Source organism: Halichoerus grypus, chromosome 6 (assembly GCF_964656455.1).
Source record: "Halichoerus grypus chromosome 6, mHalGry1.hap1.1, whole genome shotgun sequence".
Lineage (NCBI taxonomy): Eukaryota > Metazoa > Chordata > Mammalia > Carnivora > Phocidae > Halichoerus > Halichoerus grypus.
In genome coordinates this window covers 156,090,166-156,162,254 of record NC_135717.1, presented here as the reverse complement: position 1 = coordinate 156,162,254, position 72,089 = coordinate 156,090,166, and the positions used below count along the sequence as shown (strand labels likewise).

The window sequence follows — 72,089 nt, the reverse complement described above, 5'->3', positions numbered from 1 at the left end:
CCTCAATCTGTGATGGAGACAAGAAATATGGTACATCCCATACATCCGGCAGGGGTGCCTTTCTTTGACTTGGGTTGAGCTGCATTGACAGAACAGCAATAGAGAACATTTGTCTTTATCTTTATAACGCTTGACAAGAGGCATGATTACTGCTGTAAGGGTATCAAAATAAAGAAAAAAATGGGCTGTCCTACAGCCCTGTTATTTATCACATTCAGAAACGCTAACCCAGACTAGCAGGAGAGAAATTCCTTGTCAAATTGCCTCTAAAAATCATTATTTTCCTCCCTGAGATAATATGTGAAGCCCATGGATCCACCCATGCTGTCCCCCCCCCCCGACACCCCACCCTCTCCAGGTTTGTAGTTGGGGACAGTCTTCCCCTGAGCCAGGCTGTCCCTCCATAGACAGAAATGTGGCTCATTGCATGTGCCAGTCTGACAATAAACACACCATTCCCTGCATGTGCAGGAAATACAGAAAAATGCTAGCTGGTGGCTTATTAACAAATATTGAATGTATACAGCAAAAAATTCGATTTATTTTGCAGCAAGCATTAGGATGTCTCTGGGCAAATTAGTGCTGGAACTGACTTTGTTCAACCCCTGTATTTATTTTTCCGTTCCTTGTTTTCTAATTAGGCAGGCTTTCTTCTGCTTTGCAAGCACCCTCTCTGCCTAAATCATTGCAGGTCTATCGCATCCTCAATACAAGAGACACATTCATATTAATACCATGATAGGGAGGTATAATCCACCCTTTTGCATATAGGCTCCAAATTATTTCAAGAGTGATAAATGCCTTTATGACACAGTAATACATTTTCCTACTCTGACTTACAGAGGGCCTGCATGTGCTAAGGCCAATGATTTTTCCAAAGAAATTGTGAAGAGTAGATGGGTCTAAAGTGTGTTTGCATTGAAAGGCACCTCCTTCAGTGTATGGCACCAAGTAGTTTTTTTTTTTTCCCCCCAAAGTGTTCTCTTTCAGCAGGTCTTTGCAAAAGAGGGTATTTGCTCACAGTTCCTCGTGGAGAGCAATTCAAGAATTAAATCAATGGCCATGTCCTAAATCTTGTTTGAAATTCCACATTTTATTTGGATTTGCATTCTTTTGTAGGGATTAGAGCAATGGTTCTCAACCTTAGCTGTCCATTAGAATCATATGTGAAGCTTTAAAAAAATATTGATGCCCAGGCTCCTTCCCAGACCAATTAAATCAGAATATCAGAGGGTGGAGCCATGGCAGTGGCATTTCTAAAGTTCTCTAGATGATTCTAATGGGCAGCAGGCCATTGGTTTATAGGGTTATTATGATCAGAATACATCCAAAGAACTCTTGTTTATTTATTCAATAAATATTTGAATAACTACTATATATTAGGAAAAAGAGTATGTACCATAGGGGATTCAATGACATATAAAGAAATTTCTATGTTCTCAAAGTAGCTGGTAAGTTAAGAGAGGCCATTCATTCCACACATATTTTTTGAGTCCTATTATATGTTATAAGCATTGGGGAGTGAGTATGGAATAAGAAAGACAAAGCCGCTGCTGTCATTCAGCTTACATTCTAGCAAAATTTTTTTCTAAAATAGGTACTGATTAATCATATAAAGAAATGAATACAGAGATAACATGATAGAGAGTGGCTGAAACAGGGGAAGAGTTTTGGTATGCTTCTCTGAGTGGCAGATCTGAATGATGTGAAGGACACAGTCAAGTGAAGGTCTGGAGGGAGCAAGTTTTGGATAGAAAGAACACCAGTGTGTCAAGGTCTTGAGGTGGGAGTGAGCAGATGCCAGGAGCAGAAAGAAGCCAAAGCCCTTAGAGGAGGTAGGTGGTCAGAGATGAGGTCAGCAAGGTGGACAGAGAACAAACATTCTGCATAAAAGCTAACCTTAACAGAGACAAAAAAGCAGGCAAGCTTTGGAGAGGCAGATGAATGTTTCTGAGCATCTGAAGAGAAATGGCATTGCTTTGGTATGGGCATTCAGTGTTCATAGGAAAAGTGGTTTTGAATTGTAGCTTGAGGGAGAATACCCGAGAACTAGAGGGGAAGGGCATTTTAAGTCATAGTATTTCTCTGCAAAAACATGGAAGACACAGCAATCTAGGCCATGAACAGAGAGCAGCACATTGTTCCACTTGACTGGAATGAGGAATACAGGAAGCAGTGTGGGAACTCAGAGGTTGGGATAATAAAGGACCATGTATGTAGAGAGCTTGGACTTCATCCTAAAGAATAGGAAAACCCAAATTTTCTGTTTACTTGTTTAGCCTTATGTCTGGCCAATTCCTGCTTCACTCCCTGTATCCTAGAAACTCCAAACTACTTTCTACCACACCTCCCATACACACATACCTATACCACCGTGCTGGTCCTAGCCTTTAGGTTTTACAGTTGTCTTTCCTTCTGTTTGAAATATCTTTCCCATACTCTTGGGCTCTTCTCTGTCAATGAGTCAAACTCCTACTCAGGAGTTAGCCACAGTTCCTTCAGGAAGGTGTTTCTGACCCTCCTTGGTGACTCCACAGAACGAGAGGCATATTTCTTTGAGGGCACTTAGCATGTTGAGTGGATCATTCCTGAGTGCTAGGTACTAGCTCTTTATTGAGTGTTAGGTACTATGCTGTGTGCTTGCATTATGGTTTAATTGGTAGATAGGCAATGAATACTGAACATAAATAAATTGGTATGTTAAAAGATGGTAAGTGGGGTAGGAAAAAGTAGTTTAGGATATGGAAGATTGGGAGTGGTGCAGGAGGGTAGTTACATTTATAGTAGAAAGTCAGAGTGGGCCTAATTGAGAAAGCAAAATTAGATCAGACTTTGACCACCTATTCCAATTTGCCTGAGACTGAGGAATTTCCTGGGATATGGGATTTTCAGTACTAAAACTGGGACAGTCATGGGAAAACTAGGATGGTTGGTCACTTTAGAACTGTATGTTAATATTTGTCTAATCTACTAGTTCTAAATTTGAGGACAGGAACTAGAGAGTCAGGGTAGCATGGTGGTGAGGATCATAGGCTTTGGAATCAGACTAGCTGGGTTCAAATCATAGCTTGACCATTTGTTAGCATTGTGACCTTGAACTAGTAAGATTTTTAATGAACCTCTGTCCCTTAATCTATGAAATTGAAGTAGCTGGCACAGAATAAGCACTCAATAAATGTTGCTGTTATTATTATTCATAGTGCCTAGCACAGCAGCTCCTGGATAGTTGTTTGCTGAAAGAACAAATGAATTAATGATAATGTACCATGTGCCAGGCACTAGGCTAAGCCCTGGATATACAAAGATGAATAAGGCATGATTTCTGCCTTCAAGAAAACATAATCTAGCAGGGAGACCTACATGAAACACCATATTTGATTTTAACAACTGCTGTCTTGTTCCACTATGGCAATCCTCATTCTACTTTCCTAGTGTACTTTTCTTTTACATGAAGCATATTCCCTTTTAATATTCTATAGAATATTCTTATATGTCACAGTTATTCTCATTGGAATGCAACTGCTTAAAAGCAAGGACCTTGGTTTTTTCACTGAGATATCCCAAGTGCCTGGAACTATCGACACCAAGAAGATGCTCAATAATGTTTGGTGTTTGAATGAAGTTCCATCTGATGTGATAAGAGCTTTTAAAGAGGATGTGCAAAGTGTAGGTGACTACTTTTAGAGTCAGGAAATGTTCCATAACCATATGTGGCATTTTAGGTTGATCTTGAAGGATATATAGTGTTTCTTTAGAAGTTTGGAAGGTATTTCAGGCTCAGAGCCCATCAAGAGGATCTCACAGGAGCAGGAGAACCAGGAGAATGCAGGGCCAGTGAAGGTGGAAAGAGGGATTGAGGGGTTAAAGTGAACCTGAGGTGGCTTAGCATGGGTGAGGTGTAAGAGACATTTCAGTGTGTCAGTGCTGATGGAAAATGGATCAAAGGATGAAGCAGTGTGTGGAGTGACAACATTGAGACCAGTGTGTAGTTACTTAAGAATCTGGATGGAGATGAGTTGGTAATTTGAGAGAGGATGGTTTTAATTTTTAAAGAAATAAGATCACTTGAGCATTAGAAGGCTAAGGGGAAATAGCCAACAGAGGAGGCAAGAATAAACATGGAAGAGGGCCCAATTGATGCAATAAGGTTCTGGAAAAGACAGGAAGAGATGAAATTGAGAGGACAGAAAGAGGGAGGGTTTCCTCTGAAAAGAAAAGAAAAACTCAGTTTTCTTCAGAGACTAGAGATAAGCTTCTCACCACTTGTGTGGAACCCAGTACTGATTCATTAAGTCATAGGAGGTACTGTCATAGATGCTGAGTCATTATTGGCAACTCAGTCAAATCCTGTTACCTCACTTTATGCTGGATAGCAGTTAAGAAAGGTGGCAACTGGGAGTCTTTCTTCAAGCGGAATGTTTAGAAAAAAACATAACCCCTCAATTATTAGAAAACACAGGGTACTATAATGGAATTTTCTGGCTAACTCAGAATTCACCAAAAAAACCCTTTATGTTTCCACCATTGTTAAAAGTGATTGCATTTTTTTTCTTTAATGAGAATGACAACTGAAAAAAACATTCCGTTTTTTAAAAAAATTTGAAATGCCCAGAATTTTATCTCAAATTTTCATTTAATTATCCTGAGTTGCAGAGGTGGATGGTGTGAGGGATGAGTATTAGCAGGCATGGAATTTAGGATGTAGTCAGAGCAGCCTTTTTTTTTCAAAAAAAAAAAAAATTACTCAATTCCAGTTGTAGCAAAAGCACTTAATGAATTGAAGATCCTGGTTATTTGCTTTTACTTATTTTTGACTTTTGTATTACATCTGAAAATTAGCATCTAAGAATTAGGAAATGAAAGATTATGAGTAGCCTGTCTTTTGCAGATCAAACTTTTGCTTATAAATTTTGTATGGGGTGGGTAATCTTTATATTCTGCCATCAGCCAAAGAAGTGGGTTGTCTCTGAATATAACTATTATATTATCAGCCATAATAGTCTTTTCCTCAAGGGCAGTTTCTCAAACAAATGATTTCAAAATCAATAAACACCCTGTAGCCTACTGTTTCAGAATTTACTTATTCATGAGATGCTTATCTCTCTGTAAATTCCCAGGAAGAATTCTTATTGCTTAATCCCACCATATTGGATTGAATGCTTATCAGTTCAAAATTAGTTCTTATTAAATTTTCTTGGCAACTTTGTAACCATCTCAGGGGGTTCTCCCCTGCGAGTTACTCTTACTTTTCAATCTTACATGAGTAGAAACCCATTTTAACATCCTAAAAATCATTAAACATTGGCTTGCCCATTTGCAATGTGCTCCATTTCAATGTTAGTTGGGCAAAGGCTATATGCCCACAAAGAGGGCTTCGTAAAGAGACTATTTTGTACTGCTGCATGGTTTCATTATTAGACACTAACAGTCTCCATCACTGACAGGTAAAGACAAATTGAAAGCTGAAGCACGGTAGAGGCTAGTGTAGGTACCTTCTCATTTTTCACCTTGAAGGCTGTTTCTGCCATCCTTTGGTTTGGTCCCAGGGTCATTAGTAGCTTCTCTCCCAATCTAGGTGTCTGTGGAATTACGGTAGCACATACGTGGCTAGGTAAACTAAAGAGGAATGGTCTGTCTGCTCTGCCTGCCTGATTGTGAGAAAAGAAAAGATTGCGCTCAAGATGGCGAGAGCTTCCGATATAATGCTCTGCTGTGGGCTCATTTGAATAATCTCTCCACTCATTAAACACAGCTGCAAGGCAAGAGGCAGCAGAGTTCAAAAGGCAAGCCAAGGGAATATATTAGTAATAGAATTATAGTTTAAGCCTTTAGGCATGTTTCCCCAATATTTTTGTACTCCATTAATTACAACAAGAACACTTTTGTCACTTACTGAAAAAAAAACGTTAGAGGAATATTTTGACTAAGAAACATAAGTAAAATGTATATGTTTTATAAAAGTGTTAGGTACGCTGCAATTAAATTTTAAGACAAACTCTGGAAGTTATCCAACAAGTCATTTCCTCATTGTACAATTTAAATCCCTGGTGAGCTGGGATTAGAAACCATCAGCATGATTTAGCTTCATGAGTCACTTTACCCTTGCCCCAGTACATGGGTGTCCTCACACTGTCTTCTCACAGCTATGTGTGTGTGTGTGCGTGCGCACGCACGCACACGTGTGCGTGTGCGTGTGTGTGTGTCTGCATTTGCTTTGTTGGGTGATTTCTGGTCTAAATCCCAGAATGCCTCTTATACCCACTCAGAACGTCAAATTTATTATAGGATTAGAAAATATTTAATAGAAGAGAGAAAACAGTGGAAATAAAAGCAAAGGTTTCCTTTTGAAGACTTCAGAATTTTTCCTCTTTCAGTTTCAGGGTCACTTTGGGCTCTTCTGGAGTTGCAGGCTATAGGGTTATGTTTTTGCTCTCGATTAACCCCCACCCCTAATCTCATCCACCACACCATCTTGCCTGGATGACTCACCGACATGACATTTTAAGATATTGGGAATTTGATGTATTTAAATTCTGAATGGTTTAACTCTGAATTCAATTCTGTATCCTCCCTTGGGCTGTGGATTGGATTGTGTTGAGTTTTATTACCCCAGGGACTCATGTCCTCTTCCAATAGAGGAGCAAATGGCTTTCATTTTGTCACAGTTTCTGTACGGATTTTAAGGATATATTGGCGTCCAGGGTGGGCAACTCCATCCTTCTCCTTTCCTCACACAGATGTCTAAATTGACAGAAAATGATGCAGATGTAGCACAGAGGTTGTAGGGACATTCCAGTCCTCTGTTTTCATTAGCATTTCCATATTAAAATCTTTCCAAGGCATGATGCAAAACTTAAAATACTTTGAAATCAAATTACTGAAGCGTTTTTCTTTTTAAGGCATCTGATTTCACCCAGCAGCGTATGAATAAGGAATTCCTTTCAGGTGAATTTTCCAGATAACTGAATTTAGCAAAGTTTAAGGAAGAGTAAACTGATAGTTTGTCACTTGATTTTGGATTTGCTCTCTCCTTCTATCTATTTGATTTTGTATGTGTTAAGAGATTGGCAAGCAGTGAGTGTGGTATGCTGAAAAAGGGGCCCTCAAAAGATTTCCACATCCTAATACCAAGAACCTGTGAATGTTACCTTAAGTGGAAAAAAAAGGGTCTTTGTGGATGTTATTAACAATCTTGAGATTGTTAAAAAGGGTCTTGGTAGATATTATTAACAATCTTGAGATTAACAACCAAAGTGGAGATTATCCTGGGTTAGCTAGTTGGGCCCTAAAGGCAATCACACATATACTTTACATGAGGAAGGCAGTGGAAGATTTGATACACACAGAGGAAAAGGTGATGTGGAGATGGAACGAAGTCAGACTTTGAGACACAGGCCTTGAAGATTGGAGCAACAAGCCAAAGAATGTCGGCAGCCATCAGAAGCTGGAAGAGGTAAAGTATGACTTTACCTGGAGAGACTGTGGCCCTTATGACACCTTGATTTTGGCCCAGTGATATGAATTTTGAACTTGTCTTCCAGAACTACAAGGAATAAATTTCTGTTGTTTTAAGCCTCCCAGAACCTGGTAATTGATTACAGTGGCAGGAGGAAACTAACAGAGGAAGGCACTTTCGCAACATTCAAACACTGGGGCCACCAGCCAGGCAAATGAACCTCCACAGTGTCTAATAGTTCCATGTTTGCAAATGATCTTCTAGACTAGTTGGGAATAGTACAGCTGCCTGTTTCTAATTCAGCATCCATAAGCACAAAATGTTTAGCAAAAGGAAAAGAAGCCTACTGATTTAAGGGCTACAGACCAAAAGGAAAATACAGATTTGGTACTTATGGGTTTATCCCTCCCTCTTACTTTCAGCCTAAAGTTACCAGTCCCTATAATCTGGATGTTCTTTCTCAGGAAGGAAGTAAATGACATTGGATCCGACACAAATAAGTCCTTGGCTAAGGATCTGGCTGCTGCTGTGTCCACATTTTCAGTTGCTTGCCACGTTATTGTAGGGGAAGCCATAAATTGTCACTTTGGGTCTCAGAATATCAGTTGGTCGAGCAAGAGGCACACCATAGCATTCCCACCCCTGACTGTGCCCTTGACTCTCATCTTTGGTTCTCCCCTCCTTTCCAAATAAAAGCAGCCCTGATTTTTATTTTTTATTTATTTTTAAAGATTTTATCCATTTATTCATGAGAGACAGAGAGAGAGAGAGAGAGAGGCAGAGGAAGAAACAGGTTCCTAAGGAGCAGGGAGACCGATGCGGGACTCAATCCCAGGATCCCGGGACTACAACCCGAGCCGAAGGCAGACGTCCAACCATCCAAGCCACCCAGGCACCCGCAGCTCTGATTTTTAAAGGTCTTTTCCACCAAGTTAAATCAGAAGCACCTTCTCACTGGCCTATTTCTTCCTAAGACATCCTACTCTTGGCCCTACCAGCTCCATTTCAGTTAGGGAGATGAGTTCAGTAATAGAATACATCAAAACATCTCTTTACCTGGATTTATGAAACCAGAATAATATATATCTTCTAAACAAAAGAAAACACCCCAAAATATCAGACTCTAAATATATCCATATGACTTCTATTTCTATATGGAGAGGAAAAGGTGGGATCTTTTGCTGGACAGCCCCTATAGCAGAGACAATGCCTATTTTCCATTTTATTCTTTTAGTTTAGAAATAATGAACAGAAATTTGAGAATGATTCCACATATCTCTAAACACCATTATTACATTGGCAGCAAGACTTCACTAATTTAGAATAATGATGTGAGGGTGGAGGAAGACAGAGACAGCTGAAAATCTGGTTGTGGGAAATTTTTAAAGAAGAGCACTTTGGTGTCAACTAGAATGCATACTAGACAGTGAGATATGAATGTATGTTCATCAGTGGAATAAAGCAAGTTGAATTAATTTAAACATTCTTTTGCACTGGACCAAAGAGATAAAAGTCATTTAATATGCAAGAATTTATTATGCCTCCTCAGTGGTCTAACTGAACATATCTGGAGGCGTGTTTATAAAGAAATCCTTCATTTCAAGAGCTTTTGGTTAGATGTAGCTGCTGATTCTACACTAGGTTCTCTCCCCTGTGAAATCCCAAAAAGGTTTTCCAGGAATGTGTTATTTTGACCTTCATTAATTGATAAAGTGGATAGACACCATGTTCGAAAATTAAAATCTCTGTCCTCCCTTTCAGAACTGAGTTTATTGTAAGCATCGTTTCCACGGGCTGCCTGTTTATTCACCTTCTTTCCAGCTTCAACCCCATGTAATTTTTCTTCTCCTCTCTTCCATCAAAATTGTTCTTGGAGAGAGGAGTGGTGATATAGTTGCTAAACTCATTGGATTCTTTTAGTACTTATTTTACCAAGTTCTTGGAAGAAGGGTGATCTGGTCCCGGCAGTAGCCCCATAAAACATCTTGGCATCTGCCCTGAGAATTTCACTGGACTGGAACGGTTATGGCCTGAAGCCTCTGTCACCCTGATCATTGATCCAAGCCATCAACCCCCTGTTCCCCTTTCAGCAGCTCTTCTGGGCAGTCCCCATGCTGTTGAATGAGAGTAAGACAGAATAATCTAAGCTCTGCTCCCAAGGTAACCATCTAAGTTCTGACCCAGAGTCAACATGTCCTTCCAGACCAATTGCTAGAAGTATGAAATAATTATATTATTCCATTGAATCTAGGGCACATCCTCCCCGCCCTTCCTCCCACATTTTAACATCTTTTACAGTTCATGGCATTTAGAATCACTGTTAGCCTGCATTTACGTTGACACCTTCCCCGAAGTATCTGCATTTCCTTGGCCAGTCCCTTGGTCTACTAACAACTTGAAACCACATTACAATAAATTCTCAGCTTGAGGTTTCTCTTGACCACACTGATGGTGTAAATTCAGGTCAAAATCTGTGCTTTGGCTCATATTTTCAGGGGATAGTTTTTAATTTCCTCCCCAACGAGTGCCAAGATTGAGGTACCCATTCTTCACTGTCCCTTTCTGTGTGGTGGCTTTATTTCTCATTTACTCTCTAGTCAGGGGTGTTTTTCTCTCTTAATAGTATGCAAAATTATAGTGCATGGTTTGTTCAGAGACAATAAGAGAACAAAAGGTTAGTGTTGTTTCTAGAAGCTCTTTTGTGGGTAGGCTGAATTTATCTCCCTCATAGAGACATTGCCCTCTCTCCACATGACCACACCTTTTGTCTATAGCATACAGCCCTTACCTCCCTCCTCTAGTACCAACCCAGGTCTTCCCCTATGGTAGAACAAGCTTCACTCCACCTCCAAGTTTGCTTTTCATAATAACACTATCAGCATGGGATACAGTTCACTCATGACGAGGCCACCCAGGGGTGAGTTTGGTCTTTATTGAACTTTATTAAAATGTGAAGTTTAGTCTTTATTGAAATTAACCTTAACCCTACCTGGTCATGTTCCCATTGCATTCTCAACTTACTTCAGAATTTCTGAGCTGGCAAGAATGCAGAGCAGTTCACATTTCTACCATCCTCTTCCCCCTGTTTTATCTGTCTTTCCTTGTGCACTAGTATGCTTTACTCCTAAATTTGCTAATTAAATTCCTTTCATTTCAACTAGCTATCTTTGAAGCTTTTTTCTTCAGCTGTATGTAGAACATATAGCGTTCAACAGGTTGACCCTCTGAACTTCCTCTCTCACATAACTCATATCACAATGCTAACACTTCCTTTATCTTAGAATGCCCTCTTTTCTTGTCTTCTTTGACACCGTGCTCTTGTGGTCTTTCTCCTACTGTTCTGCCCACTCCTTCTCCTTAAATGTTGGTGTTCCCAGGCTTCTTCCTTATGCCCTTTTCTGGTCTCACTCTGTATACCTTCTCCATGCCATCTTATCTATACTCTTGTGGTTTCAATTTTAATTGCTACACTGGCCACTTCCCAACCCCTATATCTGGTCCAGTCCCTTTGCTGAGCTCTAGACCCATCTATCCACTTGCCCTCAGACATCATCCACAGGCACCTGAGACCCACTAAGTCTAGAAAAGCAGCATCTTTTCCACAAATGTGTGCCTCTCCTACATTTTTAATCTTGGTCAATGGCATCCTCATTCAGCCCTTAGCCCAGCCTCCAAAACTGGACATAATCCTTACTGTATGACTTACTAGGTTTATAGGCTAATTACTTCTTTGTCTCTCTAAATCTTGTTTCCCTTATTTCCAAAACAGGAATAATAGTGCCTATTTCATAGACTTGGGAGGACATTATAAATTATTTGTGGCACTTTGCACAGTGATCTATGATAAATGCTCTATTACTGTTATTTTTTAATTATACTTGATTCCTTCCTTTCAGACCACCCCTGTTCAGTTGATCACCAAATATTCCTGCACCCACCTCCTAATCCATCTGTCATGTCATGTGTCATTTGCCTACTTCTTATATCCCCATTGCTAGGATTTTAGTTCAAGCTGCTAGTGTCCCTTAGGCTGATTATTTCAGCTGATTTCTTGGCCTCCCATCTTGCCAGCTGCTCATCCATTTTCCACCATCCACCCAGAATAGTCTTCCTAAACCATACACCTGATTGTATAACACTGCTGCCTAGAAACATTTCAACTTTCCATTGTCCTAATGATGTCCAAATGTCTTTATAGGGTCTCCATGGTCAGGCATCTGCCAATCTCTCCTGCCTTATCACCCCATGCCCAGTCATTTTGTACAAAAACAGTGATAGGCATATGCCAATCTCTTTCTCTGCATGTGAACTTCACACTTGCAATTCTTCTTTAAGTCTCTTAGTTTTTCTCTTTTCTTGGTTAACTCCTATTCATCTTTCAGATTCTGGTTCCCTAGTCTTGGTTACTTGTACCTCCTTAAGCACTTCTCTAGCATTCAGATCATACTTACCACTTCACACTGCTGAAATAGCCCATTTACCTTCTCTTAGGGTTACCAGATTTAACAGATAGAAATACAGAACACTTAGTTAAATTTGAATTTCAGATAAACAGTGAATAATTTTTAAGCATAAATATGTCCATGCAAGCCTTTCTTCTACTAGACTGCTCTCACTTGAGGGCAGGGACCATCATTGCTTCCCAAACCTAGGGTTTTGCTTAACCCACTGCACACACTTTATTCATTGTTGACTAAATGAGTAAACTCCTTAATGAAGTCCAAATATATATTCATTATTTGTATGTTCTGTGCTGACATGTTCCAGATCTTTTGTTTTGATGCTGTGTTAATCATGAGACATGTTCTTCTAGTCAGTGTGCTCTAAAGCAAGCAGAGAACTTAGAAATTGAACACCCTTACCACAATTTGCCTTTACATAAGTGATTTGAAATGCTCATGTGTAGAATCTTCACTGTGTCAGAATGAAGTTGAAATTTCAACCACAGTTTCAATAAAAAGAAGCAAAAACGTAACTTTCACAACTCAACTGCCTCTTCCTTTTCGATCAGTTTGAAGGGCTTTTGTTCTTTCTAATACAAGTGTTTTCTGTTCATGCATAGCAAAGATATAATCTAATCTCCAAGGTTTATTTGCCAAAAGAATCACTAGATGTGAAAAGGAGCAAAGTTTTGAATTTTTATTAATTTGGAATGCAAGCTCACCTGAGAATTAATGTGCAGATCTCTCATAGGAACCTTTTCAAAATAAAAGTGTAACTAAGGGAAAGTTCATAGATATTTTCCAACCTGTGAATTTACAAAGTTTAGTTAGCCAAATGAAGGCGTTTCATTGTGCAGACTGTGAATGGAATAGAAGCAAACCAGTTTCAAGGTAAAGTCTTCATGCTCTGAATCACTGAATGCCTTTCTTCTAGAGAACAACAGAAGCCCTCAGCTATTTTATAAAATTTGAGAAAATACCATGAGGTCTGAGATTGGCTCCATTCTCTGCTGTGATTGGCCAACTCCTTTCTCCTTTAATTGCGCTTGTTCTGTGATCTAGTTTAGCAAACAAAATGCTGGACTGCTTTCAAAGTACGGACAAAACACTTTACTATATTTTCCAGTATACTATTCTCAAGGCGAGTAGCCATAGGATCTCACTCTAGTTGTGTAAGAGAGATAAAACAAAACCTCCCACACTCATTAAACTGATCTTTTACTGTTTTTGGTGAACAATAATATCAACAGCTTTTAGTCATTTTGGTGGCTGTATGATTTATACAAGTCTGAGACCAAAAAAAAAAAAAAAAAAAATCTACAAGAAAAGGGCATACACCGACTATGTTTCCTAGGGGATTAAACACATTAAAATCAAGAGGCACTCTCATTGTAGAATTTAATTGAACTATTTTTCAATGGCTGGTATTTAGTTTGCTTTATTTATATTTAATGTAGCTGTAAGTAGGAAGACTGTGAATTGGGTCTCTGGGCTAATCGTGCTGACCTGTTCAGGGATGAAACTCAGGGGCTTTGCATAGCAGAGTTCTGCGGTCAGGTCAGCGCTGGGTTATTGAGTTTCTAAGGTTGAGGATGGGCTGTGTCAGTTTATGCTTTTCCAGATAAGGAAAAGAAAATTGCACCTGGAGGCAACAAGCAGAGTCAAGAGTAATTGGCAATGAGCGAGCAAAATGAAATCCTGCGGAGGTCAAGTTTGTTTTCGCCAGGAGGTGTCACTATCATCCACACACATTACTACTGGACGTGGAGGAAAGCTTCCAGGCAGTGGCTGGCATCACGTGACAGTAACAGGAAATAATTGTTCTGAATCTCTCCCTTCTCCCTTCCTCCGTCCTTCCCTCCCTCCGCTTCTTCCTTCTTTCCTTTGATGCCACAATTCAGGTCCTCCATGTGACTTGTAATGGGTGTGCTAACATGCTTTTATTAACATCAGGAGGAAAAATTCAGCGGTGGGGGAAGAATAGAGAGGAATTCATGAAGTTCAGGGATCACCAACTCAGACGGATTGTAGGCTCTTTCCCCTCTTCGTCATGACGTGATGGCCTAAACTAATGAAAATTTAATACCTTAAGGTTGTGAGAACTGACCCCTTCGCATCTTTCTATTCCTGTACAACTCAATAACATTCCTCAAGCTTATCCATAATAAGTAGTATGGACAGTCTTCTGAGTTCATGCCCTCTGCTGTTGTTTAGGTTTTTTAAAACAGTGTTGGAAACTTCTGAGTTGTTTTTATTTTTGCTCAGGCTCCAAAGTCAGAGAGTTTGGGTTGACTGGCTCTGTGTAATCCAGCTATATCATCTCGCTTGGCAGGTTATTTACTCTGCCAAAATCTCAACTTCCTCCCATGGACGGACGATGAGAATGATAACACTACCTACTGTCACAGGAATGCGGGGAGGATTAGGTGCGACTAAATGAGATAACATACACAAAGCACCTACACGATGCATGGCCCAGAGAGGCGCTTAGAGTTAACTTCACTGTTGCCTATTCATGTTGACATCTGGGCAGTAGGGAGGCTCTGAGAGGGCTTGAGACTCATACTGTCCTTCAAGCTTTCATAACTTGTCTGTCACCAGTCCCTATGGGATCTGAAAAAGACTTTATGCTTTTATTTTCTTCAAAATCTCGTATCTGGCACTGCTCTCCATTTGAGTTGGTATTTTACAAAATGTATTGATGATACTTCCTGAGACATCATTATTCCTTTTTGGAAGATGATGCCATCAATTGTTTTTTCTCTCTCCTCTCTGCAAGTCCAATTGCTTCCCTTCCTTTGAGCTTCAGATCAACTTCTAGCTTTCATGTGCAGCCCCTCCTCATCTTTCTTCGGCTGAATTTCTATAGCACTCAGAGTCCATATTCCACAACCTAGATTACTATCATTACTGCTTTTCCTTTTTTCTCTAGTAGTGTTAGCTGTGCAAACTCTACTTCCTCAAATAACTTTTCTGTTTCTTAGGGGTCAGAAAGACATATGTGTCTTCCTTTCATTCTCTGTTAGCACCCAGCTCAGTTTTAAATGTACAGGTGGGATTGAATACAATTTTGGGTCACTGGTTGACTTATTGAGAGTTCAGAATGTTAGGGAAACATGTTGAAACAAACACAAGTAAGCACAGGAGGCAGGACTGTTTAAATTTTCCTCTGAGTTAAACCCCTTTCTCTCTTGTTTTTAAATCCATATAGGATATACTAGACACAACAAAACAAACAGTTCCATCTACTAGTTTTAGTTCTGGCTCCACTGGAAGAAATAATGAGAATACTTTGGAAACATTTTCCCTCAGGAAGCATAAATCCCATGAAAATCTCAAGAATATTATACCACGACTTTAGGCTTCTTGGCATAACAAGAAGAGGGACAATTTATTGTAATTTTACAGCCTTTCCCCTAACTATAAAAATATATGCTAATTGCAGAGAATTTTGAAAAATATGAAAAACTCTAAAAAAGAAAATTAAGATTTCTCCTAATCCCGCTACTTAGAGATAAACATTGTTTAACATGTTCATTTATTTATGATTCACTCTTTCCTATCAATGTATATATGTGAGCGTATTTAGACATATAAACATAGGTACCCTTTTTTTGTTCCTGCAGGGCGGTGTAATGTTTGGGGTAGGCCTTCTGCAGTTAGACTGCCTGAATGTAATTTACTAGTTCTTGGGTAAATTTAGCAATTTTCTTCTTTCCCAAGCCTCAGTTTTCTCAGCTGTAAAATGGGCATAATAATAACACCAGCCTCTAGGACGCTGAAAGGACTAAAAGAGATAAAGTATGTAAAGTCCTTACTATGGCTCCTGGCACCAATACTTTAACTTGCATTAATAAATATAGGTTACTTTTGTTACACCATTTTGTTATACAGTTTCTGTCATCTTAGATTTTCTTCCTTTGTTCTCTGTCACTTTCAGTCTCTCTTGTGATTTGGAAGTTGCATATTCTGTTTTTATTTCTAGTGGCTATTTTTGAGTTTTATTTTAAAACTTTGCTCAGTACATATTTCTCTAAATATTAAAGTCAAGAATGAAATGATATTTTTTGACCTTCCCTCATCATGAAAGAAAAGACCACTGAATATTTGGGGTCCCCCAGGACATCCGATTTGTTACATGGATGTGTTTCCTCACTTTTCATAGACTATTAACCCCAATGCAAAATGAGGACACTGAGGCTTAGGGAGGTTAAGTCAGTTTTCCATGGTTACATAGTTTTAAGGTATAGAGCTAGGGGTCAAACCCAGTTCTTTCTGACTCCAAACTTTTTAATCCCTGGCTTACGTCCTCATTATCAAGTGGTCGCTGAGTTTCTGTTTGAACACCATTAGGAACAAAGGATTTATCACTTTCTGAATCAACCTAATCCATCTTGAGCAGATTATAAATTTTCCTTATATCCAACTGGAATTTTGTCCTTCCAGCTGCCTCTCCTGGCGTCTACTCCCCATTTCCTATAACACGAATATGTTCTGAATTGTCAACCAAACATTTCTTGATTCTTATGTGCTTGGATTCAAAGCAAGTACTATGGGAGTTTAAGACATGATTTTTGCCCTTAAGTAAACTTGTGGTGAAGTGAGACCAAAATATATAAAGTAATTACAGAACAAAATGAAACTGTAAAGAATTAGGGTAAAAATATGTTGAACAAATTATCAGCTTATGAAAGTTCAACAAAAGGAGAAGAGAGCGTGGGGGGTATAATTTCCATTGAAAGTTTATCTTTACCTCACCTCTTACTCTATCTGAAATGATATAATTATAATCAAGAATTGGGGATCCGAAGTGCATTATTAGAACTAAATGGTAATGCAATAGCAAAAGAAACTTCTGCAGGGGTCCTTGGATGTTTGATGTAAATGTAAAACAGATTCCACTAAAATAATAAATGTCAAATATAAAATCCATTGTTTCCAATTACTGCCACTTCACAGACTTTAACTACCTAATTTAGCCAAAGCATGAGGGGAAAATATTTTGCACTTGAAAATGTAAATTAAAACATTTTCCAATGCAGCAACAATGCTGTATTATTGAGCTTGGCAGACCCCTGCTCCATCTCCTATGGTCCATTACCCTGGCCTAGCGCCTTGGAGCTTATCTGGGCTGCAAGACATTCTTTGCTTCAGACTCTGCCTCTTGATAAGGGTTATCACTTTGCTAGATGTAGAGAGCTCATATGTGCCAACTTAGGGCTTTCACCAGAAATTCATGGCAAGGGAAGGGGTATGCTGATGGGGTTGTTCCAGAGCCTCGTTCTTTTCTCTTTTACTGAAAAAAAATTGGGATGCGTCATTTCCATCAAACCTTTGCAAACTTCTTAGCAATAAAGACACAATGCTTCTGCTTATTCAGGATCCTTCTTGTACCAAATTTTACATTCTTTATGTTGCTTAGCTCAGAGAATAGGCCGTTGACCCATCCTCCAGGGAGTTTATTTTAAGGAAATTGGAGCAGCATCAGCTTGAAGACAGATTATGCTCTGTGTATCTCTCTCATGGGCTAGGGTGTCTTTGTGATTCATGGCTTCTCCCTGCACAGGTCCTCAGTATTGACCAGCTTCCTATGTTTCCTCATAGTCCCTGCTTTCTCATAATGGACTTCACCTGGCTTGGACTTGCCTTGGTCTTGGAGTCTACCTGACAATGCTAGCTGTCACTTAAGTGGTGCTAACTATATGTTAGCCATCATTCCACGTGCTTTCCATATTCATTTACTCTTTGAATTTTTACACTAAGCCCATGGTGCAGGTTCTATTATCATCTACATTTTACAGATGAAGACACCGAGAGGCCCAGAGATAAAGTACATTGCCCAAGATCACACAGAACTGACAGAACTGGTACATGGAGGTTCTATTATCATCTACATTTTATAGATGAAGACACCGAGAGGCCCAGAGATAAAGTACATTGCCCAAGATCACACAGAACTGACAGAACTGGTACATGGATCCAGGCTGACTATCTGCACAGTCTTTATTCCCTACTATAATCTGCCTCCTAATGGTATACTTTGAGTTTTAAATCCCATCTGGCTTGGCTCCATTCTCCCAATATTTCTAAATACATTTTCTGCTATAGACTGAATGTTCATGTCCCCCAAAACTCATATTCTGGAATCTTACTCCCCAACCCCCATGGTGATGGTATTAGGAGGTGGGGTCTCTTAGAGGTGATTAGGTCATGAAGGCAGAGGCCTCATGATGGGATTAGCACCCTTATTAGACACCCCAAAGAAAGTTTTTCCCTCCCACCATGTGAGGTTACAAGGAAAAGATGGTTGCCAATGAGGAAGTGGGCTCTCCCCAGACACTGAACAGTGCCACGATCTTGGACTTTCCAGGCTCTGGAACTGTGAGAAATAAATGTTTGTTTTCTAATAGCCACTCAGTCTATGATATTTTGTTATAGCAGTCTGAACAGACTAAGACAAATTCCTAAGGGAAAGAACCTAATTGGTCCAATTCTTCATTCTGTGCCTAGTTGCATTATAATTTTCTGTCTCTGGTCCAGTGAACTATACATCTAAGTACGGGTAAGGGGATCATGTGGCTTGCAATGTGGCCACATTGGGTCTCCTTGTCAAAGGGGTTCTAGAGAGGGCATCACTGCCCAGATAAAGTGTGGAGAGGTAGATCTTGTCAACTAAACTTTTATAATCATTAACACTATTTTTGACATGTAGGATTAAAATATTTACATGTATCCATAGGCTTGCCTTTTATTGTCACTGAGTCTGTTAGCTTGGATATTTATCTGTCCAAATTTTGAAGTGTTCATCCATATTATTGTTATCTGGTTGAGATGAAGGCATATTGCTGCATGCCAGAAAGCATGCTACCTGCTGGTTTAATTTGTCCCCTGTGGAGCCCACTGCATTAGCACATCAAACATTACCTGCTCATAGGTGATGTGTAGGGTACAGAACAAGAAGAAGAGAGTGTCTCTTCCATAAGGAATTTATAATCTTGAGGAGAAAAGTCTCATGCACTGGCACATAGAACAAAACAAAGCCCTGTTGATGAAAGGAAAATTCTACCAGTATTTACAAGTACCATGCTGGGTGTTTCCACAAATGGCACCTCACTTGGTCTTCACAATCACTCTGTGAGATATGTGATTTATGCCCATTTTTCAGATACAGAAACCATGAAAAGAAGATGTCAATTGCCCCAAGACACAGATGACATGCAATAGGCACAGTCTTCAATTGCAGGTTGGCCTGACTTGTCACGGATGATGTCATGCCTGCCTTTTGAACACTCAAATATTTTTGTTCCAAGTGGCCCACTCCAAACCAGAATGAGTTACATGAGTTTTCTATTTATGTAACTGCCTCTGAGAGCCTCCCAAAGATGGAACTGGTTGAGCAAAGTTTATTTCTGAGGACAATGAAAAGCAGAGATTTTGCTATGACAAAATTCTAAAAACCTTTGCCTTGGGTCTTGCTTTACTTCATGGACAAAAACAGCAGGACTGGGCTGGAGTTCATTTCTCCCAGGTGGAGCCCAGGGGAGTGCTGAGGTGAGGTCTAGCTAGATACAGAATCTGCAGGAGAATGAATCTTGAGCTGAGCCCAGCTTGCTCTGCATCTCTTTAGCTTAGGTGCTAAACATGAACCTGGGTAAGTCTTGGGTTTGTGTGATCCCTTCTCTGGTATTTTGCCTAGTGATTAAGAGCTTGGACTTTGGTGACAGACAGACCCAGGTGTGGTCTTGGCTCTGCATTTATCATCTGTGTGAGATGAGGCAGATTATGTGATATCCAGAAGCCTCATGTGCCTAACATGTGCTTGCTAGATGGGATCTATTATCATTAATTTTCTCTCTCTTATCATTCAGGCCTAGTCTCTAGGGAAAGCATTTTTTTTTTTTTTTGTGGAACGTCTGTAAAACTTTATTGAGAGAATTTCAACAGTGAAGTACCCCACATAAGAGTAGTTTGCATGTTTCAGCTTGTCCTTGTTTAAATCTGGGGTAGTCCTTCACCTGCTTCCGGCATTTTAATGGGCTCTAAAAAGGGTAGACTTGGCGCCTTGACATCAGGGTCATCTTCAGTTATACCCCCAGCCTTTGCCTGAGGCAGCTTCTGGAGATCAGCTTCCAGGTCCTGTCCTTGAGCCACAGGTCCTCCTTCAACTTCCTTCCCTTGATCAGGTAGAATATCCTGACTCTCAGGTGCTGCCTCCTTTTGTTTCAGTTGCTCTTCACTGGGTTCCTGCTCCCCCACGTGCTGGTTAGACCGTGGATCATCTTTTCTTTGTTTGGATCTGGATCTGGATCTGACTCGGCCACTCATAGTTCACCCAGTTGAATTCAGCTAGCGAGAAAGCTCATGGCAGAGAGAACACGCCGGGAAAGCATTTTTTAAAAGTATTTTGTAATACTAGGCTTCTTTGGGCTATTTTTTTCTTTTTTTCTCTCTTTCCCTCTTTGAAAAATAAGATTTACTTCTCTTTGGAAATTTGGCTGAGGGCACCTGGGTGGCTCAGTTGGTTGAGCGACTACCTTTGGCTCAGATCATGATCCCGGAGCCCCAGGATCAAGTCTCACATCGGGCTCCCTGCTCAGTGGGGAGTCTGCTTCTCCCTCTGATCCTCTCCCCTCTCATGCTCTCTCTCACTCTCTCTCAAATAAATAAATAAAATCTTAAAAAAAAAAGAAATTTGGCTGATACGATCTCCTGATGGGAGAGAAACTTGTCCTTACCAGCCAGGTGATAAAATGACACATGAAAACAATGATATCAAGTGTTGCCAGGGGATTAGCATTAGTTGATTATATATGCCTCCTCACACTCCTATGCAAGCATACAATGAGTTGTGAGTGGGCCTCTTATTCTCTTTCCAAGGAAACTCTGCTTATCCCATTCTGCTTCTAAGAAATTTTTTTCCCCCTCATCTTAATCATGTGGTTTGGATGGAGATGGACATATTCTTATGGATCCCATCAACTTGGCCTTCACTCTGATTTAGGATAGACATGTGATCTGTGCTAGGCCAATGGGAGCACTTTCCAGCTTTTAGAAGTTGGGATGGGAGAAAGTGTGGTGTAATGCCTGATCACGTTGGTGGCCATGTTTTCTGTTTTGTGGAAGAAGCCTGTCTGAGAGAATGAAATATATGTGCAGAAAGAAGCAGAGGTGAGAGATAAAGAAAAAGTGTTTTGGCATCTTTTGGGGCCCCGGTTCTATTGTCCTTGAAGCCACGTGCTCCCAGACCTTCTTGTGGGAACATAGGTTAAAAGGTTACATTCTATTTAAAGCTAGCTGAGATTGAGGTTCTGTCACTTGCAACCTGTATTGTTATCGATTGCTGAATAATAAATTACCACAAAAATTGGTGGCTTAAGACAACAACGCACATTAATTATCTTATTACCCAGTTTCTGAGGGTCAGGAATCCAGGAGCAGCTTTGCTAGGTAGTCTTGACTTGGGATTTATTTGTTCATTCAGATGTTGGTTGGAGCGGCAGTTGCCTGAAGGCTGACTAGAGCTGGAAGATCTGTTTCCATGGTGGCTCATTCACATAGTGGTACACTGGAACTGGCTCTTGATGGCCGGTTTCACTTCCTCTTCACAAGGACCTCTCCCCAGGGCTGCTTATGCCCTTATGGCATGGCAGATGGCTTCCCCTAGAAAAAGTAATCCAGGAGGCCAAGGTGGAAGAGGAAAATGTCTGTTACGACCCAGCTTTGGAAGTCACTCATTGTCACTTCTGCAGTATTCTATTGTTCATATAGGTCAGCCCTGAATCAGTATGCGGGGGAATGTACAGGAACATGAATAGCAAGAGGTAAAGACTATTGGGGGCTGTCTTGGGGACCAAAGGAGGCCTGTTGGTTCATTGTGGTTACAGATGATTCTACCTCAAGGTTAGATTTTATACCATATAAGTATTCTGATCACTCTGATAATATGTATTCTTAATGTAATTACCATTATTTATCACCTCTCATCTTTGCGGAGGTTAAATTCACATATTTCTCTCTTTTCACCGCATATATAATATATAAATGCTTCATGAATAGAGGAATTCCTTTTATCTAAGTAGATTTTTCATGGGTGTAAGTTCCTTACTGGTTGTGTGTGGGCAGGGAGGTGTGAGATGATGACATGAAGAAGTTGAGAATAAATGGCCAAGCTCCAGGTTCTGCCATGTTCCCATGTACCACAGGTGGTACGGTTAGGATAAGAGGGATAAGCGTCTGCCTTCGGCTCGGGTCATGATCTCGGGGTCCTGGGATTGAGCCCCGCGTCAGGCTCCCTGCTCCGTGGGAAGTCTGCTTCTCCCTCTCCCACTCCCCCGTTTGTGTTCCCTCTCTCACTGTGTCTCTCTCTGTCAAATAAATAAATAAATAAATAATCTTAAAAAAAACCCCAGTAAATTCAGGGCACTTGGGTGGCTCAGTCAGTTAAGTGTCTGCCTTCAGCTCAGGTCATGATCTCAGCATCCTGGGATCGAGCCCCGTGTTGGGCTCCCTGCTCAGCGGGAAGCCTTCTTCTCCCTCTCCCGCTCCCCCTGCTTGTGTTCCCTCTCTGGCTGTCTTTCTCTCTCTCTCTCTCTGTCAAATAAATAAAATCATTTTTGAAAAAAAGAGAAAGTAAGTTTTCAAAAAAACCAAAACTTCAGTGAGTCTCTTTCTCCATTTTTAAAAAAGGGATCAATATTTTTATCATATAGTGAAGTTATGAGGACTCTGAGACATAATGCTTTATAAGAATGAGATGCTATTTGTTGGTTCAGAAAGGTACCCTGGTATCGGCTTGGGAATCAGAAACCACACTTGGGTTCCAGTTTAGCCACTTGTTGGCCACATGCTTTTATGAGGAATTATTTATCCCCTCTGAGTTTCAATTTCCTCCTATGTAATGCTGATTTAATGATAATAATCCCCACCTCATGCAGATATGGAGTTCAGATGAAACGCTGTCTGACGGTCAAAGTTTGGAATGTAACTGTTGCTATGATTATGTCTCTGTTGTAGAAGGGTTGGAACCAAATTTACTGTATCTTTTATATCAAAGTCAACATGGCTAAGTAATTTATTTAATGAATAAATATGTATTGAAGATAAGTATATGTCAGGTGTGAGCTGAGCGCTATGGATACAACAAACAAGACAATGCTATGTCTGTCTTCTTAGAGTTCAGAGCTTATGGGGGAATGACAAGCAGGCCAGAAGTTAAAAAGCACTGTGATAAATGGTATGGGTGGGCATGTGGGTGCCAAGGGAGCATGTAGGAGTGGTGCCGAAAACAGACTTGGAGGGTCATGGAAGGCTTTCAGGAAGAAGTAAAGTCTAAAGTAACATCTAAAAATTGAGTTGAGATTAGTTAGGTGAGGGGAGCTGGGTGAGAGTTTGGGGGAAGAGCAGCCCAGATGGAAGAAAGAACCTACCTAAAGAATCAGAGATAAGAGAACACAGGATGGTCGGAAAATCATTCACTGTGGCTGGAGCCATTTGTGAGCTAGAGTTGAAGAGATGCTCGATCATAAAGAACTTTCTTGTAGGCATGCTAAGGCTTTGGCCTGGATTTTTTTCTTGAGGGCAATGAAGATTCCCTGAAGAATTTCAAAGCAAGAAAGAGACCAATCAGATTTGCATTTTAGAAAGATCACCCACTCCCTATTTCTCAAAGAGACTGTGGCATTTTGGGTGGAACAATTCTCTATTGTAGAGATCATTCCAGCTGAGGTTGCAGATTATTGGCTCCCCAAAGATGCCTATATCCTAATTCCCGGAACCTGTGAACACGTTACATTACATGGTAAAAGGGGTTTTGTAGCTAGGATTGAAGTTACGGACTTTAAAAGAGGGAGGTGATCCTGGGTTACTTAGATTGGGTGGGCCCAATCGAATCACATGGGCCATTAGAGAGGAAGAGGAAGACAGAAGAATCAGGGAAAGATGTGGCAGAAGAAAGGATGTGGCAGGAGACATAGGGCATGAGGATTCAATCCACCATCACTTTCTTTGAAGATGAAGGGGGTCATGAGCCAACAAATGTGGGAGACTCCTAGAAGCTGGAGTGATCTCTGTTGATAAGGAAACTGGAATTTCAGTTCTACAGTCCTATGGAACGGAATTCTGCCAACAACCTTGTTGAGCTTGGAAGAGGAGCTTGCTTCCAGTGAGGAGCGCAGCCCTGCCGAAACCTTGATTTTAGCCCAGTTAGACCTCCATCAGACTTCTGACCCATATAACTGTGAGATCATAAATGGCTGTGGCTTTAAGCTGCTAAGTTTGTGGTTCTTCCCTGCCACTGCAATAGGAAAGGAGAACACTAGGTATCACAGTCTCCCTGGTTCCTACTCCTTTCATGCCAGCATGCTCCCCCCTCCCCCAGTTATGTGACAACCCCAATCGCTCTCACACATTTCCAAATGTCTGCTGCTGCTGGGGACAGGGGTGGGGGTGGAGTGGTTCGCCCCTGGTTGAGAATCATTGCAATGGAGAATTATGGATAGGAAGAAGGCTGGGTGGAAGGCAGGGGAACCAGTTAGGACGTTGTTGTGAAATTTAAGCTGAGCAATGAAATGGCCTGAAGGAACATAGTGGGAACATTCATGGGAATAGGGAAGGGGATAACTTTAGGAGATAATTAGGAGGCAGAAGCAACAGGACTCATCAGTGGTGGTTTGATTAGCACTGGGGATGAGAGATCTCCTCTGTCCCTATCTTCCCCTACCACCACCACACTTCCACTCCCACCAGCAGCACATGCATCTAAAAGCAAAGAGCATTTTTGCAGGAACCTGATTTCCCCTCCAGTGAGCGAGAGGACACACTCTTGGAGCCATCAACAATTTGTACCAGGATCAGCCAAGGAAGGGAAATGACAGCGGAGCTATTGCAAACCCAAAAGGCCCCTTATGGCCAGAAGCACCCAGTTGGTGAAACACAGTAATTGCTTGAACACTTTTCAGCTACTCCATGCTGCAACTGACAATAGGAAATGAGGAGAGATTTTATACTTCCCAAAAGAAGCAAGTCAGGCATTCCAAATGGCTGGAATGCAGTTTGAACCAGGGTGTTTGGCTAAGCTGACCAAACTCCTGTGTGCAGTTTGAAAGCATTTTACCCTGGAGATTTTTATTTATACCTTGTCCACAAGAACCTGTGCCCCTTATTTACACCCGTGTACCCAACTCCTTGTACTAAATCCCTTCTGTGTGAAATCCTTGGTGTGGTTTCTGTCTTCCTGTCTGCAGTTTGAGGCAGGGCACACCACACGCCACACACCACACGCCACACACCACACACACCAGCCTATTTCAAACAGTGGGTTTGCTCTCACTGGAGATGTCACGGCCCACTGGCTCCCCAGCCCAACTCTGGTTTGTGTCGAGTTCCCTAGCTTCCTGAAGGGGGGGAACAACACTGCATAATTAACCCCTAATCTTGGGAAGATGAACACAACAGAGCATGTAACCAGTTACCCAAAACAAATGCAAGTGTCACGGGAACATTTTAAAGTTGGTTCTCAGTGGGGAAATGAAAATTCCCCTCCCATTTGCATTTTTTCCCTACGCTCTTGGAAACAGCCATGGTGACATGAATGAAACATCAAGTCAAAAAATAATGATTCAACATAATTCATAGGTCACAGCAGAGAATCTGAGTTTTTTGTGCTCTCTCATGCATAAGGACTGATGAATCCCGCAGGTTTTCTTGGCATCAACGCTTTGGGTAAGGTGTTCAGCATGTAATATTAAGACTAATTGGCAGATGTGTAACTCACACAGGGAGGTTTTGCCTTTCGAAGTCCAGTGAAAGTTGACCAGACTCTCCTGTCCCCAGTGGAACTGAAGTGGGTCATGTCATGGGGTAGTTCAGCTCTGTGTCTGATTAAGCAAAGTATTTCCCCCTTTCTGCCTCTTGATTGAAGTCCATCTACGTGGAGTCAATTCTCTTTCTTAAAGACAAAGTTATTTCATATTCAAATCATAACAATGTCACGTTTCAGCCCTAAAGCGGGAAAACCCAGGGCTGATGCTTCTGATTGCTCTACACTTACCTTGCTTCTGAGTCATTTTCAGTTCCAAGAGCTCCTCTTTGTTCTCTGCCCAGGCACAGAGAAACAGCCAAGGACAGAAAGCAAGCCTCACTGTCACACGTTTTTGGTGTCATTTTCCTAATGCTGATGACGTATTGGTATGTGTGATTTTATAATTATAGCTGTTTATTTGATTTGGATAGGAAAATTGGTTTGGGAGCTAAAGGGATGTTTTATGTCAAGATGCTCTAACTTTGGTTGGCAATTATCCTCTGAATATTTAGGAATGGTGACAGCCATCTCTCCATTCTTGAATGTATTTCTGGCATTGTCAAGGCTTCCGTCCCAGGAAGGGAGGGAGAAGGCTCCTGTACAAGATGAGATAGCTAATAAAACTATAGTGGTGGGATTTTTTTTTTTCCTATAAAAGAAAATCCATAAGTGACAAAAAATCTCACCAAGTCATTTTTCCTCCCCAATGTCTTGTGTTGTGCGTGTGCTTGGCACATGCACAAATTAAGTTTACAGATTCTGTAAAGCAATTCATCCTGCTCTGAATCTAATGCGAGTAATTTTTCAAGGAAGTCAGCAAAATGTAGCCCAAGAAGGGAAACACTGCCATTATTTTATTTAAACTCTATTGTTTTTATTCAATCTACTACGAACTGTGACTAAATCATTTACTCTTCATATTTAATTTTTAATTTTGTGGTATTCTTCCCCTCAACCCCAAATGAGGTCAAGTCTTAAATCCTTGTACCCTAACATCCCAGCTGTACAGTCATAGAAGACGTTTGTTTCAGTAAAAATGATTACTGGTGTCTATAATAGAATTGTAATAACTCAATACTGTTTTATAAATTTTTGATTCACTCTGCATTTTTTATTTGACAGCTTGCCAAGTTCCAGTTTTTATCTGATCATCTTTGCATCAATAATACATGAAGCTGAGATCTTCTGAAAAGAGGATACTCCCCCCCCCTCACTGAATGCTTTGCTTTTGCCAGCAAAAACATTGATTTGGATTTAATAATCTGTAGTCCTTTTGGTTTCATCACACTTCTCAGGAAACCCCAAAAAGAGCCATGGCCACATACCCACCGACGTGCAATCAATTGCTCCTCCTTAATAAATGCGGTCATTGAACACCTGATCCATATACTATTGCTTGTTATGTGTAACTGATTAGAGCTTTGACATAGTTGAGATTTGAGTGGCCGCAGGTTTCCTTATTCAGAGCCTCTCAACCAAAAAATGACAATCAACAAAACCTATGCCATAGAAAGATGATGTTCCTGATTAGAATTCCTTGTCACCACCATTATTGTGCATTTTGTCACACTCTGCTCTTAAATGATTGCACGGGGCTCCTGATCTGAGGCGGCTCTCTGGCTCCAGCTGTTCACGTTAAAGACCAGGGTATAAGTAACAGGTCTACCCATCACCTGCCTCCCAGCATTGTTACAAATAGTATCAGGAACTGACTCGGAATGGGGAGTGTCCTCCAGCATCACATCTTCACCCATTGTCTTATTTTCCGTCTTTAAGGAATGCAACCAAGGGCCTTTTAAAATTCAGCATTCCCCTCTCAAATAAATGATGAAATACTGGTGAGTCAGAGAATTGCTCACCCAATGGTTGTCAAGCAATTAAATCAGAATCTCTGGGGGTGCAATGTGGGCATTTGGTGTTTTTAAAAGCTCTTCAGGTCACTTTGATGTGTAACCAAGGTTGAGGCTCACTATGCTCTCACCTGAAAGCTTGCCACTTGGTGTAGCGGGGTGCTGTCCTCATGGGCTTGTTAGAAACTCAGAAATCTGCTGAATCAGCCGGAGCCACTGAAACAGGTCTACTGAATCAGAATCTGCATATTAGCAAAATCTCCCAGGTGATTTGTAGGCTCATTGAGGTTTGAGAAGAATTGACCTAAACTGCTATTATAGTAAGAAACATCCCTAAATTAAGCAAGCCAATTACCAAACAGATTGGCCTCTTTCAGTGTTTGTGGAGGAAGTGGGGTGTAACCGTGGGGTCTGTTGTCAGGCAGTTCTGTGTTTGAGCCCTGGTTTATCCCAGTTACTAGCTGTGTGACCTAGCGTAAGTCTCTCTAAGCTTCGGTTTGCTTATCTATGTCATGATACTCATAATAGTATCCACCTTTATAGGGTTATTGAGAAAATGAATTGAAAGATTTCATGTAAAGTGCTTAAGACAATGCCAGGTGTGTTGTAAGCAAGCAATATATTTTAGTGGTTAATACTAATATTAATAAAGTTATAATCTTCAGAGACTCTGCAATTGCTCAGGTGTTTAAATGGAGATAATAATTCTTTTTAATTTATCTCTTTACCCTTAAAGCCAAGTGGGGGCTCTTATGAAAGTCAGCCCTAATGTCTATCCTTGCATTTTCAGCTTACAGTTGATCCCATTCATCATTTACAGGAGGGACAACAGGAAGGTTAATGAACTAGGAAAACAGTGCAGTGGTGAGCTCAACCAGAATGCCTTTCCTAGCGCCCGAGTCTGGGTGACTTCAGCTTCCTTTTCTTTGGAAGCCACTGCCATTGTGTGTGAAAGGACTCACAAAGCAGGCTTCCATGTGGGGCTAACTCTCTTCCCCTAAATTTGGCCTGATTTGGAAAGCTTTCTTGGCTTTTTCCCATCCAATCCAAACAGGGATGGGAGATTTTATTAAAATGACTTGGGCCCAGCCTGCTCTGTGCTCTGAACCATTGAAGAGAGCCAAAAATGTCCCCTGGTGTCCATAGAAACATTGTTCTTATTTTTCAAAATTAATCCAGCTGAATTTGCAAGGCTGCCTCACCTCCATCAGAGCTGCAGACGGCCAGGACAAAGAGCTGTTTTGATGTTCCCAGCTGGGAACCCTGCCCTCAGCAAATACAGTTGATATAAATAAATGGTCTCTTGCCTGCCTACATTCATGCCCATCTGTTTGGAGGGCGTGGTGCCCAATCAAAAGTTGCCTAGACGCTCACCATGGGCACCGGTGCCAAGGAAGGACGATTTCATGGCAGACTGCCTGATGCTCTGAGTGCCATCTTTTTAGTAGTGGGTTCTCATCCTGGACCAGAATGGGAGCACTGGCACTGGGTGTTTCCTTACTGTTGATCACACCTGTTGACAAGGTGGTGCCAAACTAAAAAAAGAGGGAGAGAAAGAAAACTGCTGCGTAGGAACATCTTTGGGCTCCCAGGGCCTGGCACACGGACTAAGACAGATTCTAATTAAGTAGAGAAAGTCTCTGCCCGTGGATATTCTGATGGGGCACAAGACTGGCAAGTCAAACTTTACTTGGCTCCATCACAGGGGCAGAGGGCAAGCTGCTCCCAGCTGGCAACTCTGCCCCCATCTAATATAGGGAATATAATAGAACACTGGTCTTTGAGGACATCAGGAACCAAACAAACCGGGGGAATGAATCATGCTCAGCCCAGCCCACTATCCCCTTGCTCCGCTCCCAATTTTCACCCACCCACTGGCAATGATAGACCTTACAGAACAGAGCAGAACTTACAGGCTGTAAAAACCTAGGAGCTGATTTTATTTTGCGTTGGCTGAGCTTGAGAGAGAAATGAAGCCAGTCAGGAGAAAGCAGGATGTGGGGACATTTTTATGCTGATAAAGGTAAGTAAATTCCCTTTGAGTTTGTTAAGCACGATTGGAAATAAATGCAGGGAGTACTCAGGTCACCAGGGGACCACAGAGGGAACCAGGGGAGAATCTTCAAAGCAAAAGTTAGGAAGTTGCTAATCCCAGCATACTCTGTGGACCTCTAAAGGGCTAAATACAGTGGTTCTCAGTCACAGAATACTGTGGAGATGGGGAGCGAGCAAGCTTTATTGATGAGAAATTCAGGCATGCTACCTTGTTCTGTGGAAGAAAAATAGGTCGAGAAACTGCTGGCTGAAAGAATCAAAGCAACATGCCTTATTTACATTTAAAAGGGCATTTGTTAGTCCAAGATTTGGTTTTGATCCTAAATTTGCATTGTCTTATTTAACTGGGAAGTCTATCAATTAGATCTAAATCTTGAGGTAGGCTGACAGTGAGTGGTCCTCCAAGACGTCCATGTGCTCATCCCCAGAACCTGGGCATATGTTACCTGATAGGACAAAAAGAACCTAGCCATTGTGATTAAGTTAAGCATCTTGAAATGTGGAAGATTATCCTGGATTATCTGAGTGGGTCTGATGTAATCACAAGTATCCTTATCTGAGCAGGAGGCAGTGTGATGAGGGCAGCAGAGATTGGGTGATGTGTTTTGAAGATGAAAGAAGAGGCCCAAAGCCAAGGAATACACATAGCCATCAGATGTTAAAAAAAAAAGCAGGGAAACCAGCTCTCTGCTCAGAACTTCCAGAAGGAACCAGCTCTGTACACACCTTGATTTTAGCCCAGTGAGATTGATTTTGGAGTGCTTATAATTCCTCCAGAATTGTAAGAGAATAAATGTGTTTTGTTTTAAATCACTGTTTGTGGCAACTTGTTACAACAGTATTAGGACACTAATGCAATCCCCAGCCCTGGTAGCAGACTCAGGGTGGCCCAGGATGGAGGGCCCCAGGCCACACAAAGCTTAGAGCAATACAGCCAATCAGCTGCTCTGGTAGAACCAACTAATTCAGTTAGTTGTTTCTCCCTGCAACTCACTGACTTTTTTTTTTTTCACCCTCTTGAAGACAAAGACCATAATCTAATCCAATGTTTTTGTTTTTCCTTATTGGCATTGCACAAGCCTAAGGTTGAAATAAACAGTTCTGTATGAGGTCTTAAACTGACAACATTTGACCTACCAGGCAAGAATACCACTCAAATTAACATAAGCACAGGGAATGCCACCCCTAATTACAAGCATTCAGATCCCAAAGGTTGAGAACCGTTTTAGAGCCTCAATTTAGATTTATGTTTGACTAATATCATATCCCTACTATGTGCCAGGTACTTACATGTGGACATTTGGAATATGTCCCGAAGCAACACAGTGGGTTAACTTTGCAATTACTGGACATCCATGCAGTGTGAAATAGCCATTATTGTTAGAAGTTAATACGTAACTTATTCTTCTCAGCAACTAACCTAACACTGCAGGGTACCTGCTGTCACTGAATGTAAGCAGCAGGTGTCTGTCCGTATACCCATCCATCATTCCATCTCAGCAGCTAGATTGTTCATCATTTGCCTGCCTGCGGTGGCCGTGATGTGTGGAAAGCAGACACTGGGAAAAACTCAGACTTTACCTGTGGCTAAATTATACTTCGGCCAAATTTAATATATTTTTGTAACTCACAGCAGGCCTACTTTGCTTTTGTTTCTTCTTGGACACAACATAACACACAGAGTACACAGTAAGTCTATACAATAAGAATAAGTAAACAACTTGAGCTCTTTCATGGACTAAGGCATGCACTCCAAACTAACAAAGATCCTACAAAGAGAAGAAGTAGTAATTTAACTGTTTTACTTTTCCTTCAAGGAAATTAAATACTTCTAAATTGTCTTTTTCAGAAAAATTTCAAGAAATTGAGAATCTGCCAATTCTTCTATTGTTTATCTCTATTGAATAAAGTTAAGTGACATCTTTTCCAAGTTGGTTGAGTTGTATCCATGTTTCCTATCCATTGGTCTATTTCAACATGCATTTCCAGTATTTGGCCTACTGGAAAAATTACCCCCCAACACTTCTTAATCTAATATTTGGACCTTATTTTGACAAGGTTTGCTTTTAACAATCAAAGTAAATAAAAATATTTTTCTTGGTGTATCATATTTTTCTCAATGCTGTTTCCTTTTTCTATTTTGCTTACAATCTGAGTTAGTGATAATTTAATCTTCTGTTATGATGATAGTCTCAGTTTTGGGGATGCCTATCAGAGTGAAAGGAAAGCATCTCTGTGGAATTCTATAGGCCTGAGAAGAAAATAATCAAAATATTGTTTATTCACTTATCAACAAACATTTCTTGAGCATCTGGTCACCTTGCTATCCTTCCTTTATTTCTTTTTTTTTCAATTTAAATTCAATTAAACAAAATATAGTACATCCTTGGTTTTTGTTGTAGTGTTTAATGATTCATTAGCTGTGTATAACACTCAGTGCTCATCACATCATGTGCCTTCCTTAATGCCCATCATCCAGTTACCCCATTCCCCCACCCACCTCCCCTTCTGCAGCCCTCTTCCTTTATTTCTTTTTGCGTTTTTCCACCCATTCTCTTCTTTCCTCTCTCCTATGAAGTTGGCATCATATTTCCAAAACTGGAAATTTAAAGACAAACAAAATGAAGACTCCATTCTTAAAGACTTAGAGCTTAATACATAGTAACAATGCAGGGCAACTGTTCTGCTGTGGAAGGGTGCAAGAGGTACAATGGGGGTGTGAGGAGGGAGAGACCATCTGTGCATGGGAGCATCAGGGTAGGCTTCATAGAGGAGGTAACACTTAGAGGTTTGAGTAGGAATTCTCCAAGTGAACAGGATTTGGGGTATATTAGTTTTCTATCTCTATGTAACAGATTACCACTTTGTAGTGGCCTGAAACAAAACACATTTATTATCTCATAGTTTCTGTGGATCAGGAGTCAGGACATGGGTTTGTTTCTCTGCTCAAGGTCACACAAAGCTATATTGAGGATGTTGTGGCGGGAGGGGGGAGTTGCATTCTCATCTAGAGGCTTGACTGGGGAATAATCTATTTTTAAGCTCATTCAGGTTGTGGGCAGCTTTCATTTCCTCATGGTTGTCTGACTAAGGCCCCGTAGTTTTGCCGGCTATTACATGGAGGTTATCCTCAGGTCCTAGAAGCCACCTGTAGTTTTTAGAGGCTGCCAGAAGTTCCTAGCTATGTGGTCTCCTTCTACATGACTTCTTACTTCAGTAAACCAACAAGAACAGTCCCTAGTCTAGTCTGCTAAGAGAGTCTTATATAATGTAACAAAATCATGAAAGGATATCCCATCACCTTTGACATATTCTATTGGTTAGAAGCAAATCACAAGTCTCACCTGCACCTAAGGAAAGAGGACTATACAAAGGCATGAACAGAAGGAGAGGCACATTGGGGGTCACCTTAGGGTGTGTCCCCCACATGGAGTGATTAGAAGAGTGGGAGAAACAGTTAGATAAGAGAGTGTGTAGGGAATGAACAATGGTTCTGTATAGCTGCAATGGGATAGAGGGGTGAAGGAAGAGGGACTCAAGGTAAGACTCAAGGCAGGTAAAAATCATTGCTAACATTTAGGTAATGCTTACTCCATGCCAGGAGTATATGTTAAATCGCTTAATCCTTACAAAAACCCCATGAGGTAGATGTTATCACCATTAAGAGATAAAGAAACTCAGCTCAGTGAAGTTAGGTAATCTAAGATTATACAGCTTGCAAATGGTGGAACTGGATTCTAATTGTCTGGCTCCTGAGTCTGTGTCTTTAACTACTACACAACCTGGTCTCTGGGCAAGTATTGAGGCGTTCAAGGAGAAGATTACTAAGGGTTTTGTTAAGGAATGTGAGTTTGTTCCAGGAAGCAGCGAGGAAACACCGTAAAGTTTTGAATCAAGGGGATGGATGTTCAGCCTGACACTCTGCCAACAGCACAGAGGAGACACTGGTACAGGTGAGGGAAGATGAGTTACTGGATGAGTCCCTGGATGAATGGGGAGTAGGGTTGGGGAGGAGGGAACAGATAAGAGATCTTTGTAAAATGTACATGATCTGACTCAGTGACCAATTGTGAGGGCTGGGTGTGCAGTGGCTGAATTGAAGAAGAGGAGTGTGCCTCAGGTAACTTCCAGGTTCTTGGCCTGAATGATTTGGCATGTGATGGAGCATGAGATTCATCTATTAAGCTCAAAGTTACGGGAAGGCAGGGACTATATTCTTCTTGTTCAGTGTCGCATCCTTTGGGCCCAGCAAAGGTCTTTGCCTATGGTTATAAAAGCAAACACTTGCACAGTGCTTACTACAAAGTTCTGAGATCTTTGCTTATACTAACTTGTTTAATCCTTACAACACCTCTTTGAGATATACTACTATTATCCACATTTTACAAAAGGAGAGACTGAGGTATACCATGGTTAAGTAACTTGGCCAATTTCACACAGTTGGTAAGTATCATAGCCAGGACTAGAACTCAGGCGGGCTCTGTCCAGAGTCCAAGCACTTAACCACTGCAGTATGTCATATCCAAAACAGATGCTCAATAGTATTTGTTAAATGTTGTTTTGTGACTTCATGAACATAGAACAAATATTTAAAATATGATGTGATAAATTTGTCAATAGCCTAAATGGCCTTTGTATAAGTCTCCATTATCACATTTAGGAAATTGTATTCTAAGGGTATGTTGAAATATCTTTTTCTCCTACTACTGTTGAGTTGCTCACACATAAGGGCTGGGTTCTATTCTAGACATTTCCACTGTGTCTTGTGCAGTGCCCTCAATAATCATTTGTGGAGTGAATTGCTTTCTTGTATACTATATGTACCATTTATAATTTTTAAAATGTATTTACTACATTATCTCATTCAATACTGACATCAACTAGAGCAGATAGGAGCAGTGGATCCTATTATTCCCATTTTATAGCCATGGACATCGAGCTAGAGGAGAGTGACCAAATGGAATCCCAAAGTTCAATTCTTCATTATAACTTAAATCTTGGCTGGGATAATGGGGACTAGTGAGAATGTCAAATTCTCAGCTGAAATACTCAATATAATGGTAGTGATTCTTTGCAATTTTTCTTTTTACAAGTACATCAGGGAATCAATAAGGACATGAGAACATGGGGTATGCTAAAAACTAAAAGGACACAGAAAAGTATCACGACTGGCATTAAGTGATTAATTAACTAATTAAATGGCCATCAGAGTACAGTCTAAAGAAGAGGTCTATTTATTGAATAAATAAATTAAAAATAAAAAGCCAAGGGAGCAGACTGGACTGCCACCCTTGCTTCAGCATATGCCCACTTCTGTCACTCTGACCTCTTATCCACTTACTAATTCAAAATAAATTTAAGAAAATAACCTTCATCAGCAGTGTGGGCTTTCAAACTACTCCACAGGTAAGACTAACAGTCTCTGTTTTTCCTTTCAGAATTCACCCTTATTCTTCCCTTAATCTATATCAATTGTCTAATTTTCTTCCATCATTCGAAGAGTATCTTTTTTCCCCATTCTTTTCCTTTAAGATAACATCTTAAGAAATAAGGTAACTTATTTGACTTTTCCCCCCTTTTTTCTTGTTTGTTTGCTCTGTCTCCTCCACAACCTTCTACTCTCTTCCCACATAGGGAGATATCAACTTCTTCTGCTTTAAGAATTGGTTCAGGAGTTCTTTCGGGTTAGACTGACTTCTAAGAAGGCCCTCCATGGTCCATGCCTCCTAGTATTCCTGCCCTTCCATAATCCCCTCCCCTTGAAAATGAGCTGAACCTAGTGACTTGCCCAGCATTGGCAAAAGTAATGGAATTATCAGTATGGCAAAAATGATGGGGTGTCACTTCCATGGTAATTATGATGTCCATCTTGCAAGTAGGCTCTCTCTTTTGTCTTCTTGACTTGCATGTTTTGATGAAGCAAGCTGCTATGCTGGAGAGGTCCACATGGCAAGGAACCGAGGGCAGCTTTTAGCCAATAGGGAAGAATTAATGCCCTCGGTCCAATAGTGCACACAGAAATGAATTCTGCCAACAATCACAGAGCTTGGAAGTGGATCTCTCCCCCAGTAGAGCTTTCAGATGAGACTGCATACCTGGACTAACACCTTGATTACGACTTGCAAGAAACCATGAAACAGAGAACCCAGCTAAACCATGCCCAGATTTCTGACCCACTGAAGTGATGTGATTATATATGTGTGCTGTTTTAAGCCACTAAGTTTTGGAGTAATTTGTTACACAGCAATAAATTAACACCTCCCTTCCAAGGAGCTTCCCAGCACCCTAGGCACCTATCCTTTAAGCAGCCATCTGTATAGCTCTATTCTTGTACTTAGAACACGGTATTCTAATTATGTTTGTCTTTGTTTCCTGCTCTGCACTGAGCTCATTGAGGGCAGTGACCTGATTTATCTCCTAGCACAGCACCTGGTTCAACAATAATTGTGTGTTAAGTAATGAACATATATTCAATAGCCCTCTCTGCTCCCACTGCTCTCCCACCAATCACCTGCAATTGGTGCCATTAGGGCAAGAGAAGATTGTTCAGCAACAGCCATCTCAGGTAGCTGCTGTAATTCTTCCTGTGCCCCTGCTCCCTTTGTCCCTCTGAGAAACATATCGGGGCAAAAATGGGAAGAGCAGATTTGAGATACATTGTTTTTGATCTTCTAGTCAATCCTATGAGCTAGGTATCAGGATCCAATGTATAATGAGGAAATTAATGTTTTGTATAGAGCTGCACAGCTGTTAAGTAGCAGAGTCAAACTTAGTATCTAACTGTGTCTGATTTTTAATTCAATACAAATCTCTATTCACAGTTACGCCATGCTGCATGATCCTGGACAAAGTTTCCTACCCACTAAGGTAAACTGGCAAAATGAGAATAATAACAAAGATAATGCTATTTAAAAACAGTTATTGAGTTCTTGTTCTGTAACAGGAATTGTTCTAAGCCCTTTAAATGTGTTTACTCATAAATTTTTGCAAAACCTATGAGGTAGGTATTTTAAGATATGTGGCAATTTACAACTGATGAAAAAAATAAAAATAAAAAGTTATGAATTCTTCTCAACAAATGAACTGGAGGCTCACATAATGCTCTGTGCTCCCGCTTGAGAAAATCTTCCAATTAAGCTTTCTTCTCTTAAAAATCAACTTCTGTTTTGCATCTCTTTCCCATTTTAAGACAAGAAAACTGAGACAAGAAAAGGTTAATTAAGTTCCCAAGGTCATATGCTTAAGTGGCAGAGTGAGGATTCAACTCAGGTGGTCAGTGTCTAGTAATCAACCTGGTTTAGGGGACATGATTCGTCTCAGGTAATTTTGACTTGCTCCTGTAAGAGAGTATGACAGAGCACTGTTCACATGTATTGGAATCCTAGGTTCCCAAGACAAAATTAATTTGGAGATCCATTTCTCTTTTGTTAATGAGCATCAATTTTTCTCTGGAGAGAGGACCCCTCCTGTTATAGATCCCCACTGCCATGTAGGAGCTCTAATTAAGTCTATGCAAAATACATAAAAAAGGGAAATAATGAGAATCTGCAATTCAGAAAGACATGACTCTGGTAGCAACCTTGCACACAATTTGGCCAGATTTTGTCCCTTCCTTTTAGCTTCCTATGGCTGTGAGCGATGGGAAGGAGATGCAAAACATAAGTTAATTTTTGAGAGAAGAAAGCTTAATTGGAAGATTTTCTCAAGCGGGGGCATGGAGCATTATGTGAGAGCCTCCAGTTCATTTGTTGAGAAGAATTTATAAATTTCATTTTATTTTTTTCCTCAGTTGTAATTGCCACATAAAAAGTCAAATAGTTCTGGAAGACTTATGAAAAGGATCAGCTCCCTGCCCTGTTCCCACCCCCTGCCCCCTCCACCCCCCACCCTGGGCTATCTCTTTAAAGACTTTTCAGCTGTCTCTCTTGATATTTACCTACATATTTTCAAATAACTTGCTCATACTGCTACCTCTTGATAATTTCAGTTTTAGACAGCATTCTGGAGAAGAATTTGTCACTGGCATTTTGTATGTCAAGTTAGCATTTCCTTTTCAGACATTTCTTCAAGAATAAAGAAAATAAGGCAAAGGGGTAATAGTCCTTCCACATAAAAAGTACCTACAGATTTGTACAAAGCACCTTGAGACAGGTGGGGTAGGGAGAGAGAACAGCTACACGAGACAACGAAGAGCAGTAAGCAAGCAGTTGGGGGAAATATCCATCACTATTTTGGAATAAAAAGTGAAAACCAAAGCAAGCTGGAGGTGCCATTTGAAATTTAATATATTAGCAGAAAGAAAGTTTAATGAAACATCCATAGTGCTGGTGGTTGTTATAAGTCGAAACTCTCACATGTTTTTGATGGAACATATTTGAAAATCAATATGACAATATGTACCAAGTGTCAGAAAAATGGCGATACTGTTTGACCCAATAATCTACCCCTGGAAACTTATCCTAAGGAAATAACATAACAGAAGCAAAAACCTGTGTGTACCAACACGTTCGTTGTAGTATTATTTAAAAGAGAGAAAGATAGATAGAAGATACACACCCACAGAGAGACAACCAGTGTAAATGCAGAGCTTCATACATTAATATGAATCACTAGATGGATTACAATCCACCTGTTAAAAGTGATAAACATGAAGGCTTTATGAAAACATAAAACATATTTATGACATCCTGTTAACTGAACAAAGCTAAACACAAAATAGTATATATTCTCCGATCTTAATCACATATAAACAAGTACACTACTCACAGGAGTGGCTACAGTACGAGGGACATGGGTGTTGGAAAAGGATGAACTGATTTGAAGTCTAGGTCTTCCATTTACAAAGTGTTCCTTGGGCTTTAAAAAAATACTTCGCTGAGCCTTGTTTGTTACATCTATAAAATTGTAGAAAAATCAACTTTTTAGTGGTGGTGTAAACATTAGAGAAACATATAATTGGCAGCTAATATTGCACATTGCATATTATAGTTAGGGCTCAATAGATGGTTATAAGTATCGCTAACGTGGACCATATTCAGGAGGGTGGGGGAACTATGTTAGAGACTTGAAACCATGAGTGTTCTTGTGCCCCTTAGAAATTTTTATATATGCAGAGAATATAAACTGTTACATATATATGTGTGTATGTATATACACACACACAAATATTTAAATATTTATATATATAATACATGTCTATACATACATTTTATAAATTATATATATATGCACATATACACACACACCTATACACACACACACACACACACACACATATACAATTGCTATATGAGCATTTTAATTCAATGGAATCACACGGAGCATCTTTGTCAGTAACGAAGGCCCATGTTTCTGAAAGTGTTGTAATGAAATGATCCGGGAGCGGAGAGAAAGCAAGGCTGAGAGCCTTGGTCTGTTACACCTCTGTTCTCTTTTTATTGCCCTTGGCTCTCCCAGCTCTTTGTTCTCCTGTGGGCAATTGCTGCTGGAACTGGTGCATTCCTGCTAAATGGCATTTTAACCCTGGTATTCCCACAACTCTATGCTATTTCCTTAACTGACATTTGCATGGCAGATGGCGCAAATGGCCTAGCAAATATATACTGGGTCAGTGTTAAAAAACTGCCAGATTGATAGCTTTGTTGGCTCTGTGCCTCTAAGCAGAGACATGACTGGAAATTGCACAGAGACTCAATTTTCCAGACCAACTTGTGGGCTTTCTGTTCCTCCCTTGCTATGGGCGATCAGTAGGACAGGTGAAGATGGGGCTAGTCTGATTGGCTTCACTTTTAAATAGACATTGATGTGGGCAGATGGGTTGGCACACAATGTGCTGAACTGGGAGCTAAATCTTTCTACTTCTAATCCTGCCTGCATCAGATTTGCTCAGGAATGGAAGCCAAATCTTAACCTGTTCATTTCCAGAGTGTTCCATAGGATAATACTGAGCTTCTTTCAAGAAGTGTCATGAAGGCTGATTTAGGAAGCTAGAACATTTTATCTAAGTGGTTAAAGAAGACAGATTTACTTAATGCTTCTTTGTCCCTAACTACCTTTGGGGAAGAACAAACCATTGACTTGGCTTGGACCTCTTGTTTGGCCCTTAGGATTTTCATCTCTGTAGCACAATTATTTCTGTGTTTGAGACCTTCCCAACGAGTCTATCAGTTCTTTGAGGACAGAGACCAAATCTCATATGTTTGTCTTCCTTGTGGCATGTAATAGGATCTCTTGTCAATGGTACTTCTCAGGGCCTAGTAAATGTTTATGAAACAAGTACTTCTGGCCGGTTCATAATGCTATGACAAGAGGCAGTTAGAGTGACCCCTGCCCTGGCTCTCCTGTGCCTATAACCCTACTATTGGGGTAAAGAGCCCAAGGTTTTATTATCTCAATAGATGACTGTGAACATGACGTGATAGTTAGGTAAGATTCTACCTGGATGCCTCCCTTCTCCACACCTGCTAGACCAAATTCTTCATACATGTGACTCTTGAATTTCTTATGCCAACGGCTCTGAGCCCACTTCCAGAACCTGCATGGGCCTCTTCCAAGGTGACCCTCTTCCCAGTTCTCCGAAGGGAAGACTATCTTAGTGTTTGTATCCTTAGGCCTGGAGGGTAGCCAAAGGGGCAGGTGTTTGCAGGGAGGGGTGGAAAAAGGTAGAGCTGGAGCCTGGAAATGTGCCCCAGGAGGCGAGTGCAGGTGGAGTTGGGGCCTGGAGGCGAGGGTGGTGAATAGGAGGCGGGAGCTAACGCTCCCCATGCTGGCATGTTCTGGTACAGCTCGTGGTGATTCAAGAGTTTAAATCTGAGCTGGCCTTCAATTTTTCATACTAAGATAGGACTGTATGACAAGGTATATTTTTCAAAGCAGACAGATAGAATGTACTTTATTTCACATGTGTTAGCTTGATTTATAACTTTTAAATATATGGACGTAGAGTCGTAGGCTTCCATTCTTCCATTCGTATTCTCACTCCTGAGCCCTGCAAATTTTTAGGGCAGGCTCATGTCAATGAATTCAACTCACGGAATAGTGTTCGGATGGAAAGGTGATGTCAATCCCTACATTTTATCAACTTATTTAACCTTCCTATAGATAGGTACCTTTGAATGTAGCAAATAACAGAGAAACAAAGGTAAAAGACCCCCACTCTATGCACATTTTACCAGGGATACTTTCCTTATATGAACCTGAAACCACATCGAGTCAATCCCACTTCTTTCAATATTGGGAAGTTAGGGAAGAACCTGAATGACAGAGTAGCTGGAAACACAATACAACTTTGTTACATATAATCACCCAAACTGATGACCAACTAAATACTGCAAAGTTGAAGTCCTACGATCTCCTTTAGTAAAAAGATAATTAGCTCATTAATGGCTCTGAATGAAATAAAATGGCTCTTAAAGCACTTGAAAACAATATTTTCTAAAAGAGACTAAACATTTCATCTGTATTTTTGTATATAGTTTATTCGCTTAGGTCATTTCATCCCTGACCTTTTGTTTTCTAAGATAAGGTGAACTTGTGCCTCGTGCGAGTGAGAATGATGACCAAATTCCAAGATGAGCAGGGCTCGACTGGCAGAGTTTTATGGTGCTGATTAGTGTCTGAGCACGTGACCAGGCAGGTAAGATTCCAGACCCAAAGTCAAGCATCCAGTTTTTCCTCTGGGATATCTTTGGGAGAGCACAATCATCAAGATAATGATTATTACAATTTATAGAAACATTTTATTGTTCCTTTTCAAAGGATTTTTAAAAATCCCACTATAAGCAGGAAGAAATTAAATTCAAAGGGAAAACAAGAACTTTATAGGCCATCTGCTCAGACTTTCAAATTTAAATTTTATACATAAGAGCACATTAGCTGTGGGGAAAAAATGTGATCATATTTTGTAGCTGTCTGAGCAATGAAGAAATTTCCCTCGTTGGGCTTTCTGCATGGAAATAAAAGGAACCGTTTTGCTGGAGAAAATGAAATGGCTTCGGTATGGGGGAAATTTGCTATTCACCATTTTATATTTATGGAGTGCTGAACTTACACCGTCCTTTATAAAATATGAAGTAACGGTCCATGCCTCAGGGGTCCACAGGTGATGTTAGGCAAACAGTATTGGAGAGCACCTCCCAAAGAGAAATCCGAGCCCCTGACAGCCTGTTAGTGGTGGTGAATAATGGGATGGGAGGGGCTTCAGGGTGACAGTGCGCCCACCTGTGCGAAGGGGGACACAGACGCAGGAGGGAGGGGAGGTCCCTTCTCCTGAGCCTGGGCCTTCACCTTACAGCCTGGTCCTAGTGGCCTGTGCCTTTAGGCATGTGCTTTCTCACATGGGAACAGAGCATGGGAGGATGCTGTTGACAGCATGAAAGAGTCAAGGATCCCGCTGAGTCGAGAACGGGGGACAGCCACACAGCTCACACAGGCCGCTGACCCCTGTGAGCCGCAGCTGTCGGCTTTCCTAGCGTTTGATGAGGTCAGGGTGCTCCTGATGCCTCAAACCTACCTGTCCGATGCTCTGTGACAGGGGGACCAGAGGTCGTGGCGAACACCAGGACAATTAGTGGGCGCCGTTGCTTTTTTCACTGCCTGCCTTACTCTCCCGGCTGTGATCACCAGAGAGACCTCCATCCTCATTTGGTCAAATGAAGCCTGGCAAACAAACCAAGCCTCTCTCCCCCACTTTGTTTTGCTGTGAAAAGATAAAGGAAGCATGGGGAACATCCAAACTGATGGAATGAAGGCTGACCCTGGTAGGCAACATGGTCTTTCCCAGTCGACCCTAAGAGCTGATACCTTAAAGCACCTAATTTAGAGAGGTATGTGAAATCGTTAAAAAAAAATACTAATTAAGGAAAACCAGCTACAGGGAAAACTGTGAACTGAGGGTCATGAAAAACAAATTAAATTCATCTGAGTTGGTGCTATTTTGGAGAAGCCTAGAAAGGCTTAAATTAATCTGATGATAAATGAATGAAAGGAACACAGAACTCAAAAGGAATGATAAGCACTGAAAATCAAACTTCGTTCAATCATAAGATCTTAAAAGCAAAATAGCATAGCCGTGCAGAGTCCGGCCTCAGTAGTCAGACCACCTGTGTTTGAATTTTAGGTCTCCTGTGTTCTAGCCGTGTGACCTTGGAGAAGTTAATTACCCTTTCTGTGCTTCCAGTCCCTCATCTGTAAAATGGGGCTAATTATAGTACTCAGTTCACATAATTTTGAGGAGGATTAAATGAGATAATACATTAAAAGTACTTAACAGTGTGCTGGAGATATGGAAAATGCTCCCTAAATATTAGCAATTTTAACCCGTGATTTTCAAACTATGCGTCAGGTCTAAGGTTCTACAAGTCTCATTCTGGAACACCTATAAGTTTAAGGGAAGGATAAGCAGGGAAAATTTGGCTTCCATCTGCAATCACTATAGTTGCTCAGCTTTTGCATATTTTGTTCTGTTAGCCATTTTATCTGAGCAAAATCCTCTAAGTTAAAACAAGACAAAACATGCATTGGAAGGCATCTGTGATCCGGTCTGTTTTCCCGGTTAGTTCAGGAATCTTGTCCCTGTCTGTCGGTCATCCTGCCTCTTCTTGAACCTCTGCAGATAATGGGCTCTCACCAACCCATAGACCTTTACAATTCAGCATTGTTCAGATGACCAGAAAGTTCTTTTCCATGTTGACTTACCTGATTTCACCCTCAGGTTCTAGTTTTGCTCTCTAAATATGGCCAATTTCTCTTCTGAAAAGATCCCTTTAGATATTGGGGGGAAAAACCCCAAACTATTATATCCTTTGAGATCTTCAGTTTCCAAAAGCAGAAATTGACTCTGGCAAACCTAAAAAGAAGATAAATTTCTTGGTGAGCCATTAGGCTGCTCATAGAATTGAAGAGAAGTTGGAGAACCAGGCGTAGAAGAAAAGGCAGGAGTCCGGGTCTTTCTGGAGGTATTGGTGGCATGACCCACTTAGGTCTTCCATTCCCACATTCTTTCAGCTATCCCACCAAAGATGTGATTCCCATTCTCCCTGTCCATCAGTTCACCAGCCTCTCTCCAACAGTGGGGCCTGGAAAGGCCCAGCGCACTCAGCATGTGCTCTCCTGAGCTCAGGGAATCCTGGGATTCTTTTTTTTTTTTAATTTTATTTATTTATTTAGTCGAGAGAGAGAACACAAACAGGGGGAGCAGCAGAGGCAGAGAGAAAAGCAGGTTCCCTGCTGATCAGGGAACCCGATGCGGGACTCGGTCCCAGGACCCTGAGATCATGACCCAAGCCAAAGGTAGATACCAACCGACTGAGCCACCCAGGTGCCTGAATCCTGGGATTCTTTCATCTAGTTATCATCCTTCCAGTCATACTGCAAAATTGATTTACTTTCCAAGGCACCCATGTCTGAAGGACTATACTGAGCTTTCAATCAATTAAAACCTCAAGAGTAAGGCTTCCAGATTTACTAATAAAACTCACAACACCAGTTAAATTTAAATTTCAGACAAACAATGAGTAATTATTTAGTGTAAGTATGCCTCACATATTTTATCTGACAATCCCACTTACCAGTGTTTTATTTTTTAATAGAATTGGCTGTGGAACCAATGCTTGTTCATCTTCTATACTTTATTTTAGAAGCTAAGCTCAGGAATTTACATTTATCTCAATTAAATTTCATCGCATTAATTTCAGCTTCTCTTTCCAACTTGTCAGAAGTTTTAAATCTTGATGTTATGTAGTCAGTGTATTCACTCTACTTCTCAACCTTGAATCCCTAGTTTGATATGGTGACCAGATAGGGCAGGAGAGCAGAGATCCATAGAGGGAAAGGTAAAGAGAATGATGGAGTGTAGAAAGGATGTTGGGAGTAGGGAGATAGCAAGTCAGAAACAAAGACTCAGTATAGAAAACAATTTAGAAAAATTGGAGAAAGAGAAAGAAAGAAACAAAAATAGGAGAGGTATCAGTTGGAAGTTCTTAATTTCAGGCAACTGTTCATTTTAAACAAAAACAAAAACAGAACAATTATGTGAAGATATGAGAGGCTTGTAGAGCCAATGGGAGGTTTGGATAATGGGCAGGAATCAAGGGCTGGACGTTAGGAACCAGAGCGAGGGCTGTGAAGTAGAAAAAGACTGGACTCAAAGCCATTTGGGTTGTTGTCAGGCTGGTGAGCGACCTCCCCCTGGCCCCACAGCCTTGGGTCATAGGCGAGCTCTGGCAAAGAGTATCCCACTGGCTGAGACTAAGTCACAGCCCATCCCACAGCGGTGTTGAGCTGAGGGGAACTTTGGCCAAGCCCTTTGATCTCCATGGTGGAACCCTCCACACAGTCTCAAAAAGGGATCAGGGTGCAATTAGGAAGGGGTTTTTATTATAGACAGCCCAAAATCAATCAAAATCAATCAACCAATCAACCCATTATTCATCAATTAAGCAAGCAAATAAACATAATATTCCCCATGGAAAGATTAAAAGAATAGACTCATATGCAGATGACTCACTCTATGCTGTCTCCAGCCCAGTCCTCTCTTCGTTGCTGCTAGCCAATATAGTTATGTGCCTACTCAGTACTGACAGTATGTCTGAGCCAAAGCAATGTCAACAAATTCTATCCAGAATCAAACTCATGTTCTGCTCCAGCCCTACCTCCAGACTGTGTCTTCTCTCAGTGTCACCCATCTCTGTGAACACTGCATATTCCAAATCTGGTGTCATCCTTACCCTTCCCACTCTTTCATCCTTCATATGAAATACACCTCCAAGTCCTGCTGTGTTTACTCCTTAACGTCTCTTCAACCTGTTTACTTCCTTCCATCTCTTCACCTCCACTAGCCTAACCCATTCCAACCCTACCCCTCACCTTCACTACTATAAAAACCACATTACTGCGATCACTGAATCTACTCTGCACCCCCACTCCCCAGACTGTTCTCCACCCTGAAGCCAGAGGAAACTTTCTGAAATGCAAACTTGAACATGACACTACCCCCACCCCCAACATCTCCCAGCTTGGAATATTTCAATGGCTTTCCATTGCACTTAGAAAAAGATGGAGACCTTAAATCTAGCCTACAAGGTTTTAAATGGTCTGACCCCTAGATAGTCCTCTCAAAACTCTGTATCCGGGGTTGGGGGAGAGGATGTGTGATAGTGTGTGTGTGTGTGTGTGTGTTTGTGTGTGTGTGGTGGAGTGGTCTCCCGTGGCAGTGTCCACAGCAAGAGTGTCTGTTGGGTAAGAATCGACCTCTAGGCTTAGAGTTAATTCCAGCCTTCATAGAGCCCCTATGGTATGTATAGTCCTGATCCTTGTACACACGTTTACCGAACTAGAGGCAAGTGTCTTGACCAGATGATGGCCCATATTTTTTTCAGCTCCTTCTGTGATGTTTTAACTGACTACCTGGAAATATTCTGGCCACTAGAGGGCCTCATTGTTTTTTTTCCCCTTGAAAGGCACTCAAATAGTAGGTAAGAACTACAAACATTCAGTGGGCCCTAGCTGCTTCTGGGGTGTGTGACCTGTGAAAACATTTTGACTATTTTGCTGAAAATGTTTTGAAAATATTTTTATTATCGTCGGGTAGTTTTACACTGAAAACAGTAAACAATAAAAAAATAAAAGTCTCTTCTGTTGGCATTTCTAATTTGTAGGTGAAACTGGCCCCTTGGAGCTCAGGGGCCTGCAGGAATACTGAGTCCTCTTCTAGCCTCCTTCTGTACTTGAAGAAGTACATTTAGGGTTACAGAAACTTTGTGTTTCTGGAACACCCCATTTCAACTGTCAACACTCACATTCTTACCATCACAATTTGCCAAAGACATTGTCATAATCCTATCATGACCTTTAACCAAGAAGGAATAAATATGTCCTGGTTTGCCTAGTATGATCACTCTCCCTGACTCCTCAGAATGTCCCAGTTTGGGTGATAATTTGCATAACCACCTCATTTATCCATGTTTACATATCAGGCATTATAAGAAATTTAAGACTCCCAGGTTACTGCCTTTCCCATGGATTCTTTCCCTCATATACTCTATATTTGACCCCATTTTCCATCCTTTCTCAACATCCAAAATCTGTCCTTTGTGTTATCTGAAGCTCATGATCTCCTGCATCTAATTTTTTTTTTTTCCCTGCATGTTCTTTTCAACCTCCTGTTCTAACTGAAATTTGACTCTCTTCTGAGGATTCTGCTTCTCATTTGGGCCTGGTGGGGGTGGGGTGGGGTGGGGTGGTGTCCTTCTTAGTCCACATTGCAGCCTTCAGACAACTACCCTTCTCTTCTTCCTAGGAACACCCACTTTTGACCCAACTCATGTCATCCCACTATACCACTTTCTCCTCCCCCTTATTGTTGTGATCAATGGATGCCCCCCAGAACACTCTCACTTTGTTCCTTGAAGGTTTTAACTCATCACTCCATTTCATACTCCTTAATGGCCCTCCTGACAAAATTCTTGGAAACCTCAAAATTCACATAGATGATAGTTCCTAAATTCTGGCCTCTTAGCTCTTTGACTTCTTCTCTGGTGGTTAGGTCTTTGAACATATCTCAGTCACCAGGGTCATGCCCAGATCTTTCATTATCAATAATTGCATGTACTCCATAATCTTCATTTCTATCTTTCATCTTTGATTGCTGTCCACCATCTCTCTAGCTCTCTCCTTTAGTGTCTCAACTCCAACACTACTTTAACCCCCCTAATAACCTATATTAGGTTAACCTCATCATATTCTCAGTATTCCCTCACCCTCTCATGTTCTAACATTCCTCTTTACTACAGTTCATCACTATACTCCTCCCTGAAATCTTTCCTAGATAGACAGATATCATTGAGTGGGGCACTTTGTTGGTGGAAGCATGTATTAGATATCTTCTGAATGCCTCAGTGTTCTCAGTAGCAAAGAAGGCATAGGTGAGAGAGAAGGAAGGGAGGAGGTGTTGTGTGTATGAGAGGAGCCAAGATGGCTTGAAAGGGGCTTCTCAAACTTCAGTGTGCATGGAGCTCACCCAGGGATCTGGTTAAAATGCAGATTCTGATTCAGTAAGTCTAGAGTGGGGCCTGAAATTCTGCATTTCAAATAAGATCTCAGGTGATGCAGATGCCAGTGGTTCATGGACCAATCTTTGAACAGCAAGTCTCTCGGATAAGGTTTCTTAATCTTGGTACTCTTGCCATTTTGGACCAGATAATTATTTATTTTGGGGGGCTGTCCTGAACATTGTAGGACATTTAGCACATTCCCTTTTATAGTTTAGCTCTGAGCCCATATATTTCTCTACCACATTCAACTGGAAATGCCCAATTCTGGCCAAGTCCTACTCTCTGCTCCATGCCTGCACCTGTATAGTTGAATATGACTGGAGAAAACACACAATCATAATATAAATCCATAAGCATCAAGCAGATCCTTAATGCTGCTCATTGTCCTTACTACATTTTCTTAATCTACTTAAACACTTATTTTCCTACAGTAGTGGTTCTTAGCCAAGGTTGATCTTACTCCCTCAGTGGATACTTGCAATGTCTGGAGACTTGTTTTTAAATTTTAGTTCCAGTATAGTTAACATACAGCATTATATTAGTTTCAAGTGTACAATGTAGTTGTTCAACAATTCTATATATTATTCAGTGCTCTTCAAGATAAATGTACTCCTAATCCCCTTCACCTATTTCACCCATTCCCCCCCCCCCCACTGCCCCTCTGGTAACCATCAATTTGTTCTCTATAATTAAGAGTTTATTTTTTGGTTTGTCTCTTTTTTTCTTTTTTGTATGTTTTGTTTGTTAAATTCCACATATGAGTGAAATCATATGATATTTGTCTTTCTCTGACTGACTCAGTCCATGTTGTTGCAAATGGCAAGATTTCATTCTTTTTTATGGTTGAATAATAATACTGTATATGTAGACCACAACTTCTTTATCCATTCACCTATCAGTGGACACTTGGGCTGCTTCTTGGCTATTGTAAATAATGCTGCAATAAACATAGGGGTACACATATTTTTTTGAATCAGTGTTTTCGTATTCTTTGGGTAAATACCCAGTAGTGTGATTACTGGATCATAGGGTAGCTCTCTTCTTAACTTTTTGAGGGAACTCCATACTGTTTTTCACAGTGGCTGCACCAGTTTGCATTCCCACCAACAGTGCAAGAGGGTTCCCCTTTCTCCACAACTTTGCCAACATTTGTTGTTTTTTGGTTTTTGATTTTAGCCATTCTGACAAGTGTGAGGTGATATCTCATTGTAGTTTTGAGTTGCATTTCCCTGTTGATGAGTGATGCTGAGCAGCTTTTCATGTGTCTGTCGGCCATCTGTACGTCTTCTTTGGAGAAATGTCTGTTCATGCCTTCTGCAGTCTGAAGACATTTTGGATCATGGAACTGGAGAACTGGAGAAGGGCATGCTATTGGTATATCACAGGTGCAGGTCAGGAATGCTGCTAAGCTACTCATGACCATATTGGGTCACTGTAATGGTTACATAAAATAACTGGCAGACAAGGTGATTGCAAATGCTGGGAACATTGTCAGGGGATGCTTGTTTCTTTGTACTAACAATTGTATATACTATCTATTTAATCTCTATCATATCACCATGAAGTAACATACTCATTTTATTGGGAAATGAGGCTCAGAAAGATTGAAGGCCTTCTTCTAAGCTAGTGAATGCAGAATTAAAATGCAAACCCATTCCTGGCTGGCTATCTCCATAATTCTGTATTTCCACAAGAAACGTTACCTTCTTCCTGATTAACACAGAGCTAGGCCTACACATGAGGAATCATTAAGAACCAACACTTATATCTTCGGCCCAGCACAATCAGAAGAGACAGTGACTCAAATGGAGGAAAAATGTCACACTGATGACAAGAAAGAAACAGCACTCTAGCTTAGTTTGAACCATTAGCCATCTTGCTTAATGATTCAACTGCACATATACTTCACTAATTTACCCCAGCCTTTTCCTAACTGAGTGGGAGATAGCTGCCTTTTAGATTTTCTGCTCCTGTTTCATTTAATCCAACCCAAGTTTGTTGATACCGTAAGTGACTTATTAATTAATTGGCACCTTGCTGGTAGTATATAGTTCATTGGTCCCTAGCCAGTTCTAAAGACTGGGGTGAGATGGGTGAAATCTTTTGGAAGTGTGCTCTGTGGCTGGGTGGGAATGCTCCTGCTGACCACCTCAGCAGCAGACTAGGGCTTCTACCATCTTGCCCTCTGTAGGCCAGTGAGCTGGAGCTCCTTGCCAGATTTTTGTCTTTCAACATAAAACTCAGTTCTTGCTGTGTGGCTGGCCATATCTCACTCTTACCAGCCAGGGTATCATTTCTGAGCTATGGTAGTAGTTAGTAGTTAGTTGGTGAGTAACTTCCTCTGAGTCAGTGAAACTAAGGCAAAGATCATACCATGGGTTATACCAGGCACGCTCTGGTATAATCCTAGCTCCATGATTTACCACTGGATGACCTAGGGCAAGAGACAGGGTTCTGTTCTCTGCAAAGTGGGGATAGGAACACCTGTGCTACAATATTCCTGTAAAGAGCTCACTGAGCTCCAGCCCAGTGCTTGACGCATGCTCCTCACTGAGGGCTTGATGCTGTGCTAACCCCTTCCCAAGGTTACTTCAGTTAACACTCACAATGGCCTTAAGAGGTAAAATAACATTAAAGTCCTCATTTTATAGATAGGAAAAGTGGGTCAGAGAGAGAGAGAGAGAGAGAGAGGGTGCTTAAATAACACGCTTGCTGTCACATAGCCAGGAGATAGTAGCAATAGGTTTCAAACCCAAGCAGATGAACTTGAGAGCCTGTGTTCTTAATCATTAGCCAATAATGCTCAGAGTGAGCAGTTAATAGGAGGTGACTGTGTTGTCATCTTTGATGACGACGTTACTGTTTTACCCTTCTTATGTGGCTCCCTTCTCAACTTTCCAACTTCCTTGGGATCTATGTCTATACAAGAGGATGTTCTGTGCCATATAGAGTCTCACCTAAGACAAGTAAACCAGACAGACACGGTTCCTGAGTTTCTGGAATAGTTCAGTGGGGAAGATGCATTGTACAAAACGTGCCAAATGATGAATTAATTGCAAGTGTGATAAAGAGGAAGTCAAGAGAGCTAGTAAAGTTGATAACAGGGGAGGTCTAACCTTGGCAGTGGTAGGGGGCCAGGAAGGCCTCTTGGGTCAGAAGAATTCTCTTCCTTTTTCCTGGAAGCCTGAAGGGGAGGGATGTTAGTATTTTTTTGAGAAGATCCAGAACAGACTATCAGAGTTATTTTTATGCTAACTTTCTTATTAAAAACAAAAAGAACAAAACAATTTATGGGTTTTAAAAATCATATGAGAGACCATTAGGAAAATTGAGTTAATGAAGTAGGTTAAGTATGAACATATGATAAAGTTTCTTTTTTTTTTTTTTCTTTTGGGGAGAGAGAGGGAGAGGGAGAAAAGAGAATCTTAAGCAGGTTCCATGCCCAGCGCAGAGCCTGACACAGGGCTCAATCTCATGACCCTGAGATCATGACCTGAGCCGGAATCAAGAGTCAGAAGCTTAACTGACTGAGTCACCCAGGGGCCCATATAATAAAGGTTCTTAGTAGTTTTCTCCACAGGAGTTTCCTTCTGCTTTGGAAATACCCATCCTCCCTCCGTTCATGTGAAATTTCATCCAGTCAACTCTAGCTGCCCTATCCTCATAAGTTTGGGGATTGGTGAAGAGACACTTTGTGTACATCCATTAGAGGCCTTTTGCCCCTAGCTGTTCCCAAATCCTAGATTGTTCCTTCAAAACACAGGCTTTATACCCTTGAGGGCTTTCTTCCAACCTACAACTATGCCAGTTTATTGTCCTAGATCTGTTTGAAAAATTTACATTTACTTAAGATGTTAAAATACTTAACCCAAGAGGATCAGTTGTTTCCCCATAAAATGTTGTAGCTCTGCATATTAAATTTCCACCTAAAAATACACAGAAGATTTGTAAAATATTTAGGCTAAGAGACATAGCACAAACCTAATTTATCACATGCTATAAATAATAATCAAGCAGTTTTCTAATTAGACATTGTTTCCCCAAATAAAGACATACCATAGTAGATTATTTCTGTAGTCCTTTTTAAAAAAAAAAAAAAATCAATTCATCAGAACATCTGAAATCCATATACCAAACTGGCAGAAAATCAAGATATTAATTTATATGGGAGAAGAAAACCCCTAGAGATTTCCATTTAAATATGTACATCCTGGATCCATTTCAGGTTCTGATTTAAAATCAGGGGTTCAATATTTTATAGCAGATTATAGGCAGAATCCAGAGAATTAGATGAGACATTTTCTGACTTGTATTATCTCCTTGATGAACCAAAGCCTTGCTTTCAGATTCATTTTCAGTATGATTTCCCTGTTGGATACGTCCTGGATGCCATGGTGAGAAGCCAGCAGGAAAACTCCAGGGAAGAGGTCAGAAAGATGCTATCAGAAAGAGAAATATCATGGGACAAGAACTAAAAATTGGAAACAATGAGAAAGGGAGGAAGGGAGTGAGAGAGAGAGAGAAAAAAAGAGAGGGCTATATATCTATATCATCTATATCTATTTCTATATGGAGAGAGAATTTGCATGCAAGGAAGAACAATATAAGAAATAATACATGGAGTACTGCCACTAACATGATCATTGTGGTTCCTCTTATTTAAACCCTCTTTAAGCCTTCACTTGTAATTAATAAGAACTGCTGTTTAAAAAATTTCAGAAGGGCTTCTGTTTAGTGTTGAAACATAAAAAAAAAATATTGGCCTTTCATCATCTCCAAGAGAAAAAAAAACCTACACGATTTATGTATATACTTTGGAATCAAAGCCCCTTTTAAGTCTCTTGGAGCTGATCATAAATAGAAGCCAAGTCTGATCTTCTCAAATAATAAAAGTGGAAAAAAAGATAATGCACCCTACCATTTAAGCATTTGGACCACATCATTAAGTGTGGTTCAAGTAAGTGCCATTAAATTAGTCCTAAGAATGCAATGCGTTGGAATTTGTGTAGTAGGAGCTGTTTTTCTATAAGGAAGCAACTACTGATTAGGGAGTAGTAATAGGGAAACTCTTCATGGTTGCTTTCCCAAGAATGGTGCTGGCATCCACTGAGCTGACCACTAACCCTCCCTAACCCAGTTTCCCTTGAGACTGATGCTGTTGGGTATGGTTTTTCCTCTAAAGGGAAATTGACAACCTTACTCTTCAAGTGGAGGAAACATGAATTATATATATTAGTGCTAGTACTCAGTTAAGCAGGTTACTTACTAGACAGTAGAGTTTTGATGGAGGTGAAAACTTATCCTGGGAAGAAGAAATTAGCTATACATTTGGTGATGAAGGCAGCTGAATTTTTCCCCCAAAAGGCCAATTTAGATGCACAACCTGAAGTGTGTAGCCAACATGTGGTGGAGAGCCTGCTGAAACTTAATACGTTTCCCCACTGAAGTACATTTGGGAGGTGGGGGGAAGTTCAAATAGAGATAAACAGCAATCTAAGACCAGGGAAGCATCCTTAGAGACAATCATTTTTTAGACAGAAAACAGAAAGGCTTATGTATACAGCTGGTATTTACATGAATTCCTCCCACTGATGCCTGGGACTTTGGAAGACAGACCAAGAGATAGGAGGGAAGCAGCTGTCTGGGCAGATGTTGTCAACAAATAGGATTTAGAATTCTGATCTATTATGCAAAAGCCCATAACCAGCGACTTTTACCTGAGGATCTGGGGAAGATGGGCATCTAACTGACCTCTAAATGCTGGTGTATTCAGGGCTTATTCCTGAGCTTCCTTCTTCATCTGTCTTTTCTCCCTAGATGAACTCACCCAATCTTGGCTATGTAAATGCAATTTATGCTGATTTAATGTTTGTAAAGTGATAAGAGCCATGCTTAGTTCATAGTAAACACCTGTAGAAGTGTCAGCTCTCTTTATTTATTATAGCTAATTGCCTACTAACTATTTCCACTTGGATGTTTGATAGGTATTTCTAAATTAAGTCCAAAATGGAATTGCAGGTTTTACTGTTCCCCCAAACCAATCTCCCTTGTGTTGTTTTTCCATCTCTGTAATAGCAGCTTGACCCAGTGACTCAGGCCAAATCCTTAGGAACCATTGTGGATTCCACTTTTTCTCTTACTCTTCACATCCAATTCATCAGCAAGTTGTTCCAGTTAAACCTCTGAAATAGAAAACAAATCCGTCCACCCCTTCCATCTCACTGCCACTCTTCCTGAAAAAGCTTCCCCCTGTCTCTTGCCTGGAGGACTGCAGAAACCTTTTACCTAGTCTTTTTGCTTCCAGTCTTCCATTATGATCCATTCTCTACACAGCATCCAGAAGGATCTCTTGAAAATGTGTATAGGGGTCAGGCTTATGACTCACCAATGACTTAGCACAAAATTCAGTCTCCCTCTGTTCTAGTCCATTTGGGCTGTTGTAACAAAACTACTGTAGATGAGGTGGCATGAGGAACAAACAGTTCTGGAGGTTGGAAGTCCAAGATCAAGGTACTGGCAGATTCGGTGTCTGGTGAGAGCCCACTTCCTGGTTCATAGATAGCTATCTTCTTAATGTGTCTTCATATGGCAGAAGGGGTGTGGAAGATCCCTAGGTCTCTTTATCAGGGCACTAATCCCATTCATGAGGATTCATGATCTAATCACCCCCAAAAGCTCCACTTCTTAACACCATCACACCAGGAATTAAAATTTCAACATATACATTTTTTGGGGGGAGACACAAACATTCAGGCTAAGTCACCTTCCCATGAAGTACAAATCCCAAGGCTTTCCCCACTCTACCTCCTCTGCACATCCTATCCCTTGCTCACTACACTCTAATTACACTAGCCTTCTTTTGTTTTTTCCATTTGTTTCCCCTGCATTTTTCCCCCCAACTTCCACCCCTGACCCCCACCAACAATAGGTTTTTTTCTCAAAATTCAGGATGCAGCTAACATGTTGTGTTGGAGGATTTCCCTGAATGCTCAGCTCATTCTAAACAAGCTCTCACCCCCTTTACTCCAGGATGGTTCTGTCTCTGCACTCACCACTATCTGGACTCATCTTCTTCATGTGCGTATCCTACTGGACACTGGCCATCTCCACCTACTGTTAGTGCAGGCTCTGGGAGTGCAGGGGCCTTTTCTGTACTGTTTGCTGCATCTCAGATGCTTAGGATGGTCCTGGAACAATGAAGAGGCTCAAAGAGTATGAATAAATACAAAATTATCCAGGCGTCTGATCAGTGGGAGGAGTTAAAACCTGAAGCTTGTTTAGGGAGAGCAGCAGCATGTCTGACATGTGAGAATAATAAAACTATAAGAGGAGGGACCCCGTGATTTACTTAGAATGAGAGCTGGAAGCTCCATCTAAAGTCAAGCTTTCCATGTGCCCACTAGATCCCTCTCCTTAACTACGCAAGGACAACATTCCAGAAATTTCTCTTTTTCTGTATAAAATCACAGTCTTTTTTTTTTTTTTGGTGTTCTATTGGATCATTTCCATCATCATGCAAAGATGTGATTTTTCCTTTCCTAAAAAAAAATAAAAAGCAAAGAAACAAACCAAAAACCCAACTTGACTCCTTATCTTCCTCTGCCTATTTCTCTGCTCCCTGTTAGCACAGAGTTTACAGAAAGGGATGCCTATTCTTCCTGCTCCAATCCTCTTCTGATTCTTTTTGGAACTCCCTCCAATCAGACTTCCACAGCCAGCATACTACCAAGATGTGTGTGGCCACAGATGACCTCCACATAAGTAGGCTCTAGTCCATGCCTGAATTTTCCTATCAGTAACTCTCACTCTGTCCTTGATTTTTCACTTGACTTCCATACACTTTATTCTCTTGGCTGCTTTTCTCTTCCCTGACAGCTTCCTCTCGGTCTCCTTTGCTGATGTCTCCTCATCTCTCTCAACTCTAAGTATTCAAGTGCCCCAGGACTCAGAGCTTGGGCAGCTTCTTTTTTTATCTTTACTCACTTCCTTGGTGACTTCATAGAGCTTCACATTTTCAACTTCTATTTATATGCTTATGACCCCCAGATTTCTATCTCCAACCCAGCATTTCTCAAGTCTTGCCTATTCATCATCTCCACTTACAAATATAATAAATCCCACAATATTAAAATGACCGAAACAAAACCCCTGATTCTTTTTTCACTCAAATCTCCTCCTCCTCTGTTGTTTCCAGCTCAGTAAATGGTAACTCTTTATGAGTCCCCAGAGGGGGACACAAAGACTTGGAACTTTGGATCCATACTGAACAACTCCTTCCTCCATCCTGGAGCTGCTACTTTTAAAATGAACCCAGAATCTGACAGTATCTCTCTATTACTATCCTGGTTGAAGCATCATATTTTGCCTGAATTATTTCAATATCCTCCTAATTGTTTTTCGTGTTTCCTTTCTGTCCTATTAGAATCCATTTTTAGCATGGCAGTCTGAAAGATCCTTTTAAAACCTAAGTCATCCAAAGTCAGTACTCTGTTCAGAGCAGTGTTTGCCTTCTTGCTCAGAGTAAAAGCTAACTTCCCAATAGACTGTAAGGTTCCTTGAAGCTTCATACATTGCCTTCATACAATGGCACCTGGCACATAGTAGGTACTTAATTAATATTTAATAATTCAGTAAATTAAAAAATAGGCTCCTCAGAAAGGGAGGCAGAGTAATACTATATGGCAATAACAGCTTAAATTTGCTCAGAAACTCCCCATAAGGGTAAAGTACATGTAGAATTTCTTGGCAACTGATTCTCCCCTTTGTGATCTTTTGTCCATCACCTTTCTGTCCTGTTTCCTACTTCTCTCCCACTCATTCATTCCTCTCCAGCAACACTGTCCTTCCTACTGTTTCTCAAATGTGTTGGGTACGTTCCTGACTTGGAGATTTAGTACTTGTTGCTTCCTTTGGTTGGAACTCTCTACCCTGAAGATCTGCATGACTTACTCCTTTACCTCCTCCAATCTTTTGCTTAAATGAATCTTTCTTGGCAACTTTTTTCTTGACCATCCTTTTAAAAATTTTAATTTCACACTCATGACAGCCACCTCTTCCCCAAAATATTTATTTCCATACAACTCGTCCCTATCTGACACTCTATAATTTTATACCTTTATTTGATTAAATGTAAACTCCTTGAGGGATTTTGGTCTGTTTGGTTCTCTGCTGAATCTTCAGCACTTCCATTAATGCCAGGCACAGAGGAGGCTCTCAGTAGATATGTGCTGAATGGATGAATGAGGTATGAATAAATGAACTCTGATATGAAGGAACTGAAACCTCAGTTGGACAAAGAGTTTGAAAGACAGATAACTCAGGTACTGCAAATATATATATATATATTTTTTTTTTTTTGCACATGAATTCAGCTTAATTATTTCTCGCAGCTGTGGAGAACCTGCAAGTCAGGTCACTGAACTGCTCTTGATTATTGTTGAGGAATAAAAAAGAATGTGCCAGAGAACTATGGACAATAAGAGAAAAGTATTCTTATTTTCAAAACAGGGTAAAGCATAGATTAAACAGGCCTCAGACTGGTACACTTACTCCTGAACCTGATTTTGGAATTGATCATTATAGTCTTTGCCTAGCCACCAGAGGAAGTTTGCCACCAAGACCAAATAAGAGTATACCAAGACCAAGTCATGTTGGCTAAATTAATTTCTTTTTTTTTTTTTAAATGTTTTATTTATTTATTCATGAAAGTCAGAGAGAGAGAGAGAGGCAGAGGCAGAGGAAGAAGCAGGCTCCCCGCCTAGCAGGGAGCCCGATGCGGGACTCGATCCCAGAACCCTGGGATCATGACCTGAGCTGAAGGCAGACGCTTAACCATCTGAGCCACCCAGGCGCCCCGGCTAAATTAATTTCTTATTTGCCTTGTTGAAAACTAGAATGCTGGAGAAGTATAAGAGATAGAGTATATTTGCATTTTAGCAAGTCACTAATGAAAATTCTCCCATTTTTTTTGTGTGTGTGGCTAAAATGGGGAAAAATAAGCTAGACCTGACATAACTAGGTAGGTTAATAATTTATTTGACAATAAAGTGATTGCTATCAGCCTGCATAGAAATTCCACCCAAAAATTTTAATCAGTTCTCCGTATTTTGGTAAGCATACTCCAGCTCTCCTTTTCTCCTCGAAGTAGAGATCAGCAGTGTCCTGTGGCTCTCTCTCTAGTCCTAATCAACATACTTACCAGTGCCTTTATCAATATTAAATTTTCAGATTTGACTCACTTGGAAGGAATGGCAGATACATTGGATGACAGAACATGGATCCAAGCCAGCCTAGACTGACCTGCCCCTAACAAGACTGAGTATGCAGGGTCCTGCCAAGCTTAAACAAGTTGCCTGCACCTGTGATGTATGGAGCAGACATAGCTTAGTGGTAGCCCATGTGAAAAGCATTAGAGGTTTGATAAGGTAAGGGTGGAAGTGAAGTTGCTACAAAAAGTGGGTACCACAGAGGGTAGTCCAGACCACTGGGGCAGCTTGCTCCACGTGCCATGGCTCTGCCATCCTTAGAGGATGTTGTCCTTACCTGTATGAGCAAAATGGCTCCATTTTATGTCAATGTCCTAAACTGTGGGAAGAAGGATATCTTGGGAAAGTGATTCCCTTTTTTTAAGTTATTTTTAATTTACATGTAGTAAAATTCCTTTTTGGGGGTGTGTCATCCTATGAGTTTTAAGATAGATAGATAGATAGATGATAGATAGATAGATAGATAGATTGATAGATAGATTTTTGTAACCACCCTTTTGGTTCTCTGAGTAGAGATCATGGGCTTCTCTTGGTGTTTCCTCTTCGCGATTCCATTTTTGGGATGCTCCAGAGGTCAAGTCATCATATATTAGAGTCACAAACAAACAAAGCAAAAACAACAACAACACTACTGGGTTGCTTCGGAGCCCTGAACTTCCTATTCAGTCCTGTTCTTACTCACTTTTTAGAGTCCTCTAACAGTTGCTTTATGTATTTTGCCCAAGCATTTTAGACTTAGTAAGTGGAGAGATGGTGTGGAGTATGCTTACTCCATCCTAACCAGAACTGAATCTTCTGATTTCCTCTTAAAATGCATGGAATGACAGGACACACTTCACTCCAACTCACACTCTATTGGTAAGAACTTAATACCAGGACCACACCCACCTAGTGTCAAGAGTGGCAGGAAGAAGCATCCTCCAGCTTAAGGTAATGGGCAAACTAAAACTCTTTTACCAAGAAGGAAAGAAGAACAGCTTTTAGAAAACACTGGCGGTCTGTCACAGGGATGATAGTGAAGAATATATTCAATGTGGCTTGAAAGAGTAAGATGGCTAAGAAGAGCTCATGCTACATGTTTATGAATTTGAAATAGGAGGTTAGAATGAGACTCTTCTTGCCTCAGTTCCATCTTGGATTTCAAAATAATAGATATTTGAGACTGAAGTGAGGGCTAGACAAGTCAATGTATGCAGAATTGCAAAGGAAATAGCTACAGACTGGATCAGAATGTGGAGTGGGGGTAAATGTGGGCAGGAAATTTTTTGGTGAAAGCTATAACCTTTACCTCCAGCCTGCCGAGGGGAGCTTCCATGAAGCTGTTTGGAGAGCTTCAGTGTACACTCATTGCAACTGTTAGTCGGGGGGTGGGGGGAGGTTGGTACCGACTCATACCTGAGGCTAGAGGTGGCTGCCTGAGACTTGCTGATGCATCTAAAATTTGTTGAGATGAGGAGTGGACCATAGATGGGCAATACAGAAAAAAGAACTGATGTGAGCCTCTCTTGAATCCTGTTTAATCTGTCTGCCTGGAAGAGAGGAAGGACCTCAGCAGGAAGAACATGGAGGAGAATGCTGGTTTCTAGGAAGTGGCTCGAACAACCATCATTGAGACAATAAGCTGAAGTAGAAATATTTGTAGGAAGGTCCAGCGATTTTCAGGAAAATAGTTTCTGGGGATGGAATTCTCATCCAAAGTACCCAAAAAACACCCACAAAAGAAAAGAGAAAGCTTTCAACATCTGCCAGACCTAGAGAGAGCAAAGCCAGTTTTATGACTCAAGACCTTTTCTTTTATCTTACTCACTCTAACTCTGGAAAGGGCAGACATTAGCTAGCAGGTGCAGAAACAGATAAGAAGCCACCCACCACCCACCACCCATCACAAGCATATGAAATCCCTTCCCTTTTCCCACTGCATGCAGGCTTTCAGCCTGAAGCTGACCCAAGCTAAAGAAGTAGAAAAGATATAATGCTTAGATCAAACTGATGATTTTGGTTAAGCGGGCATTTTAATTACTGAATGGAGTCTATGTTTATTACTTAAAGTGGTCTTAGGAATCTCTGTTACTTAAGAGTAAGAAAAATATCATGCTTTTCTTTACCATATCTGATTACATTTTAAAGGGAAGGTAGGAAACAAAATAATGTTTCATTTGATAATGCTGCAAATTGTATCTTGTCAATATACCAACTACAAGCATGGAGTATTTCAGATGCAAGAGAATAAAATCTGGTTTTATTTACTCACAGAAGAATTTTGAGCCTTTATAGGCACTGTACACTAAGAGGAACACAGAAAGGAACCCTTTACATCAAGGGACCATGATAGTAGAAGGATTCAGAAGGATCACGTTCCTATTTTCCCATACTGAAGGACTATCATGAGGAAGAAAGATTACACTTGCTCAGGAGTTTACCAAATCAACTGGGTGGCAGCTTTGTAGAGTCATATATTTAATATGAAGAAGACTTTTTTAGTGTTATGGGTCTCCACAGATAGAGGGGTTGCCTTGAGAAATAGGAGCTTTGTGTCTTTGGAGATGCACAAGTTCCATTGGATGATGGTGTGGCAAGGTTGCTCGAAGAAGGAGCACAACGCTGGGAGGGGTGGTGGGAATCAAGGATCTTTAAGGCCCTTTCTGACTTTGAGACTAGAGCATTCTATAATCTCTCTCCTACTGTGCTCAAACTATGTAGAAACTGTAATATTAAGTCTCAAATACTCTGAGTCAAATTTAAAAGTACATGTATTCTTTCCTGTAACAAGCATCTACTCTATCTGATCATTTCTGACTACTTGAATCTCATAGGAAACCAGCCAAGTGGAAAAAAACTCCAACAATTTTTAAAATCATGAATCCATATCTGAAAAATCTCTTGAATAATGACAGTTTAGCTAAGTCCAAATGATAATTAAATTTGTGATTTGTTTTATACCTCAAAAGAAAAAAAAAACAAACCATTCCAGCTTCCCCTGTCTCCCACCCTCTTCCATTGTTGCTCCCTCTGTCAATCACCTTCTCTCAGTTTTCACTAGCTCTTTACAGCTCAATCCACAGAGAGAACAATCTCTGTTCCAAAGTGTCCAGACCATTGTCTGGATACATCTCTCTGGAATACAGTGAAGGAAGCACAGCTGCTCCTGTTTAAAGATGCAGCATGGGCTTCCATGTGCTTGCCTGTTCTCCTCAAGAGTTATTTATGCCAATGGCTCTTACAATTTTCTCAGATTCCGCAATAGCAGGAAGCACATGGTGGGTGTTCAATAAATAGGGAAATGATGATTGCCTTTTCTTTTTATCTCTCACTTTGGGGCACTACTGAGAGAAACCAGATTAGTCTCACAAAGAAAGCCACATAGCTTTGAGGAGTGCTGGGCATTGCTTCCATTCTCAAATATTTACTGACCATGTGGAACATAAAGACAAAGCAAATAAGATCCCTGATATCAATGGGCCAGTAATTTAATTGGGAAGATAAAATATGAGAAAATAGCCATAATAAGAGAAAAGGTATGAGTGTGATAAATGTTGTGGGTAGAATATTAGTCTCACAACTTTGGGGAGGACCTTGGAGATTAGGGAATTCATACTCTTCTTTTTACACTTGGGTAAACTGAAGTCTTCCCAAGTCTCCTGCTGTTTTGACACTCCTACGTCCACATTACTTGAAGCTCTATCCCTTAACATGATGACTTTTATAGCTTGCCTTCCCAGCAGCCATTGTCTTCTCCTTGCAGACATGATTTTGTTGTTTAGGTAGTAGTGTGCCCAGTCTAAGAGATGAATCATGATTGGTTACAGTCATGACTATCCTTCCTCTATGCCAATGATTGATATAGGGATGAAAGTGTGACAATGGGATTTAAGGGAAATCAGCTGAAGGTTTCTGAAAAAGCTTCTCTTTTTCATTAAAAAAGTAGCCAGGTGAGAAGAAGGTTCTTTTTGCTCCTTTCTACTTTGCTTCAAGTGTAAATGCTAATATCTAAGGATGTGACACTTGGAGTTGGGATAGACATATTTGTACCATGAGGGAGGCATTGCTACACATGGTAGATGGCAGATTGGTAGAATCAAAGTCAGGACCAACCTCTGTCTAAACTTCTTGTTAAATAGCAATAAATGTCCCTTTGGTTTAATTCTATGTGTGTTTTGCTTTTATTTGCAACCATAAACATTGTGAAATTTTATCTTCAGTAACTCTTCTGCTGCTGTCTTTCCTCCTCACTCATGTTATTAGAACCTCTGGAACCTGGATTCCATTGTCTGTCTGCCTAATTGGAACCCTGGCTCTCCCCAGGGGGCACTGAGTCTGTTGCCGCTCTTTGAGAGAACTGTCATCTCCATTCTCCAAATATCACAGGGATCAGTGGTATGGATGCCATTATCTTAGATGCCCATTTCTTGGGAGACCATTAATTCTCTGCTATAATGAGAAAAAACCCTCCTCTTTTGAGGAGGCAAGAGGAAACAGATTGTGATTATACCTGATTATGCCTGATAATAACTACCATCTGGCTAAGACATCCTCTACCCCTGCATGTCATTGCCATATACACTCCCCCTACCCCACCCCCCAACCCAGGAACTTATTCATGTTCCTCTTCTGAAGCCTCTGGCAACTGGTTCACAGGCTTTCTTTTTCTCCAAATACTATCATCATCATGGTGACTTCAACATCTATATAGATGTCCTTTCCAATACTTGAGTTCCAGGAATAGGTGTTCAGCTCTCACTGAAATAGTCCTTTCATTATGCATAACACTGATGCAGTGATTTCAAAACATGCCAGCAAATTCTGTGACACTCCTTCAATCAAGAGGGGGTGTCTATGTTTTCTCTCCTTGAATTGAGCTGGCCTAGGTGACAACCTATTAACCAACAGAATGCAGTGGAAGGCGACACTCTGTGACGTCAGAGGCTAGGTTAGAGAAGACCATGCAGGTTCTGCCTGATTCTCTTGAGATGTTCATTCTAGGGGAGGCCAGTCTTCATGTAAGAAGTTCCACTACTCAGAGACAGCCATGCTGAAGAGGCCATGAGTAGGGGCTCCAGCCAATAATCCCAGCTAAATCCCCAACTGACAGAGCATGGGCAACCTTGTTAGTAAGCCATTCTGAAAATCTAGTTGCACTTTCAGATGATTCTATCCCCCAGCCATAGAGTCATTCCCACAGCTTTTGAGTCTTCCCAGCTGAGGCCTAAATATCCTGGAGCAGAGACAAGCGATGGAGCAGAGATAAGCCATGCCTTTTGTGTCTTGTCTGAATTTCTGACACAGAATTTCTGAGCATATTAATATGGTGGTTTCAAGCTGGTAGGTTTTGGAGTACAGATTTTCCCTGCTACCTCAAAGTAGAGCATTCCTCTGAAAACTTTGGTAAACCAAAATGGCACAAAGCCAAGTTTGCATTATGCCATTTCACTTTCACAAAAGACCTACATTAGTACTTGGTTTTTGCTAACTGAAAGAAATCTGAAGGGGATTTTCACTTTTACAAAAAAAAAAGACTTTGCCAAACTAATGTAGGTCTTTTGTAAAAGCAAAGTGGCATAATGTAAATTTTGGGAAAGTGAGGGATGCCTGTAATTTGTTTTGGGGTAACAGCAAATGGAACCCTGGCCATTGGCTTTCAAGGGAGTACAGTTTATTCAATGTTCATAAAATTCTCAAGAGAGGACCTTCCAAAGCAGGAAAGCAGGAGAAGACAGTGATTATACCTGATTGCACCTTATAATATCTACTGGATTTTGAACATTATGATTGTGCCAGGCATTGTGCTTTGGTTAAGAATGTGGATTTTGAGGTAAAAAAATATGGATTCCCAACCCTACCCTGCTACTTGGCAATTGTGTGATTTGGGGGAAAAAACCTCTCTACATTTCTGAGCCTCAGTTTTCTTATCTGTAAAATGGGAAAAATACCACTCACCTCATAGAATGGTTTTGAAGAGTAAATAATATATATAAAGCTATTGACACTCAACAAATGGTAGCTGGTTTTGATAATAACACAGAATAATATTTGTATAGGGCAGAAATGAGAGATGAAGTTATAATGGAAGCAGAAAATGAGACTACAGGATCTTTTGTTTTAAACTACAACATAGTTTATTATTTTTTACCAGGGGACCCCTTTATGTTGGTATATTTTTTTTCTTAGCTCTCCTTTCTTAGTTATTAAATTATATTTACATGTTTAAAGTATTAAATTTAGTTTCATGTTAGTCATCTTAATCTGATATGAGACATTAGAAAAAATCCACAATTCAATATTTCACAGACTAGGAAAATGATGTGGGGTAAAAAGTTTGGAATTTGGGGGAACTATGGTTTTTTTAAAATTATTTTCAATAAATAGGTTTGAAAAAATCAATTTGATCTTTTAATTATGTGTGAGGGAGTGGCTTTAGTTTCTAAAATTTGTATTTGAGACTCATTGTAATATTTATCAATTTAATTTAAAAATACTCAAGTATTTCAGGTATAACGCAAAGTACAGAAAAAATAACAGTTTTCACGGAGGACCTCCCTCTCACCTTGAGGCTAATATTTAAATGTCTTTGTGTTTGAGAAGATGAAGTTGGTAGTGTGGTGCAGAATGAATCAAAAGGTGGAACCTCTGGGCAGGAGGTTAGTCAGGGTATCTCAGTGCCCGTATTACTGGTAGGTAATGTGGTTGTGATTCAAACCTGGGTAGGAGGCTGGAGGGGAAGGTGTGGGCATGAGAAGCCTCATGGAGGAAGACCTGACAGGTGTTGGTTTTCCAGGAGTCCTGTGGTCAAATTTCCCTCCCCAGCCTCCAATACCATATCATAAATCAGTTTTTTCTTTTCCTTAGGGAAAAAGTAAAATAAAATTAACAACGTACAACTACTAAACAGATTACACTAAGATATGTGAGCAATTTTGTCAGAAATATCAATTCTACATATTGCAGCAAAGGAAACATGGAATGTTTGCCAAGTTCTTGTGAGAAATCTCTGTCTAAAAATTGTGCCAGCTTGCTAAATATAGAGTTGTTATGGAGATCAGAGCCAATTGGCCTGTTAAACCCACCTCAAATGAAATGATGGGGTTATGCTGGATCTTCCCCCACCAATCACTTCTACCCCAAGGGACATGGGAATGAGGTCAGGGCACCATCTTCCCTGGAGCCAGATAGTTTCTCAGTTTCTGTAGCTGTTCTTCCCCTCAAAAAGTGGCAGGAAGTATCCATATGTCCTCAGACACCTGAGAAAAGAGGAAATCTCATCTGCAGATGGCTGAAACAAAGCTGTGTATTAATTTTTTTTAAGTAAAAAATCCAAAAAGGGCAGTAGAGAAATCCTTTGAAGCCTCTCATCGTGTCCTGAGACTTCTGTTCTGTTGCTTTTTAAAGAACAAAGGTTGGTCTGGCTCCAAGGAAGGAATCACCTGTAATATTGGAAAGCACCTAAAAATGTTAGTAACTGACTGAATGTAAAGGAGTCAAATGGCTCAGGGTACAAAAGCTGTGACAGGAAGAGGGGCTGGGTTGGGGGAAAGAGGCATGTAGGTGGCTTTGGGTGTCATGAAAGTAAGCATGCAAATTGCTGTTTGGGAAGGTGATTTGTGTCCCAGTGAAAGCATGCTGCGCAAGGACCTGCCTGCAGAAGAAAGTGCTGGAATACTGCTGTTGTGATTTGGATTGTGACCCCCCAAAAAGTCATGTCTAAATTCTAACCCTGGTTTCTGTGAATGTGACCTTATTTGAAAATAGAGTCTTTGCACACATAATTAAAGATCTTGAGCTGAAATCGTTGTGGATTTAGGATGGACCCTAAATCCAACACCAGCCCTTAGGAGAGAAAGGAGAGGGGGATTTGAAACAGAGAAGGTGGTGATGTGAAGCAGAAGCAGAGATTGGAGGGATGCAGCTACAAGCCAAGGAACATTAAGGACTCCTGCCAGCCACCAGAAGCTAGGAAACAGGCCTGGAACAGATTTTCTCTCTGAGTCCCCAGAAGGAACCAATCCTGACAACTTGATTTGGGACTTCTGGCCTCTATAACAGTAGGAGAATAAATTTTTGTTGTTTTATGCTGCCCAGTTTATAGTGATTTGTGAGAGCAGTCTTGGGAAACAAATACAACCACCCACCAAAGCACCCATGCAAAGAGGAGACCCAGGATTACAAAAGGGGACATGGGTAGGTCCGGAAGTGTGTTATTCAAATTTAACTTTGTTAACATTAAATGAAATAAACAATTCAGTTCCTCAGTTGCACTAGTCACAATTCAAGTGCCAGTTGCTACATGTGGCTCATGGTTATCCAAGGGGACAGTGCAGATACGGCACATTTCTGTTGTTGCAGAAAGTTCTACTGGACAGTGTTGCTGAAAGAGTCACAGCTCACAGTTTCATTTTTATGGACAAGTGGCATGCATGGGGACTGTTGGCTTCAAATCTGTCTTTTCACTCACACCTGCACCAGAAGATAGCAGGTATCACTGGTAGTGTCACTTTTGATTATGAAGGAACAACAGCAGAAAGGTGTAAATATAGTACAACCACCTGTTTCAGGCTGCCTCCCACATACCATCTTCCCAAACAACAAACATATTAAATGATAGTATTGATAGACAATTCTCTTCCAAGTCGACATCCCAATTCACTAGGACAGAAACTATCAAACATGTTCTTATCTATGAATGCCGTGTGAGTCACACCCAGGTGAACATTTTTACACCATTCCCTTCCTTGTATATTTCTATTGTCTCTTAAAATTTTAAGAGGGATTTCCCCCCTTATAGCAATTTACCCTCTGGTGGGCTCTGTAGTTATTGAGAACAGCAGGAGCTCCTTGATGGGCTTAGAAAACTAGGAAAGATTCGTAACAGGGGAATGATGTGATATACACTTGATTTTCCCCAGAAGATGAATCTGGCAACGATGTTAGGATGATTTGAAGGGGTAAAGAATGTTGGCTGTGTAGTTTTGATGAAAATGGGAAAGAAATTGTGCTCTGAATTGCAAAAGCTGTTGTCACTGAGATCCACCTGTTCAGAACTATCTTTAGCTGCATTCAGGAACAATTTACCCACAAAACCTTTCTTTCCCTTACTTTTCTTGTCTCCAGGTACAGATATGGAGGAATATGCAACATTAAAAAGGGAAACAGCATTACAGGACTCTGTGTGTGCGTGTGTGTGTGTATGTGTGTGTGAAAGGGAGACAGACAGAGACAGAAAGAGAGAGAGAGAATGATAGGATATACGTGTGTGTATGCGCATGTGCCCTGGTGCCCTGTGTTAGTTACAGGTAGTATGAATAGTATGGCACTCAATAGTTTCTTAAAACCTTACCCTAAACACAATACCTTTTCACCCCAAATCCCTCCCTCCCTTAGCTCTTAGAACCACATGTACTGTTCCCTAAATTTGCCAGGCACTGCTGTGTCTCCATCTTTTGTCCTTATCTTCCCTTTGCCTGCAATGCTGATCCCTGTCCTCTCTCTGTGGTCAATTCTGACTCATTTTCAAGGCCAGTACGTAGGTCACTGCCTGTAGAAAGCTTTCTTTCATTATTCTCGTCTCCCTTTGGAAGGTACTCCTGCTTCTTCTGGTTTTCTCTCTTGACTGTCAAACATGTTCATCTACCACACAGGATTTGAATTCATTGCATTATTATTTGCTTTGCTTTTTATCTGCAGAATTGATTCCAGCCTCGTCCTCAGTGGACACTCAAGGAAAGCATGCTGAATGGACGCCTGAGCTTGGTAAGGTTGACTTGGAAGTGGAATGGGTAGTAGGTGCAAGATATGAATCTCTCAGCTATTTTTCTCATTTGATAAATACTGTTATGACCTGTCTTCCTTTACTAAAATTCATTGGCTTACAGCTTAGGGGTAGCATGTCATTTTACAACCAGATAAATTGTTCATCAAAAGTAACAGATCTCTTCATTCTCCTCACCCCTCAGCATGCATTTGCCACACACATTTATCAGCCCCATCCCCATGGCAGTCTTCCCCATCTTAGTAAATAGCACCCCCCCACACACACACTCACACTCAGTTTTATAAGCCAGAAAGCTGGAGTCATCCTTGATTGCGTTCCCTTCTCTTTGTCTCCTCCTGCCATATCCAATCTGTCAGCACAAACTCTAGACTCTATCTTCATGTTCTCTCTCTCCCCTCCTTGCCATTTCCACAGCCACCACCGTGACCACCCACCAGTAGCTCTTGCTTGGGTTACAGCTGTAGCTTCTTAATTGGTCTTCCCAGATCTGTTCTCCACAGAGTGGCCAGATAGACATAGCAACATAAACTGGAAAATTTCACTCCTCTGGTGAAACATTTTGATGGCTTCCCACTGTCCTTTGAATGAAATTGAAATTCCCTAGCATGGCCTAAGAGGCCCTAGGAGGTCAAGCTCCCAACCGTCTCCCAGCTCCTGTCATGCTTCTTTCCCCATCACATGCCAAGCTCCTTCACACTGAGTTTCTTTCTTCATCTCAGAGCTCTGTGGACTCCTCTGATTGGAACCATCTTTCTGCTTCTCTGGAGGGTTGATTCTTCCCCAAATGTAGGGGTCAGTTTTGATGTCACTTCCCCAGAGAAGCCTTCCCTGACCCTCATTAAGTGAAATCCCCTCTTGTTCTCTTTCCACAATAGATTTTGTGTCCTACATAGTGCTCCCAGAATTTTCCATGAGTTCAGTTATTGGTGTGTTTGTTCTCAACTATTGTCTACTCTCCCAGTGGGCTTTAAGCATCACAAGGGTGGAGAGTATGACTACCATGTTCATTTAGTCACCATCATGGTGCCTGATACAGACCATATGGTCCATAAAATACATATTGAATGAATGGATAAGTGAGTGAGTATTCAGACTCATCTCACCGTTCAGTGGCTAACAGGACCCTCCTTGTGCTTTGAGACTTATCTCCAATGTCAGCTCTGCATAAAGTCTTCTCCAATTCCCCTACTCAAAATAAACCCTAACTTAGAGCTTCTATATTGTTTGTTTAAAGCTTTGTTATTGAGAAGCAATGTATGAAGTAGTTGAGAGAACAGGTTTTAGAGTAGGAGCTGAGTTGAATTCTTTTTTTTTTTTTAAGATTTTTAAAATTTATTTGACAGAGATCAAGAGAAAGAGAGAGAGAGAGAGCACATGCATAAGCAGGGGGAGCAGCAGATAGAGAGGGAGAAGCAGGCTCCCCCGCTGAGCAGGGAGCCTGATGTGGGGCTCGATCCCAGGACCCTGAGATCATGACCTGAGCCGAATGCTGATGCTTAACTGACTGAGCCACCCAGGTGCCCCAAGAGTTGAGATGAATTCTTATCTAGTATTTGTCACTTTTGTGATCTCCTTGGGGAGTAATTTAAGCTCCCTGACTTTTAAAAAAATTTTTTATTTAAATTCAATTTAGTTAACATATACTGTATCATTAGTTTCAGAGGTAGAATTTAGTGATTCATCAGTTGCATACAACACCCAATGCTCATTACTTCAAGTGTCCTCCTTAATGTGATCACCAAGTTACCCCATCCTCTCCATCCACCTCCCCTCCAGCAACCCTCCATTTGTTTCCTATGGCTAAGAGTCTCTTATGGTTTGTTTCCCTCTCTGATTTCGTATTGTTTTATTTTTCCCTCCCTTCCCTTATTCTCCTCTGTTTTGTTTCTTAAATTCCACATATGTAAACTCCCTGACTTTAAATTTCATTACACCCGGGAAACTATTTTCAACCTCATTTGTATAAGGTGCTTGGAACATAGAGGGAGACTCAGTGATGGTTGATAGATGGCATTATATTGGTTCATAATTTTCTATATATTTTTGTATAAATGTTTTAAAAGTAAGAAATAGTGGTCCCTAGATGACATGATTGAAGACATTTAATGGCTGTGGATCAATTCAAAAGCAGCTTGATATTGGAGAACATTCCAGGTTCTGGAGCCATAAGCACCTGGTTTTAAATCCTCAGATTTACCACTTATTGGCTGTGACCTTGTATACATGTCTTGTCCTTTTGAAGTTTTAGTTTCCTGATATGATTGGAATGTCTCAACAGGGGTATTGTCCATACTATCTCAATAGGAGTATATTAAATACAATGTATGCAAGGGCCAAGGGACAATGTATAATCATAGCTGCATAAAATACCTTTATACTGATCTATTTCATTTAACCAGGATAGAAACTTGGTCAAACTCAACATGATCAAATCCGACATGACTAACAATGCTAGAAGAACTCCTGTCAATTTCTTAAAGCAGAAAAACTTACCAGAACCTGACAAAAAATAATTTTCTCAAATTGATGAATCCAATGTAAAGGTCTGGGCATTTCTCCAATGCCTGCCCATCTGTCCTAGGTAATGGCTTCAACCACCCTTGAAACAGCTGCGGGTTCAAGGTGAACTCTGGCTGGGACTGGATGAACACTAAAACATGGTCTGTTACAAAGATTTCTGATCAGCTGGTAGACTCATCTTTTTGGAGAGATATCTGAGAAATTTGGAGGCAGATAAAACACAAAGCCTTCTTTAAAAGAGAACAATAAACACCTGACTCCTCTAGGAAATGGGTATTCAGACATTTCCAATGTTCAATTATTGAAAAATATATTTTAAAAATATTTTTAAAAGTTTAAAAAGAACATTTCAAAGGAAAGGAGCTGGGTTTGTGTACTGGGTTGAATAGTATCCCCCTAAAAGGATATGTCTACCTAGAATCTAAAAACAGGAATTCTTTGGAAATAGTTCCAAATAATTTAATCAATGTCTAAGCAGGTGTCATCAACTTAAGGTGAGGTCATACTGGATTAGGGTAGTTTCTAGATCTAATGAGACTGGTGTCTTTATAGGAAGACAGGAATTTGGACACAGACACACAGACATAAGGGGAAGATGATCATGTGAAGATGGAGGCAGAAATTGGAATGAAGCTTCCACAAACCACGGGATGCCAAGGAGGACAACAGTTACTATAAACTACTAGGGAATTCTTCCCTAGAGTCTTCAGAGGAAGCATGTCCATGCTGGAACCTTGATTTCAGACTTTAATCCTTCAGAACTGTGAGAGAATAAATTTCTTTTGTTTTAAACCACCTGGTTTGTGATGATTTGTTACAGAAGCCCTAGGAATCTAATACAGAAGCCCTAGGAATCTAAACAGGCTGAAGTCTTGAGTACGAGACCGTGAGGTCTGCCAGATACTAGCTCTATCTATATCCTTGAGCAACCTCTCCAAGGCCTCAGTTTTTTTATTTGAAAAAGAGTATGACACCAAAGGCAGGCAAAAACAGTACAGGAAAAGAAAATTACAGACCAATTTCCCTGATGAACATAGATGCAAAACTCCTCAACAAAATACATGCAAATTGAATTCAACAGCATATTAAAAGGATCATACACCATGATCAAGTGGGATTTATCCCTAGGATGCAAGAATGGTTCATTTGCAACAACATGAATGGATATTGAAGATGTGCTAAGTGAAATAAGTCAGTTACAGAAAGACAAATACTCCATGATTCTAGTTATGTGAGGTATCTATAAGAGTCAAAATGATAGAAGCAGAAAATAGAATGGTGGTTGCCAGAGGACAGAGATGGGGTGGAGTGGGGAGTTGTTCAATGGGTATAAAGTTACAGTTAAACAAGATGAGTAAGTTCAGAGATCTGCTGTGCAACATGGTGTCTATGATGTTGTGCACTCAAAAATTTGTTAAGAGGGTTAGCCTGGTGATGGGTATTGGGGAGGGCACATTCTGCATGGAGCACTGGGTGTTATGCACAAACAATGAATCATGGAACACTACATCAAAAACTAATGATGTAATGTATGGTGATTAACATAACAATAAAAAATAAAAAAAAAGAGGGTAGATCTTAAGTGTTCTTACACAAAAACAAAAACAAAAAAGCAAAGGGACACAAGGGAAACTTTGGAAGTGATGGTTATGTTTATTATATTGAATGTGGTGATGATATCATGGGGGCATGCATATATCCAAAGTCCTCAAATTGTATACATTAAATACGAGTCCTTTCTTTTTGTGAATTAGTTACTCCTCAAAAAAACTCTAAAAAAGTGTTGGTGAATTATAGAAATATTAATGAAAGATTTTTGAAATATGCAAAAAAAAGAAAGAAAGAGGGGCCCCTGGGTGGTTCAGTCGGTTAAGCCTCCGACTCTTGATT

The 72,089-nt window shown here is 40.7% G+C and overlaps 1 long non-coding RNA gene and 1 pseudogene across 2 annotated transcripts; one reads left to right on the top strand and one right to left on the bottom strand.

Moving 5' to 3' along the window:
* Window positions 1-19,890: 19,890 nt before the first annotated feature.
* On the bottom strand, window positions 19,891-20,223 carry LOC144382193 (P antigen family member 3 pseudogene; annotated as a pseudogene).
* A 9,223-nt stretch (window positions 20,224-29,446) lies between these two features.
* On the top strand, window positions 29,447-70,991 carry LOC118549042 (uncharacterized). Of its 2 annotated transcripts, XR_013448596.1 has the most exons (6): window positions 29,447-29,569; window positions 33,462-33,554; window positions 36,423-36,468; window positions 41,121-41,236; window positions 57,879-58,075; window positions 70,752-70,991. It is a non-coding gene; the product is annotated as an uncharacterized LOC118549042 (long non-coding RNA). The 2 variants fall into 2 exon arrangements; XR_004923868.2 differs by lacking the exon at window positions 57,879-58,075.
* Window positions 70,992-72,089: the final 1,098 nt, after the last annotated feature.